The sequence below is a fragment of the Wolffia australiana genome, chromosome 11, assembly GCF_029677425.1.
Source record: "Wolffia australiana isolate 7733 chromosome 11, ASM2967742v1".
In the NCBI taxonomy this organism is placed as follows: Eukaryota; Viridiplantae; Streptophyta; class Magnoliopsida; order Alismatales; family Araceae; genus Wolffia; species Wolffia australiana.
Window position 1 is genome coordinate 13,888,935 of NC_135845.1, and position 72,089 is coordinate 13,961,023.

General features: G+C 39.3%; 4 protein-coding genes and 2 non-coding genes across 9 annotated transcripts in view; 3 read left to right on the top strand and 3 right to left on the bottom strand.

The window, feature by feature from the left end:
• Positions 1-10,411: 10,411 nt before the first annotated feature.
• Positions 10,412-13,857, bottom strand: LOC144709578 (P-loop containing nucleoside triphosphate hydrolases superfamily protein). Its single transcript, XM_078583155.1, has 4 exons — positions 13,273-13,857; positions 12,542-12,611; positions 11,392-11,554; positions 10,412-10,802 (listed from the first exon to the last, which is right to left on the bottom strand). Exons 1-4 carry the CDS (start codon positions 13,793-13,795, stop codon positions 10,584-10,586), a joined length of 975 nt encoding a protein of 324 aa, XP_078439281.1. The 5' UTR covers positions 13,796-13,857; the 3' UTR covers positions 10,412-10,583.
• An 11,691-nt stretch (positions 13,858-25,548) lies between these two features.
• Positions 25,549-41,110, top strand: LOC144709159 (SNARE-like superfamily protein). 3 transcript variants are annotated; one of them, XM_078582585.1, is made up of 6 exons: positions 25,549-25,677; positions 26,708-26,972; positions 27,046-27,160; positions 27,790-27,908; positions 36,022-36,104; positions 40,828-41,110. In XM_078582585.1, the coding sequence occupies exons 2-5, from the start codon at positions 26,731-26,733 to the stop codon at positions 36,071-36,073; spliced, it is 528 nt and encodes a 175-aa protein (XP_078438711.1). In that variant the 5' UTR covers positions 25,549-25,677; positions 26,708-26,730; the 3' UTR covers positions 36,074-36,104; positions 40,828-41,110. The 3 variants fall into 3 exon arrangements, with proteins under 3 accessions (XP_078438711.1, XP_078438712.1, XP_078438709.1); XM_078582586.1 differs by lacking the exon at positions 40,828-41,110 and adding an exon at positions 37,288-37,408; XM_078582583.1 differs by lacking the exon at positions 40,828-41,110 and having other exon boundaries at positions 25,550-25,677; positions 36,022-36,229.
• On the top strand, positions 25,721-25,813 carry LOC144709964 (small nucleolar RNA Z43). Its single transcript, XR_013583178.1, has one exon. It is a non-coding gene; the product is annotated as a small nucleolar RNA Z43 (small nucleolar RNA).
• On the top strand, positions 26,090-26,184 carry LOC144709961 (small nucleolar RNA snR60/Z15/Z230/Z193/J17). The gene has a single exon (XR_013583175.1). It is a non-coding gene; the product is annotated as a small nucleolar RNA snR60/Z15/Z230/Z193/J17 (small nucleolar RNA).
• Positions 41,111-57,758: 16,648 nt separating the features above from the next.
• Positions 57,759-59,872, bottom strand: LOC144709834 (GTP-binding protein At2g22870-like). The gene is made up of 2 exons (XM_078583481.1): positions 59,431-59,872; positions 57,759-58,348 (listed from the first exon to the last, which is right to left on the bottom strand). Exon 2 carries the CDS (start codon positions 58,329-58,331, stop codon positions 57,801-57,803), a length of 531 nt encoding a protein of 176 aa, XP_078439607.1. The 5' UTR covers positions 58,332-58,348; positions 59,431-59,872; the 3' UTR covers positions 57,759-57,800.
• A 10,826-nt stretch (positions 59,873-70,698) lies between these two features.
• LA1 (La protein 1) overlaps positions 70,699-72,089 on the bottom strand; it is a 3,500-nt gene continuing 2,109 nt past the window's right edge. The window contains exons 8-10 of one of the 2 annotated variants that reach the window (XM_078583150.1): positions 72,000-72,089; positions 71,383-71,615; positions 70,699-70,999 (exon numbers count right to left, since the gene is read on the bottom strand). The exon at positions 72,000-72,089 is cut by the window's right edge and continues 58 nt beyond it. In XM_078583150.1, coding sequence (XP_078439276.1) covers positions 71,407-71,615; positions 72,000-72,089 — 299 coding nt within the window. In that variant the 3' untranslated portion in view covers positions 70,699-70,999; positions 71,383-71,406. Of the gene's footprint in view, positions 71,000-71,299; positions 71,616-71,999 lie in introns of those variants that run through there. The other variant, XM_078583149.1, reaches the window with a different exon arrangement.

The window sequence follows — 72,089 nt, forward strand, 5'->3', positions numbered from 1 at the left end:
GTCTTCTCCTACTTATACTAAGTGGAAACTTTCCATAAAATCTCCTAAAATTTAATTGTATCTTTTGACATCTAAAAGATCATTTACGTGTAATCCTCTAGGCCCATGTTCTAGTTTAGTTAATGGCTCCAATGTCTGAGAAACCTTAATTGGCTTTCCAAATTCATGAACTATATTTTCATATATATTAATTAGCCACAAATAAGTTTAATCCCAATCGACAGGTTATGTTTTCAACCTGTTGGGTGTCAAAATATACCCCGTGCTCTAGAAGATACAATGGAGTGTATTCACTCCCTCATGGAACCTTTTTGTCATCAGTTACTGTGTACACGTATTCCCTCATCTGTGAAATGCTCATGGGATGAGTTAGAATATGGTCAACTATCAAACCCTAATTGGTCATCCAAGTTAGCTCTGATCCTTTTGAAAATCATAAGGGAAATATGCTCTAATATTCCACTACCTCAAACAAGGACTTCAACACATCATCTTCCTTAAGTTATCTCTTTTGTTATCTCTTCTTATATTGAGGGCAGACAATCCTGTCTTTACAACTCAGTCATATTTATCTACTTCTTGATGAATCAAAGCTAAGAGGGTTTGGGATTACATAAATAGGAACTCATAGGTTATAGTCAAAGTATAATTGCATGTCCATAAGACTTCTTTGGTGCCTGATACAACTATGACATGAATCAACTTGATTGAAAGTTTGGTATATGACCATTTAGGGACTCATACATATCAATCCACTAAAGTGTTTATGTTAAAGAACACCCACTATCTATCCTTATTATCTCCATACTAGTGGCTACGGGATCTGACATACTCATCATATGAGATGGACTAGATAGTATAATCCTCTATAGATACTATGTCCTTTGAGTATCCTTCAAATAGGAATATTTGTAAACCATGCCAAAGAATGTGTGATTTCACTATTATGATATATAACAATTTATTAAATCAGATCATGTACTCATGGAGTTTATGAAAAGCATTACTCATGTACTATAATTTTCTTAATGATAAACATGATCTGGGATGTGTGAATTCTTTCAGCAACATACATTTTCATAAATAAATCTCCTAATCTGAATTTTTTTTTTTTATTTCTTGATATCTGAAATAATGTCAAGAGCTTCAAGGACATCACACTACTTCTCTCTATTTTTCTCACTCGGTTCACTGCACTACCTACACTCTTCTCTCTTTCACTAAAATTAGAGTTCTGATTGATCATCCTATTCCCCATGTTTTTAATCCTTATTCATTTCACTGTTTATTTTCTGATATGATAATCTTATAATTTTACTTCTTAAGTATATTTTTCATTAAAATTATACATTTTACCCATAACAATGACTTATCAATGGGTTTTACAATAAATCACATATTTTTTTCTAAATAATTTATTATGTTCTTGATAGAAATATGTCATTTAGAAAACAGTAAAAAATAAGTCATAAAAATGAAAATATAATTATTATGAGCAGTTTCATATATGGAGAAACTTTGTTCAACTTGGGCTTATTCAATTTTCTGTTTACATAATAAGACACTCTTGCATTTTGATACATGGGTATTTACTCGTGAATATAGTTAAATTAATTAAATTTTATTTCTCATGTTTATCATAATTTTTTTTACTAAACCCTATTTCATTGCATGCCCCTGCCTGTCAATAATTTACACCCAGCTTAATGACAAGAAATGTGAGTACCTTCCTTATGAATATATAGTATTGTGATATTATTGAGAGTATTAAGACTTCTGGGAAGTCTAGAATCACATAGTTTTAACTCAATTCATCATCTTTCAATTTTTTATCTAATAAAATTTTATTAAGATCTCATGAAAAGATTGATTATCAGTATAATGTTTCAATTTAAAAGTTTTCAAGGCATCCTGAAAATTATTACATTGGATATAACCTCTAAGATCAATTCAATATATTATTATTTTCTTATGATTATTGACTAAATAGCTTTGACCTTAATTTTAATGAGAATATTTTTACAATTAACATAAATTTTAAATTTGAGGATAACTTCAAGTTGGAAGGTAGACATGTTGGTTAGAGCTTATTTATTTTGCTATTTTTCACAGGGACACTTGTCATACTCTGTTATTCTCTTATACTCGTTGTATCCTTCAATTGGTGAGACATACTCAGAATTTTATATTGAATGTTTACATCTCTTTTTCAATTCCTCACTACATGTTATTGGAAACATCTACATTAGAAGGTCACATTTTCTGCTGAAGCATAAGATAATTATTTATTCTGATAACAATATTTATGAAAACTATTTATCAAAAAATTCATTAATTCATGATTTCGATGCATTTTGTTATAATTGTCATGTCCACAAGCTGTTCAATCATTGGGAAACATTTTCTATGTGATTACTTTATATAATCATACATTATGAGTAATTTTATTTAATACATGGTGTTTTCACTTTAAATATCGGCTCCAATAGCATTGTATTATACAACTCTTTCCCACCTAGATTTCACATTTTTTTATTTTGGTAACAGCAACATATTGAAATAATTTTCTCTTAACGTTTTTAAATTTTCAAAGGATTAAAATTTCAACTTATTTACGAACTTAATTACTTTCCTGCTTCTAATAGCTTCATAACCATTTTCCAATATTGATCTCTAAAACGAACATAAATTCATTGAATCGATAATTTGTTTTATTTTATGACATGGAAACGTCCTTATTATTCATTCACCAAAACTCTCAAAATATTCATCAAGATGTTGAAAAAAATCTAAGATATCTTATTTATATGTTATTTTATCACAAAACTAAAATCTCAACATATTTAAAAATAAATATTATTTGATAAATGTGTAAGTTAATCTAGATACTACCTGAGATGGAAAAACGATATTGTGTGAAAATAGTGTTAGTCAATATTTTGGTTACATATCTTTAGTAATTATTACATAAGTTTATATGATTCATTTAAAACATATTTCAAAATAAAATTTGTAATTATTTAAAATGGATGGGTAAACATCTTTAAAGTATATATGTATAAATAATCAATAAACTCCCAAGATTCATTAAATTGGAATGTTCACTGTTTAGCAGTAAAACACTTTGGATTGTTAGCTATTTTCTAACAATGTTGTCACTTGAGTAACTCAATTATGGGTGATTAATTGTTCATGATGTAATTTTAGAATCTATTTGGTCTATTTAGCTTTCATTATCTAAATATAATATATAAAAGATGATTAAGAGCCCTCTACATAATGTAGAATAAGTAGTGGTATTTGTTATATATTAAGTATTGATTTAGAGAAGAGAATATTTCAAAAACATATTTTCATAAGGGAAATATATTGTTTTTAGAAAAATTTGAAGATATAGAGGGTAACATATATGATCATTGAGCAATTATAATGTAAACTTGAGCAGAAAGAAACCTTTGATCATTATTATTTTCAATATATACATTTGTCACATCAAATTATACAATATACTCATGTATTCTTAATTTTTTGTTTAAGTGGATAATGTATGATCTAAGAAAGGAGGGGGTATAGTATAAGAGGAGAAAATATAACAGGGTAGCTGATTTAATTTTGCACAAACATAATTACAACTTAATCATTGCAGTTCGTCCCATAAATTGAACTTCAAAAAGATCATAAAACATTTTGGCATATATATAAAATCATATTAATTAAATTATAACAAGATTTAAGTTCATTCATTTATTTTAGCTCTATAAAATAATCCATCATCTCGTATGTCAGTATCTAAGGTAGGTAGATAAGTCCATATTGTTTATCACGTCTCAAGCATCAAATGAAATTTTAAATCAACACAAAGATTTTATCATCAACATATATAATTATTAACAATATGTGATATAAGTCACAATTTAACCACAACCAAATCGTCAAAGGTTAGATATCTTTGTATAAATCAAAGTAATCATGAAATGGATATGTGAGCTGCATATTTATAACCATATGAAGTTAGTGCACCCTATATGCATGCTTCCTCATATGATTAACCACGATCTATCTGATATCAAACCCATTTATTGAGGTTTTACTTTTATTATCCATTTTGAACATTGATTAAAAAATGAAGCCTCACTCTTATTTGGTATGGAGTCTTTTGGAGTCATATATTGACCTTGATTAATGTAATTTAGTTATTATCTTACTCAGTGATGAATAAACAACATAAATTTTCGAGAACAACATGGTGCTGGGGAAATTATGCAGTTTTTTTTCATATTTTTCCCAGTTACCGCCTCATGACTCCCATTTATTTTTTATTTAATACTCCAAGTTATGGTAATCAACATTATATCATCACAAGGATTTCATTTTGAGTATCAACTATGAAAGGAAACTTCGAAGAAATATCTGATATGTCATAATTTTCTTCATTGAATTGATTCAGACAATCCATATTTTTTAACATATCATAATACTCAGCCAAACTACAAATAAACTTTAACAATCAAATAAGGTATTTCATCCTGATAACATATATGACTCTAAAACCAACTCTTCTCACTTAGGATTCTTACAGACTATGGACAATCTAGTATGTAAAATTGAATATTTAATGCTACTTAGTGATACCATATATGGATCACTTTGTTAAGCTCACATGCCTGGTCTTCTAATGTCCCATTTGATGCATCTTGTTAGTGCTTTACTTCCAACATCAATCCCATAAATAAACTTTGCAAGACCTTCTCAATGCCTCCTACTTCTTGGGGATGGCATTTGTCTCAAATGGCATTCAGTCGTCATCACAACCATGCATTTCCTGATTATGTCCAATTGACCTTATTTCATCCTTCCACAAAAAAAAATAGCTTTTACCATAATAATACTAAATATCCATATTTACTGGCATAAAATGATCATATTTGTGTTTTATTAAGAATATTCAAATTATAATAATAATATGATTTTACTGGATTTTTGGTATTTAAAGGAATTTTTTGCATCCTATTCATTAAGAAAACTATCTTAAAGTCAGAATGAATTTGAAGGAATTTATTTAAACATATTTATCAATATAATACCATTTATCAATATTTGATCTTGTTGTGCCACACGTCATAATTCCATTAGATGAGTTTTCATCCTTCTGATGCCAGACGTCATCGATGGCGTTGTCCGACGCGTAAAATCACTAAGTGAATGTAACTACGTGATGCGATTGTCCTAGTTGAATGTATGTGCAGGGGGCCGATGAGTGGAATCCGCCAAGGGCATGTCCTAGGTGACGGTGACCTTCCGACCCTCGTCGGAGCGATGATGGTGACTACGGCGCCGAACGGAACAGATCCATAGGGGCTCACACGTAACGGATGGGCTCGACCCGTGCCTAGAAATACGCACAACTTTGTAGTTTTCTCGATAAATCTCTCTCACCTATCCAAACCGAGCGCAGTGGAGTGCACTCGAAAATATACTGGAAGACGTAATTAAACGGATGAGCAAAGGGAACGGCATACCTCGTTGGTAGGGTGTTCGTCTGCGGCAAATTTTTTGGTGCACGGACTGGTGCGGGCAAGAACGGTGGAGAAGTGTCGAGAAGGGGCCCGGAGTAGTTCAACAGATAAAGATGGCGCGGCAGTGGGGTGAAATGTCGGGGCCAGGAGAGAAGGAAGAGAGAGATTTAGTAGTGAGCCTCATTGTCGTTCAATGTCCAGGAAAGACACGTGCACAGATTCAGGAAGGCGTTTGCAATCAGTCACGCGCACAAAACTGAGATTGCCACACGTACAGGGCAACAGGTTAATGTACGGTGGAACCAACCGACTACTGACCACACAGCAAGAACGTGTTGGAAGACAGGATCGTTCGGAGAGTGTCACAGGATCGACCGCGGAGCAGTCCGCTCGTATCGAACACGAAGATTGACCGCACAGAGCCTTCTTGAGACAAACACCTTAGTTGACCAGGCGAGTGGAGCCCGAAGATCAGAGGGCTCCGCAGAATCAGTCGAGAGCAATCCACACGTCCCGGGCGCTGCGATCGTCCACACAGAATGTTCTCGAGAAGGAACGCCTCAGTACCCGATAGAAGATCGAATACGAATGTTCCCGCACAGAATATTTCCGAGTAGGAACACCAGCAGTGATAAGGGGTTTTCCCGTTCAGAGAGAGACAACACAGCGGTTGACTGATATGCCGAAGTCGAAGTCATGACGAGCGGGGAAGAATTTCGACGGAAAACGTTGTAGAACACTCCGACGGCTGGCTTCATTGGTCACCCAAGAGGTGTAATATCAACGACAGGAAAATGGGATCCCAACTAGCTTCTTCAGCGGAGATATTGGACAATCCGATGAAGATTTTGGGGCCGCTCAGACAAAGGTGATTTTTGTGGGTGCGCGGTGTCTTCTTCCTTCTTCCTCTTCTTCCCCCTTCCCTTCTCTTTCTTCTTCCTCTTCTCCTCTCAAGCTGAGATCTGAACGATGACTGTAACTATCACAAATGCAAATCCAGATCTAGAATTAAACATGGTCCCTTCATGGCCTTATATAGGGTCATGATGGACCCTTGCAAAGAGTCCAGGAAGGGGAGTCCAATAAGGATCTCCCCCCATTTACAATATAAGTACGAAAATAACATACTAAACAACGTGAAAACAAAAACGATGCAAATGGATATGAAAACATGGTGATACGGACGCGTCATGATGAGTAGGGGTACTCGTCGTGACGAACACAAAACAGAGAATAAAACAACGGAAAACAGATAACGGAAGATGCGAACACATGCTCTACCCGGGGTACTTAAACCCAGGCATCTTCACAGACGCTTTGGCATGCCGGTTGGGCTGGACACGGACCGGCGGTGATGCTGGTGTTGACGATGATGGCTCCGCTGATGGCTCGTTGGCGTCGTCTTGATGCTCTCCATCACTTTCATTGTCCAGGATCAATCTAGGGTAGAAACCAATAAATGATTCCCTAATCATTTCTAAAAATGTCATTATGGCATTGGGATTATAAATGCCATAATTAACCAATCATTCAACTATTTTTTCAATATGCAGGGACTTGTGGTGACACAATAAAATTCCAGGACTTAAATCACAATATATGGATTTCAACGTGTTGGACAAGTGGTAGTGATGGATATTGTATGTCAATTAAGCCAATCACACTTTCAATATTTATTTAATTGCATCAAAATAAATATGTATTCATTTATATTCTCTTTATGATATTTATAATGAAATCCCTCAATACTTGCAATGAGTTGGTGAATTATGAAGAGATATAATACAACTATCTTCAAGCATGTATTTTAAATATTCCTATTCATTGGGTACTTAAGATAAGATAAGCTGGAAACTTAACCTATCATTTGTTTTAAAATGATCTTTGATTAATTAAACTATATGATGATATAGCTATTAGTAAGGTTGGTCAATAAATTGTATTGGGCCTTTAAAGTTATTAAATAAATTGATTTATGGGCCCAGAGTGTCCCACACATAAGATTAAAGGATGGTTATATATATGTTATTAATAAGGACTTTTATGAACAGTTCCTACTAATATAAATAAGGGGCCACCCATTTTAGGTTCCCATGCCATCCAGATGTGGGCGCCCCCTTTCTTCTCAGTTTCACTCTCCATGCATTCCATTAGGGAGTCTTTAAGAGATTTGGAGTAGAAAAAGAGGAGATCCAACAGTCCTTGGATCGTGTGGGTACATGTAGATATTGGGTATGTGAACAGCTTAAAAGGACTCTCCTAACGAGAAGGTCAAGCGTGGAATAAGTTCTCCAAAGGTACACTATGTTTCCATGTTTAGAGATAAACCTTGAATTAATTTTTCATCTTCCACTACATGGTAAAGGGTTTTACAAGCACTCATTCATCCTCTAGGACCCAACATGTAGTACAGGAAATTCTCATGATTCAAATTATACGAAATGTGATTTGACGCCGGGACTCTCCTCAGAATGAGAATATCCTGTAATTGAAATTACAAAAACTTTTGACATGCAGCTGACACATGTGCGAATACTTGAAAAATTGATGGTTGTATCTTTGGCAAGTTTGAGGATTCGTTTGACACATTCAAGATCCCATAAGTCGATCAATGGAAGAGAAAGAGAAATTCAAGGGCTTATAATGATCCAATTTAAGAACATGGTAGTGAAGAATCCCAAAAAAAATTTGGCACAAAATTTGAGAGAGATTTTATTTCTCCCTCTTTCTCATGCACCCATACATAGACTTGGATATATAAATATTCCCATATCTATGTAAAATCCATCTTATTTTTTTCCTGAAGTGGTAGTCCTAGTTAACTAAAGTGAGTTTGAGATGAATCAAATTTCATGGGGAAAAATACATTGAAATTGGGGGATAAAACAGAATGGAGAGGCTTCCATGTAGCAGCTAATCACCTTATCTTAGGTGAAAATAAGGATCTATGGTGAATTCCTCGTATTTCCATTATGATATTGTTCTACACACCCATCAATATATTTCCATACGTATACATTTTCAGCCTTCATCATCTAGATATAATTTAGACATAGCCAACAATGTTTATCAAAATTATCCATTTACAAGTCAGTTAAATCGTTGTTACATAATAAATTTAGTTAAGCAAGCGCTCTTGGCATTTCTGTTTTTATTTGATACAATGGGAGTTTACAAAAGGATATATCAAATAAAAAACAGAAACACCAAGAGGACATGCTTAAATACATTTATTTATTTTTCAATCAGAAAATAAGGTCTGAAACAATGAAATGGAATCCAATAAGATATTATGGTCATTTTACTCGTATTATGATTTTCAATAAGTCATACTATCATAAATAATTTTTATTACTTCTTTTGGATAGAAAAAATCCAAGAAAATTATATTTCCAACAGAAACAAAATGGTTATAATGACTCGTGTAAATGTCCGTCATGAAATGCCAATTTTAATGTGAATCATTTAAATTAAATATGTGACTTTTTTCAGAGAAATGATCTTATAAATAACAATGGTATAATGAAGATCGTATAAAAAATCATTGAAATTTTTTAATACGATAGTAATTCTCATTAAAAAAGTTTTCGCAATACATTTAGGGAGATTATTTCCAATTACATAAGCAATCTTCATCAGATTATTTTTATAAGATCGGAATATATGTACATACACTTCTACAAAAATGTGAAATAATATATGTACATACACTTCTGACATATGATCTCTACAAATTTAAGGTCACGGAGAAAGAAGAATTTGAGATGATAATCAAGGGGAAAATATACTCAAAGGAAGAGACGATTCAGATCAGAAAGAAAGAAAAGCAAAATTTTACAGAACTTTTGAAGTCATGTTCTTCAAGTTCCAACATAAATAACACATTTTACAGAACTATTAATGGGATGATACTTTATTGAAATACAATTATGGCATGATAAATCTGTGGAATCATCACAACCAAAGTATCAAAATGATTTGACATCTTAGAGTGAAACTGTTTACAGGAGGCTTTAGACAAAAAATATCTATGGAAATTTTTCAGAAGTTCTAGATTCGATAAACTAGTTTTTAAACCAAGATCAAGATATGGGTGATGACAAGGATGACGGATGCTTCTTTGCCAATTGATGATTGGCACTGAATTAGTATTTTCTTAAATGATCAGTGAAGACTTACTTTTGCTAGAGAGAGGCACAGATTTCCTATTCTCATTTTCTCATTTTTCGCAAGAACGAGAGTTAATGAGGTTGCATCAAAAGGTACTTAGACCCCTTGATTAAGAGCACCTATTAGGGTATTTAAAATATTTAAATGAGTACTTAAACGAGTGTCAAAAGATTGGTACTTAAACAAAATTTTAAGGAATCCATTATAAACTTAAATGAGTCCAAGAAGAATTATGTATAATAAAATATGAATCGATATCATCTACTGATATTTCAAAGAAAAGCAATACATCTAAAAATATATTTAATCAGCTCAAGCAATGAGTTAATAAAATTTCTTCGAAAACTCATTTATACATCTGGGTTTAAATTCAGGATCGTTAAGATGTGACTCATTTCTGATTCAATATAATCAATGGAAAACGTGGTGAAGCATCAAAAGTCCCCTACGCTCGCACAGGAACCCTTGAACGTCACCAGAAAAAACTGGACTATTGGTTTTTTGTTTTATTTCTTCCCAGACACAGTAAGCCGTAAGAGTGGTAAAACTTCAAGATTTCTATTTATGTTAATCTGTTAACATTTTAGAACTATATTCATCATAAAAAATTGATTCATTTCTCACCATTTCACGGAATGATCAATCTTCCGTGACCCTCTTATCAAAGTTAGATACTTATCCAACCGTTTGGAATTGGATTGAAACCCAGGTCAGGGAAATGAATGTGGTCTAAGCAAGCTTTCCAATAAAATATATATCTTTTCCTAGATGATGATCTCACATGTTTTCTATATTAAAGTCGTTTACACAAAAGCAAGTAGCAGAACGCACCTCCGAGAGTTGACCCTGATGTTACCATTCTCTTCATTCCAAACCAGAAGTCAATATCTGAGCAAGTCACCGTTTAAGCCAGTAATTCCTGAGTTGACTCATGTGTAGCATGATTTCGTCTCGCCCTTGGTTGGTGACGCTACTCGTGAGGATCCACGGCGGTGCCGTCTGAAAGAACTCGGCGATCATACTGAGAAAATCCTCTGCATTCTCCTCCGGCCGCCTACCCCCATTCTTCGCCTTCTTCCTCTTGTCGCACTTGGTAAACAATATCGTCATCGGAACCTGTCCAAGATAGTGATAAGTCTCTACCACGAGTATATCAAACCAAGAAGAGGAGAATGGGGAATTCCCATCTCGCCACACGTGCGGGATGAGTCTACACATGGGGACAATTTGAATAAAAAGCGCGGGAAAAATGCTGGGAGCGGAAGACTATAAAGGGGAAAAAGGAGCTGAAAGCGTCAAGAAGTTGTTAACCGTCTTCAGCAAGTCGTCAGGAGACTCTCCTCGCGCGGTGCTGTCCGATCCGGACAGCACGTCTCCCGATCCAGGGAGCCTTCTATTTCCCTTATTTCGTGTGTACTTCTGGTTTTCATGAAATTCTTCAAACTCTCGACGATCGTTATACAAAGTGATTTCTGAGATCAAACGAAAGACTCGCATTTGATCTATTGAGATCTCCAGCTATCATTCTTCGATCAAGTGCAGGTGTGTCAGTTCATCACACTTATTCTATTATCCAGAGTTACATCAATATATAGATCCGACGGTATTCATAAGGATCTTAACAGATAGCAACTTATTTTTTCAGTTTTTCATGGGTCGATGCTCAAAGTAAACAATAACTGAGAAGAGAAAACTTCAGGATTACCTGGTTCTGGCCCAGCCAGCAGGCATATTTGAGGTCTGACTTCTTGGGGGGGATGGACGCATCGATGAGGAGGAAGACTGAGAGAAGGGTCTTCCTCTTGAGGAAGTAATTCTTGGTGAACTGGTCCCAGTCGGTTCGCAACTGTTGTGGAGCTGAGGCATACCTGGCCCAGTAAAGTCAACCATTTTGATAAGAAAAAATGAATGGTAGTTGGATTGATGGTAAAATAGAATCCTGGGTTCTGAATAGTGATCATATTGATGATGAGAAAAGACAACTCTTGGCTCAGTTCTCCACCTAAATGACAGAAAAAGAATTGATTTTCATTCTATTGAACCTGTATCATAGTGATAATCAGGGTTCATTATTCTTGATGATGATGATGACTGATCATTGACCTATTCATTCGTCCATGCCAGGTTGACAATGATGATGATGGTGATGAATTTGTCCACACAATCCTCATCTTGGAGGCATAAAATGATGAGGATGATGGTAATGAAAATGGTAGAACAAGTCCACTTTGCCACCGCATCCAATCATCACCAATCTGACAATGCCATATCCTCTCACAATCACTGATCTGCCACTGGCTCTTCCCTACCAACTGTGTGTTATCGCCGTGAACTTCTCGTCCTTGTAGAAGATTACATGAGGATGATGATGATGAGTTGTCATCACTCTCATCATTCATTTGCCCCAGGTTGACAATGAAGAAGTCATCATAATGATCATCACTCTTTCTGTGACACATGCCAGTGATGATAGCGATGATGATAACATTTTCAGATGATATAGATTTGTTTGTCCTGGGACGACAAAACCCTACTGATCATTTTTCAAAGACTAACTCTGGTTTTTGAATGGTCGAACAGCCCAGGCCAATTTACTTATGATAACCATGACTAATCACAAAGCCGGTCCTTCAAAAGATGATGTGCAGGGTCTTATGGGACTATAAACAGGCCCATGTTTTAAGATAGCTTTAATTAAATTGATCTTCAGAGAGATGGACATTGGTTTAGAGGTCGATATATATAATCGTGATTTAGACCAGGTTTTAGTTTTAAGGATCACCATGGAGATTATGGGCTTGGTTTTTTAGGCCTATTAATAGACTAGTGATTTAAAGAGGGACGTAGACCATTACCCATAACCAGGTAGATCCACCAGATACCAGCTATCGTTTATCCGGAAATGGTTGATGCACTGAGTTTTTCCTGCACAGAAATACATGAAAATAGAGCTTAGGAACAGTAATTAGGTTACACCGAAAGATATGCAAAGGAGTTGCTGGATAACTTCGTCAACTCAACAGGTACATTATAAGAGCCCCGGATTGGAAAAAGGTTTCCTCTATTCTTTTGGTCTATGCATTTTGGCGTAAAAAATTTACTAATAAATCTGCAATTCATCTACAAGAACAATGTTCTTAGCGGGATTGAAATGTGAATATCTACATGGCTCGAGAAATGAATTCCTGAAATCTTTCCGAAGACCAGTTTTCATAAGTAATTCGTATTATGATGGGACATCCAACTTCGAGCAGAAATAAAATCGAATCAATCAATGCTGTCTAATGCATTATGAGCCAGATTTTCATATGATAAATTTCAATGAAATTTTAATCATCGGATCAGTTGAGCTTTCTCGTATGAAGAAAGAATCCTGAGCAAGATCCAATGGCTCATATTTTCTATACCAAATTCACCGCACAAAAGAAAGATCATTCAAGTGCATTCTCTAAAACAAAAAACCTTCACAACTTGGCCTGAAGATAATTGATAATTTTTAGGACAGATTGAGAATTTGACGTGGCAGTAACATTAGAAAGGATTGAATAGTGTTATAGAGTGAAAAGAGAAGAACAGACTCACAGACCAGGTTTCTTGGAAGTGAGAGCCAAGCGTTTTCGCCTGACGATGGAATTCAACAGGGAAGACTTCCCAACATTGGACCGCCCCACAAGCGCAAACTCCGGCCGATTATCCGACGGACAATCCTCCGTCTTGGTGCTGCTCTTCACAAACTCCGCCGACGAGATGAGCTCCCCCTTCGCGTGAGGGCCAAGCACGATATTGGAGCCCTTAAGAACCCTAACGCTCGCGATCCCCCCTTCCAATTCCACCTCGGGGGGCACGAACAGCTTCTCGAGCGGGAGATTCACAGGAACTTCATCAAAATCGCTGTGCTCTTCGTCAGAGATCAAACCCGTCTCGGGAAGCGATATTTCGAGGTGGGTTTCCGCGGAGACGACAGAAAGCGCCCGAATTTGTCGTCGGGGGAGAACGGCGAATTGATGGTTTGAGAGGAAGGAGATTGTGGAATTGGCGAAGCCGAAGAACCTTGGGATTGAGCACGAAGAGATGATTCTTTGGGGCAGGCGCTGTGAGAGAGCAGACATCTTCTCTCGCTACCAATCTGAAGTTCAGTGCCAGAGAGAGCAGAGAAGAAGAAGAAGAAGAAGAAGAAGAAGAAGATAGAAGCTGGAGTTTTATACCAGTTCTTATTGGGTCAAATTATACTTATTAGCCCAATTAGATATTTATAAAAGTGACCTAATATCAATTAGATATTTTTTTTCTGGAGACTCACATATGTTCTGTCCCTTACCGTCATCCGTCATCGGTCCTGACCTCGGAACTCAAATGAGACAAAAAGCATGTGGGCCTTCCGTTATTTTAGGTTTACAACCGTCCTCCGTCCGTCATCTATTCAGTCTAGTTCTCTAGGACAGATGACTAACTAAATTTATTTTCCGTCCCACTCTGTCCAATTTAAACTAAGATTGCCTAGTATAAAAGTGGACTGACCTGATATTACTATTGTCTCTCTTGTCCTAGAGATTATTCATCTGTTCTGTCCTTACCGTCATCCGTCCTGAATTCGGAACAAAAACTAGACAAGCATTTGTGTCTTCTGTAACTTTAGGTTTACAACTGCCGCCCATCTGTAATCCCTGCACTCCAGTCTCTGGCACATATGTCATGATCATGGTATTGTATGTATCCATCTTTGGAGTATGAGAATGGTCATTTTTACACCAGAGGAATGCTATGAGAATCAGAAGAACTCAAAGAACTGCAAGCCCATACTCACATGAATCCAAATGTGCTTATGAAAACAATGAGTAAATAGTATTTAGCTAATTAGGAAATCAAAATTAAACATGTGATAATCATTTGTGTTTTTTTATATAAACTCAACATTTAAGGTTGAATAACATCACTGCTCCTTTGCAGTTAACCAATGAATTTATATAAAACTAAGACGCCAATAATAGATCTAGTGATTATGGATCATGTCATACAAAAATTCTTTGCCATACAGTTGTATCTTCTGTCATAAGAAAGAACTCTTAGTTCGTTTTGGTAGAACATGGGTCTCCAAAACACAATGTTGTGGGTTCAAATCCTACAGATTTTGAATATGTTCTTTGTCATATTGAATAACAAACAAGAACCTAACTTAACTGAAAAGGTTGATGAGGATGTGAAGAATAGTGTAAATTAGGCCATAAGCTTTAAATGAGGTGAGAAGGAAATCTGAGGCGCAGATGATGAAATGGGGAAGTGATGATGATGATGAATCAACGTAAGGCAAGAGAACTTATCATAGGTCCTTATGTTCAGCCAGGCCCATGGTGATTTGGTGATGTAGGCAAGTCTTTTCTTCTCTCCTTTGGCTTTCTCAAAGCACTCAAAATACCAAGCAACACTTGATGGATCCTCAACTCTCTTTCAATCAGCCAACCAACGTAGGATAAAAAATTCATATATGTTTTTTAGAAAGATCAAGAGTTCATCTTATAGATCCAATTGCATGGATGAATGAGGAGAGAAAGATGAAGCTGCCCTTAAATTTTCAGCTTAATTGGCCTTCTAGATTTTCAGATATCAAGCATTGAAGTTGGAAAACTCCCGGTCATTGATTCTATGTAAATATTTCTCTCTCGTCATCCTCCCTGCCACCATCACGTCACATCTAGGGTTTATTCCTTAGACCCTCCAAAATTCTGCCAATGATTGGTCCAAAATTCTGTCAATAGCTCATGGCGCACCTTGTGTCCCTGAGCAGAAAAGACAACTGAAACTGTAGTCAGCATGTCTATGCTTGCCACGTCCACACGCTTTATGATTTCCACCATTCAAGTGTAAACACATAGGTGCCACAGGTACACATGTGCATTTGTGCCCCATATATGCATGGTGTCTTTATTCATGTAACATGTGGTTGGCACCAAAATAGTTGACAACTGAATGCATTAAAAAATCAAAAAGTGATCATTATTTAAATATAACAGTCTTGGTCTACATGCTCACATCAATTGAAAATTAAATCTATTCTTTCATTTCATTAGTCCATGTCACCCCTGTGATTAAAAAATTACTACTGTGTTAGTAACGATTGCTCATTATGGCACTGTGGTTTGAGATGGCATTATTTTACTCATTGTGGAAAAGCGATCATTGGTGACCATTCGATCTAATGGAATGGCGACATCTGGTACGGAAGATGATTAAGTCCAAAATCAATTAAAAGTTAGAAAATCTATAAACACATATTCTCAGACTTATAAAAATAATATCTTCTTGAATTTTACGTCATATAATTCAGGAAAAATCTTATTCTGACCGAAAATTTTATTTTTCCCTAAAAATCAACAATATTCAAAAATTCATTCTAAAAAAATTTAATCATTTAAGGATTGATAGCACACATATATAAATGATTTTGTGTGATTGATCATGTAAATATGGACATATTCACCTAATGAATATGTGGGCTATCAATTTTCTTTATACTATTTGTGATAACGATGTAGGGAATAAAATAATGAAAATTATTGTGTATATTGTGAACATGATTGTCTTGTAAAGCCTTTGAATTATTGATTTTGGTGGTTTATTGTCATCCATAAAAAATGCATTGTCAATAAGGAGATGATGGATTGTGCATAAGAATCTTACTCTTTAATTAAAATGCATTTAAGTTATTTTTGTGATATTTATTTTGCATTGCCTAGAGTGAAATAATTTAGCGTCTGGGAAACTGTTCACAAAGGAGGTATGGATCAATACATGTAAATTAAAATACTGTATCCAACCCATTTTAAGCTTGTACGATAATCACATGTGCATGTTAACATATATAATAATATCACATAGTTTACATGTCTATTATCAGGGAAATGATCATATAAGTATGTGTTTTTACAATGATATTCCCTTTTTCCTGGCCTTGCAGTTTTGTGGTGCCATAATACACCTATAATCACTTATTTTTGTTTATTTTCTCTCTTCTTCTGAAAAAGGAGAAATTTCAGGGGCTTAAATCACAATAAATGTGATACGATCTCATGGACATGTAGGGAATGGATAAAAATTGACCCGTTAGAGTGTAATTAATTCACCTAAACCATTAAATGTGCCCATACATGTGGTAAAACATGAGTTGAAGTTGGGGGGAAAATGGGTTCAAATCTTGTGAAATGTGTACAGTTCTGATTTATTCTTTTCAGGTCCACATGATTGGAGACAAGGCTTACACACATATCTTCACTCCAATCGTTGACACTTTTTTGGGGATTACAAGGATACAAATCAAGAGCTGATTAAAGCAGCTTTCAAGTCCAGGTTTTGATGAAAAATAGTTGGGGAATCTGAGGATTCCAATGCCACATCGATGATTTATGACATGGATAGAGGAAGAGAGAGAAATAATCAACAGACCAAATTTCTCAAACTTCAGAACTTGACATCTAATGATCCACAATATTTGGGTTGAAATTTGGAGGAATCTCTTACGTCCTCTCTTATATCTCTAATATAATCCATGGCCATCGATCTGTAAATATAATCACCCAGAATGTAAAAAAGAAACCCTAGGAATTTTCCCCAATTTAGTTTGGTGAATTTATTTGCTCACTCAAAACCTCATTTGGGTTCGATCTTGATTTTCAAGAGTAAAGTATTGAAGTAGTTGTGAATCTAACCAAGAGTGCTGAATAAAAAAAGCACCAATCGTTGATGAGTTTACTAATCTTCTCTCTTATTTATTATTTCTGCCATTTTTTTAGGTTGTCTTCACAGAGGACATCCCGTTCCTTGTCTACGTGCAACTGTCATGCGGTCAAATTCCGAGCTAGGAACAATGCTCGAATCTGGCATGTGTCGGCCTCAGTGCTTGGAGCAGAACACTAATTAGCCTTGATCTCTTGCAGCAGAAGCCTTCGCAATAGCTTAAGTACGCATAGAAGGGGTTAAGGGAGAGGGTGGGGATGTAGCCCCATTGAGGGAGACAAGGGAATCATTGCATTAATATTGTAATGAGATTACATCGTAGTCATGGACATTACATGTGGGAAGACAAGGGATCATACCAAAGTAACGAGACGAGGCATCGCGCACCTTGGTAGTGTCGCCCTTGCGCCTTGAGACTGTCGCTCCACGCGCGCGCCCGTCGCACCTGCCGCTACACACGTGCCCACAAGCCAGGTGTTGCACGCCATGTGCCCATGGGTATGGCACTCGGCCATCTGCCGCCCATCCCAGCCTTGACACTCCACATGCCACCAGCACATGCGCTGACACCTATCGCATGCGTTCTGCCCAGACACCGTCGTGCTCAGCGCCTCAAGCTGAGCGCTGCCCGCCTAGTGCTACCCGCGGGGGTTCCAACCACCCCCATCGTCTCAGTACCCTTTGTGCACCAATTCCTTAGTCTCCTGGCAGAATGTCTACTGCCCCGCACACAGGATGCACGCGAGCAGCCATGCGGCTTACCCGCACAACTTTGCGCCCACCGTCGTGGGACTACCACCCAGCATGCGCATCCCGTGCACACACGTCGCGCTTAACGCCCGCGCATGCGTCCTTGGTGGCCCACGCTCCAAGCACGCACGGGCCTTCCCTGATCCCCCGTGCTTGAGCGCCAACGGGCACGCGCATCATAAGGGCGATGGCCTAAAAGATCAGGGTCCAGCCTCGCCACCCGTAGTGCATATTGTAGCGTCGCACAAGAGGACTCAATCTCCAAATCATGAGTCCACACGAACATGTACCCGCAGTTAGCACGGAGGCCTTTGTACAAGAATGTCGCATACTTTGGGGCCGTACAGCAGCTCTCACTACTTTTTTTTTTTTGATGACACGTATCCGCCACAATTTCGTGAAACAAATTAGATTTAAGTCGTAAAATATTTTAAAATCCTAAAATTTACAAGCCAAAAACTCAACTTTTGAATACTCTATGGATGTGACCCTTAATCTTTTCTTGTAAGGAACTCCATAAATATTTTTGCATGAATCTGAAGCCTTCAACAACATATTTAATCATAATTTCTAGTTTATCACTATCCAAATTTCAAAGTCTTAAGGTAATTAAAAATCACCATATAAATTTCTAGAAGATAAAGGAATGGTGAAAAAGTTTCCTCTTAAGGTAATTAAAAATCACCATATAAATTTGGAGTTATAGATTTCCTAATAATCCATTTTATTATGAATCATAATATGAGGATGGATATTTGAAGACTATTGATGCCGGACGTCGTTGGTGAAGTCGTCTGGACGGGTATCGAGACAATGCTCTGATACCAATTTGATGTCGGACGCCATCGGGGACATCGTCCGGTTGGGTATCGAGACGATGCTCAGATACATCGATGATGCCAGACGTCATCAGTGACATCATCTGACGAACAACTCCCTAAGGGGAATGTAACTACGTGACGCGAAGATCCTAGGTGGATGTATGTGCAGGCCCCAACACGTGGGGACTTGCCGAGATCCAAGTTCCAGGGGGCGATTGGTGATGGTGATAGTGACCTTCTGACCCTCGTTGAAGCGACGACGGTGCCTATGGCGTCTTACGGAATATTTTTGTTGGCGCTCGCACGTAACATAAGAGCTCAACCCGTACCTAAGAAATCACTCAACTCGTAGTTTTCAAGATATAAACTCTCACCTAATTCTAACACGAGTGCAGTGGAATGCAGACGAAAATATACTGAAAGACTTAATATAATTGACGAGCAAGGGGAACGACATACCTTGTTGGTGGCGGCATTTTTTGTCGGTGTCTTCGTCGAACACGGACTGGTGCGGGCAGGTAGGCGGAGGCGTGGCGTTGACGGGCACGACTTGGCTTGACTAGCGACGGTGTCGCGGTGCAGGAGGGGGATGCCAAAGAGCGGTGGTGAGGACAAGGTCAGGTAGAGAAGGTTAAGTGGCGGCCACGCGTGGGTGCGGCGACGGTAGTCGGTGCGGATGTAGTGATCGCATGAGACATGAGTGGCAGTGGGCAGCACGTGCAGTCACAGGGCAACGCAGGGAGGCGCGCACACGGCGGAGCGCGCTGGAGACACTAGCAATCACAGGCGGCGCTGACTTGGCGCGTCACGGTGTGGCGACGCACTGTGGCGCAGGATGGGGCGTGCGGAACTGCAAACGGCACGGGCGTCAAGTGTGGCTTGGCGACGAGCTGGGGCGCGTGCGATGGCACGCGCGACCACGGCAGAGCAGTGTCACGCGTGCGTGGATTAGCAGCTCGTGGTGCCGCTCGGGGATGCCACGAGGTGGCGCTCGCAGCGGCATGGTCGAGTAGACCAAGTGCACTAGAGGCGGCGTGCCCCACATGAGTCCCGCGTTGGTTTGACCTGGTGATAGGAGCCAATGCGCGAATGACGACAGATCGGCGATTAATGGGCAACGGTAAGGGTGCGTTGGGGACCGCTCGGACGTGCGGGGCCACAAAATATCGCGCAGAAGAGTCCTCCGGGTCCACGTCCTACACAAGTTGAAAGGACGACCTGGCATCGTCATGCAATAGCTCCACAGACGTCGACAGCGTTTAGGGGCTAGTGCCGAAGGATACAACGGCGAGAAAGAAAGAGAGAGGGGGGAATGGAATGAACGGTGATAATGATTCCTTAGAATGCTATCATGATAATGATAATGGTCATGGTTGTGGAACCAAGATCTACATCATCTTCATTGGACACATGGATGATTCCTTCCTACGAATACCATGAGTCATCGGCATCCATCTCAGGATTTGTAGCCTTTCTTCATCGAGGCATTTTCACAAGACATCACACTCAATTGATTCTCTTTTTAAAATACTCCACATCAAGAGTTCTTCAATAGTTATTTTTTTGTTGAAAATTCTGTAAGCTCTAACACTCTTAGAATCCTTAGAAAATTGTTTAAGCTCTTCATGAATCAAATGTTGTATATATTTCTTTGTTTGGCTGTTTGTGAAATTTTTGCCTCTTCCCTTTAGTAGCTGATATTAAAGACCGTGAAGAGTATGTCTGACCACTGTTTATTCGTCACACAACAACCTATAAATACAGATTTTCCTAAAAATAATCCTTGTGGGTTTTTTCCTTGCACCATCCATGAAATTTCTATTAAGAGAAAAAAAATGTTCATCTACGCATAGTATTGGTAAAAGTCTTCCATAAATGATGGCAAATATGACATAAATGCCATGATTAAACACATTATAATTAAAGTTAAAGTCAACATTTGTAAGCAAGCCAATTAGGATCCAGATTTCCAAAAGATCATCAAAGCAATTGCAAGCACTATGGGTACAAACACAGACACTCTATAGTTGATAAGAATTTCCTTTATGATGACAAATTCAATTCTACCCAAGTGTCTTTTGAAGGAGATTATCTATTCAACCCATACTTCCTAGCACTGTCCATCCTACTTCAATATCTTACCTATTCAAGCCATACTTCCTATCCCTGACCATCCTACTTCAATATCTTATCATACTGAACCAGATCTGAGATGACTGTTGGAAATAATAACACTTTGTGTTGCTTCTCTGCCAAAATATATCTCTGAACTTCAAAAGGTCAACCCAACACAACATTCACCACAAATAAGGATAGAAATCTCACTATCCTGATCTCAGGAGATTTACACTAGGCCAAAAAATGGTAGCTCTGCCCCAAGAATATCCACAATTAGATGAGATCCTTCAAGCCTTTTGATACCTATTTTTCAAGAAAGTACCAAAGAAGGAAAAGGCGGGAGGGTCAATGGACCGTTGACCGGACGACCTGACCAGGGAACTTGACCCGATAAATAAGAGGGAGTTTTCTTGATTCGGGCCTGCGACAGTTACGTTGCTGGAGGACCAGAGACGAGGTGCTACACTGCTAATCCGGAAAGGGGATTACAACGACAAGGAAGGATCTCCGTCACGGAAAGCGCGAGCCGTCCTATTGTCTAATTCTGCTATCTTTCTATATCTCTTCTCTCTCTCCCAATATCAGATTCAGACTCACAATTGGAGGATATTGTCAAATTCTTGAGTTTCTATTGGAGATAATTCATTGATACAACATAGGTGTATCAATGTTAGCTCTGCCCCAAAAATATCCACAATTAAAGAAGGTCCTCCAAGCCTTTCAATTGCAATAAACGAAGAGATGATGTGGGAAAGATGGAGAAGTGGCGACTACGGAAGACATTTGTGCTCGTTCGCATAGTCAAACCAAAGAATATGAGCAAAAATCCCTCTTATCACATTAGCATTAGGATGTATCCATGCATTAGTATCTATGTGCATGGCCTAACTTTACATCCAATCTTTAGGAGATATGTTCATGGCTTCAGGCCCACATGAAGACTTAAAACAGCCGGCATCACCGCGACGTCCAGCTCAAAGTGGATGACTTCGTCTATCTCAAGCTCAAAGCAAACTTTTGTCTTCCTCATCTCTTTTGTCGTTTCCCCCGCATGTACACCTGGCAGCTCCGAAAAACACGAGTGCAAAAGACGGGAGGACGATGAATCTAAATGATTTGACAATTCAACCAAAAATGGAAAAAAGGAACCATCAGAGACGATGACAAGGAGAGAGAAAAATAAAAGGCTAGGATTTCTTCAACTTTAAATGGCGATATCTGACAATCTAAAGCTCCGATTGAGCTGAAATTTTCAGCACTGCTTCATCTCCCCGTCCTCTTTAATCCATACCATCCGATCTATAAATATAGGGCATGTATCAATGTGAAATTCATCTTGACCTTTCTTCCTACTTGCGTGGGCTGATTGAAAGATAGTGAGTTTTGAGATCCATCAAGTTTGTTCTTGGTGTCTTTTGTGTGTGGGAAGAAGCATTAGGGAAAAGGGAGATCTTGTCGGCACTCGCAAATTGCCATGATATTAGTGGAACGTTAGGATCTAAGGTAAGTGTCCTCGCCTTACGTTGTTTATCTCTTGACATCATCATTATCATAATTACTTGTTATCATCCTTTTTATTTATCATTTCACTTTCTTATGTCCCCATTATCTCATCTTTGTATTTACCATCATATCGTTTGCTCATTCGATCACTATCATATCCGTCACGTCCTATACCTAATTCTCGTAACACTTTGTGTAATTCTACTGATATTTCCTCAATATCACTATCTCACCTATCCTATTCTCGTATTTATCTCTTCTTGCACATAATCACAATAATAAAAGAATTAAATCCTTAATCATCATTCCCTGTGGAGACGATCCACACTCATCTCTAACTAAATATTATTCAGTAAGTATGGTTAGATATCTTTTTTTTAAAATAATATCAATAATCAGCGACGAATTAAATCCCCTAAATAATGCATTTGCATCTCTTATATTCAAATCTCTAAGCTCAATTTCCTTGGTTCCATCAGACACAAATACGTTTCAACAATTTCCCATTTATATTTAATTCTTCATATAGATTGCATCTTCGTAATCCACGTAGAATATTTTTCTCCATTGAAATAAATTGCAGTGATAATAGAAGCTTCCCATGGTGCTTTTAGAGCCATTTTTTAAATAAAAAACATCAGTAATTCACCTTTCACTTACTTATCTAAATCAGCAACTTGTTTTTTCCCATATTACTTGACCTTATTTGTGTTCACAAACCTTTCATGGCCTTCATTTCTTTTTTGGCACTTTATCTTATCTTTCGTAAATAATAAGTACCAAATAATAGAACATTTTGTTTTCCCATCCTTATTATCTCCTCGATCCGTATGCATGACCCCTTCTATCAAACTCCTCTATTCTCATCGTGCATGCTTGTATTGCCTTAGAAATCAGCATTGTGTGGAAACACACCGACAAACTTTTCTTCCCATCATGTTTGACCTTCAATCATGAGATCCTAATCATCAGATTCCAAGGAAGATGATTCATTGAAGCCTACACAGGCTTATATGTGTTCGTCTTATCTCTATATAAGAGGTGAAAACTCAACAAGGATAATTCATTTAAGTCCTAGCCCAATGTAGTCGAAATATAAGAAAATGGGATTGATGATGATTTCCAAATGCATCAGTCCTATTGGGAAGACTCATCAGAGGTTGACAATTGTTTGTGCCTAAGTCATCCTTGGAGCATCACACACATGATGAATAATACATACACGATAACTTTTGACACACTGGTTTCATGAAAGAGTTGTTGAGCTTGTACATATCATATGGGGGTGGCTGGACTTCTGGATTACATTAAATTAACCCATGATTGTTTCATTTTTATGTTGGATGTGTTTAATTCAATCGCTTATTCGATATATAGTTACTGGGCCAATGGATTCATTAAATAGACAAAGTACATGGGCATAGAGTGGCATGCACAAACGGTTTATTGGACGTTAGAGGACATAATAAACGTTCAGGATTTTAAGAAAAAAACAATTAGGTATAAAATGACTTAAATTCACATATGGGAAATACACGTGCAAGTCTCTATGTGAGCTCCTCCATATTCTTCCACATTATTATTGATAGGCATCCTTCCTAACAAGGCTACAATGGGGATAATATATCCTTATTTCATGACAATACTAGTTGAAACGGAAACATGGGGATCCAATACCTTGAGCGTGAGAATACTTTTTCGGACCATACGCTTTTTGGCTAAAGATAACTCATTTGAGGAACCACAATGCGACATATTAAACTCCCTGCAATGTGATTCAATCATCAACATGTCTCAGTTTGATTTAAATGGCTGATTTTGATTCATATTAATTTTTTCATGCGAATGTCATCCAGATTGCTGGTCATTATAAACCCAAAAAATAAAAAATCTTATAACTACATAGAAACTAGTTTAAATTTTTGTTTGGACCTACATAAGTTCATTTAGGGGTTTAAGGTTTATCATCATTTTAAACTGTACTAGTGCAATGCTATTCATGACTTCACCCTGAACATCCAAACATGTATATAAAGAATAAGGGTAAGGTCCACCAGAACATATGGTTAAAATTTGAATTTAAAATTCACCAAGAGATAGAAGAATTTGGTATATCATAGTAGCTAAAACATACGAGACAATTAGAGAACAATAAGGATGTCGCAAATGTAAGAACTTCACACATGCATACATGCAAGCGTGGTGCAAAGTGCGGAAACTCATGCCTTTTATTGTGAGCATATTGGAATACTGTGTGCAAGCAAAACTATGATTTCATACTCGTGTGCTATCGCTGGTGCACTAAAATTATCACACACATGCTTGAGCACAATTGAATCTACAAGCACGGTCGCGAACCCGTGCACTGCAGTGCACGATATGTTACAAGCTCAAGTGCACTTGAACCACATACACATGCAGGTACGTGTGTATCATTAAGTACAACCCCTAGCTTCACATGCAATAAGTAAGGTGCATTCTTTCTTGTCTTATTTGACTGTTGATCTTAGGAAGTCCACTCAATCGAACCAACACAAGACTGAACCTGCGCTTTACCATTTTATCTCGGCCCTTTAGTATATGGGATATGGTCCAGTCCGGTTTTTTGGCATGGACCTAAACCTTACCTAAAGTTTAGTCCACTTCCAGTCCGGTCTTTTTTCGGTCCCGGTTCGGTCCGGTCCGACCGGTCCCCGGTCCAAAATGTCAAACCCTAACCTAGTCGAGATACATCCCATTATATATAGAAATGTCGATATCCGTTCAAAATCTGATATCCGGTATCAGAAACCACCTTATCATTTACCAGTTATTGGATATTGGACGGATATCAGATGAAGTTGTCAAAGAGACAGCTTCACTACAGTAGTGAAGTTGTCTCTTTGACACTACCAAATGAAGCTTCAAAAGGGACCACCGTATTTAAATGGTCTACTCTCATCACATGATTAGAATGGACGGCTGAGATTACTCTCTGAAAATCGCTCGCCCATATAAACGTCCCAGAGGCCCCATTCTCAGAACTAACTTCTAGGGCTTCGCTGATCTTCATTGCTGCTTCGTCTTCGCCGGTGAGATTTCTCGATCTGTTGTTTGATTTCATGTTTAGGTACACGGCGATGATGATTTCACGTGAAGGTCGCGTTCGTCGTAATGGCGTAAGCCTTGCCGACCATCCTGTTATATCACCACCCATATTCCGAGCCGTACTCAAATCCCTAAACACTTTGCGCTTTTTACTCTTTTCGGATTGTTTTTTAAGATTCATTTGATTCGCGTGTTGTTGGCCGATGATTCAATCAATTAGAATGACTAGCATATGTCCGAACTCTCTGTGTGGAAAGTCTAATCTTCTCTATGAGGCCTTCGACGCAATCTGCTTAATGATTCGTTCATTACTGTGTCTATTAGACTTGAATTTTGGATTTTTTCGGCGATTGTAATGCTTCGTTTTTCGTCTTTTTTGAGTTTCATTGGATGGCGTGATGTCGAGTGATGTGTATGCATAGTTCACATGATAATCTCGATGAGAGATTGTTGATTAAGACAAATTCTTTCGCTCCTATCTGACGACCGAGCAAGTCCATCCTTTCATGATTTATTAGTTTGTTTATTTTACTATTCTGTTCGACTTTCGGATTTAGATTTTACTATTCTGTTCGACTTTTGAAGCTGAAGTGCTTTACGCGAATATAATAATAATTTGGCCACCTGATGAAGATCAGTGATAGGATTTGTGACCTGAACAAGAACATCGATCTTTACAAGCATGATCAAATGCGAAACCCTGATAGCAATTTATGTTAACAAGAACGATGAAGAGCAGTGATTGTAATTTATATAATCAAGAAGCATGATCAAACGTGAATGAAATTATAATTCGGTTTCCTGATGAATGTCAGTGATTCTAATACCTAGATAGGATTGGACACCTAAACAAAAACATAAATTTTTACAAGGAAGATCAAATGCGTAACCCTGATATCAATTCATATATTTCAGTACTCTTTCATGTTCATCAGGGTTACAAGTTTGTTCATGAGCACATGGGTTACAATTTTTAGGGTACTTAGACTTGTTCATTCTTAATTTCGCAATTAGGGATCGGCCAGGGAGAGGAGGAGATGCAGTTCTTCGGGGCTTCGGCGGAATCGAACCCATCTCCATTAGCGCCGGCAGGAACTGGTACGGGCCTTCTGGGCAACAACACGTTCATGATATACTTCTTCAATCGCAATGGCGAATGCCTTCTCTACCGGGAATGGCATCGCCCGCTGAAGACCCTGGAGTCGCATCAAGACCACAAACTCATGTTCGGCCTTCTCTTCTCCCTCAAATCTTTCACCACTAAGCTGGATCCGATAAGGTTGGGCTTGATTTTGATGGAGTGAAGCTGTGGGAGCGTTTTTTTTTTTGCATTATTTGATATTTTGATGCAGTGCGGAAAAGGGGAGCTTAGGAGTACCTCTTCTTCCTGGACAAGGATGTTCGTTCCATTGCTTCTGCACGAACACCTACAAGTTGAGCTTCATGGAGAGTCCATCGGGGATTAAGGTTTGTCTTATCGTTTGATTTACATTTCTCCTCTCGGGGATATGTTTGTTACAATGCCGATTTCATTGAAATCTGGTTGCAAAAGTAAATTAGAGGGGTATTTTGGCTTGTAGCAAAACCCGGAAAATTTTTCTTGGCATTGATCTTTAAAATGAGCTAACCGTGTTTTTTGAATCTTTATCTGGAAAACAAAAATGCAGAACCTGTGCATATCTTTACTTCTTGATCTTGTATTTTTTGTAGTAGTCTCTCTTTTTTTTTGTATTTTTTCATTAGAATTATGTATAAAACTGTTGAATTCATTGTTGTACTTCGTCATTTGGCTGAATTCATTGAAAACTGGTGGCAAACATACTTGAGAAAGGGATTTTGTATAAAAATCTTATTGGTCTTCATGAAAATCCCATCAAATTTATTCAAATTGATCTTTACAATTGGATAACGAGCTGTTGTTGAATGATTATCTGGCTAAGCAGAGTGGTTTTATCCATGGATATCTTTTTTTCTTGACCTTCTTTTCTTCTTGTGTATGATCTATTTAATTATTCTACGTATTAAGGATTTATCTATTTTATCTTATTTATTCTGGTGCGACATTATTCGTTGGATTTTTCAATTCTTTGATGTAGATTATCTTAGTCACTCATCCAAAATGTGGAGATCTTCGGGAGAGTTTGAGATATATTTACAACATTTACGTGGACTATGTGATGAAGAATCCTCTGTATGCCCCTGGAACTGCAATCAAGTAAGAGATTCATTCTTTCTAAGAACTTACCTGTTACTTTGGTTGAGGGGATTACACGAAATCTCTTTCATACATGTGAGGGCAATCTCTTTGTCAATAAACTACTGGATATGCCTCTGTTTTTGGGAACTATATAGTGGACACAATAACAATGCATTTGGTTCCATTTGGGATATTGATAAGGAGCGAACGCTACTGATAAGAATCCAACAATAATCCCAAACAGGTTTAGAAAGGAAACTCGTCTCTGGGCTTCGTCGATGCCCAGAGAGATAGACAACTCATTTCCAATCTAGTCAAGGGAAAGGGGGAAAAGGGGTAGAGGGAAGGCCGGAAGAAGTAGGTCGCATTTCTGGAGAGACGACCCTGCCGTGATCGCAGGGAAGAACTTCTGCAGAGGGAACGTTGACAAGGTCAATGGAGGAGCAGGGGACGAGGGAAGAGGATGAGAATGAGGAAGAACCCTTACATTGACTCATATAGACAATGGGCTGATTTGGCTTCCTGGGCTTCCGGTGTTCATAAACGCACCGCGGAGCGTATCAATACTCCCCCCTATGTGAGTCAGCTTGTCCTCAAGCTGGAATTGGCGAAACTACTGTCGGAGGACAGAAGCCAACTCTAATGTTGCTTCGTGGGGGGCGAATTACGCCACCGGGTGAGGACTAGCAGGCCTTGGGACGAGGGTCAAAAAGCCGTGATGGTTTCAGGGTAGACAAGCCATTTGTTTTCTTTAGCTGCGAGACATGGAAGACTGGGTGTAGATGTATCTCGGGTGGACAATCAAGGCGATACGCGACAGCTCTAATGCGTTGAAGAATGCGATATGACCCAATAAATTTATGGCTTGGTGCAACGTGCCAAGGTCTTCATCCGGAACGGTTGAAGTTTGACGTAAGCTTGGTCACCTTCTTGGAGTGTCACCTCTTGCCATTTCTTGTCTGCCTGGTCATTCATGTGTGGTTGAGCCTGCGTAAGGTGCATCTTCAAGTTGTCGAGCATTATATCCCGCTCTTGGAGCAATTTGTCAAGGTCATCAATGGGCGAGGGTGGGGTCGTATATTGGAGAATGGTGGGAGGGTCCTGTCCATACACGGCGTGGAACTGTGATGTTTTGAGGCCGGTGTTGAGGTCATCAATGGGCAAGCTAAGGAATAAGGACCAACTGTGCAGCAGCCTGTAAGAAAAGCTTGAAGATCCGGAAGGGCAGTTCTAGGCCAAGGTAGACCTGCAAAGCTCATCGGATAGGCAACATTTGCTGCGAGTCTCAGAGGTGTTGAAGGCCAAGAAAGATGCATGCTCGACTGTGCAACGGAAGGTCAAAGAGATAGAGAGAAAATTGAGGGAGCAACAACAATCGATGATGTACATGGTGAAGGATCTCAAGTGCAGGCTCAACGAAAGGGAAAGTAGAGAACATCCTCTCCAACAAAAGTGTATCAATGGTCTTCAGTGGAAGCTCGAAGAAATCTATCGACACCGATTGATCACGGCGCACATAGAAGTACAAGTACAAGGAGGAGTAGAAGAAGTATAAGAGGCGCCCTCCTGTACTTCTTCTACTTCTTGTACTTGTACTTTTCCTCTTTGCGCCGTGATCTATCGATGTCGATAGATTTCCTCGAGTTTCCACTGAAGACCATTGATTCACTTTTGTTGGAGAGGATGTTCTCTACTTTCCCTCTCGTTGAGCGTGCACTTGAGATCCTTCACCATGTACATCATCGATTGTTGTTGCTCCCTCAATTTTCTCTCTATCTCTTTGACCTTCCGTTGCACGGTCGAGCAGGCCTCTTCCTTGGCCTTCAACGCCTCCGACACTCGCAACAAGTGTTGCCTTTTTGATGAACTTTGTAGGTCTACCTTGGCCTGGAGCTGCCCTTCCAGATCTTCAAGCATTTCCTACAGGCTGTGGCACAGTTGGTCCTCATTCCTACAGACTGCTGCTCGCTGATGTTTTGAGGCCGGACAATGGTGGGATGTATTTTAGCTCAATTCTGCCCACAGAAGATAAGTGCTTCATTTCTGGGGTTGATCTCCTGCGAAACATCTTAAATACGCCTCCAAGCCGCGATTGACGACCTCGGTCTGCCCATCCGTCTGCGGATGATGCCTTGTAAAGAATGGAGGTTTTTCCAGAAGGCACTCATGAAAGTGCTGTCGCGATCTGAGACAATGGATTGTAGAATACCATGTAGCCGACTTGCCTCCTGAATAAACTTGACGGCCACCTCTTTCGCGGTGAAGGAATGTCACATGGCGATCAAATGGCCATATTTGCTAAGCCTATCCACCACCATGAAGATACAGTCGAACCCATGGCGATGAAGACCATATGAAGTCCACGAATATGTCTTTCTAGATTTGTGTCGGGATGGGCAGTGGCTGGATTAGCCCAGTAGGGGCGAGTGATGACGACTTGAACTGCTGGAAACGGGAGCAAGCATTGACGTACGTTTTGATATCGCGCTTCATGCCGGACCAATAGAATTGTTGATTACTGCGCAGGTATGTCTTGAGGAATCCCGCATGCCCGCCAATTTTGCCATCATGAAATTCCTGCAAGATTCGGTGAATGTAAGGTGTGATTAATGGCAAGAGAAAAAAGAAGAGAGAAGAATTTGGGGCAAGAAGGAATAATTTTTATTGCTGAACTGGGCCCCCTTTTATAGAAGAAAAACTTCACTTGTTAGAAAGAGAATATTCCTAAGGAATATTTCCTGTTTCCAACGGTCATATATTTTGAATATATGACTGTTTGAAACAGAGAGGTCCAGCTGCTTTTAAAGCAGCTGGACTCTCCAACGGCTGGGTTTCAGCCGTTGGAGAGTTGGGCCTGACTGTGGTCAGGCCCAACATATATTAGGCCCTACTGGGCCTAATATATGGGCCCTTAGTGGGAAGTTAGGCGGCCCATGTTGGGCCTGAAGTAGTTATTTTTATTAATATCTCCTAGGGTTAGGCTATTACAGAGTACAAGGCCTCGGGCCCATTAGTTAGCTTAAACCCTACTAAGTGTCCTCCATGACTTAACATAAGGAAAAGAACGGGGAAGAACCAACCTCCCGTCATGAAGCAAGTGCCTCTATACCCAGGGATAGTAGGGTGGGAGTGACGCATTTTTCTGTGCTGCTTGGACAATTGCTTGTAAAACTGAGTCTTGAGAAACCTCTGGACGAATGACACCCAAATCGAACCACGAACTGACGGAGATGGAATCCTGGAGGGTTTCCCCGAAAGGTAGACAAGACATTGCATCGGGCACTTTGTTGTATTTCCCCTCGTATTCAATAGAAAAGCGAAAATCCAGCAGTTTGGTCAATAAATGGTTGTACCCCCCATGGTCAATAAATGATTGGTAAAGCGAAAAAAGATGCTTGAGGCTGCATTGGTCGGTCCGGATAATGAAATGCTGGAAAAGCAAATAATGCCTCCATTTGCGAACTGCCAATACAATTGCAATCAGTTCTCGCTTGTAAGCAGATTTGGAGCTTGTCGTGGGCGGTAAAGCTTGGCTGTAGAAAAGCAATGGATCTTGTTGAAAAGAGAAGATGGAAAGCTCTTATTTATCTTGTTGATACACGCCCTTTTATAGGACTGAGAGAGAGTATGAGTAATTTATCCCATGTGGGACTAAGGGAAGGAACCCTTCGTGGGAAGATGGTGGGCCTAATAGGCCACACCACCTATTCCCTTACAGGTCTGTTGTGTTGCATGAGGACTGCGCCTCGCCCACCCCAGATGCATCTGTCTCTAAGACAAATTCCTCAGAAAAATCTGGTAGAGCCAGCACTAGAGCAGTGGAGAGAGCTCTTTTGACCGCGTCAAATGCTTCTTGGGTAGACTCAGTCCATACAAATTTCCCCTTTTTCAGCAGCTGGATAAGGGCCTAAAGCCAACATAGCATAGCCCGCTATGAAGCAATGTTAGTACCCTGCCAGCCCCCAAAAACCCCGCAATTCTTAGTCAGTTTGCGGTATTGGCTAAGAGGAGATGGCTGCCACCTTCCCTGCATCGGTGGTGACTCCGCCGGCAAATACCCAGTGGCCCAAATACTCCACATGAGCTTGGTAGAAGAAACATTTCGTGGAGTTGATGTGCAGGTGATGTTGTGCGAGAACCGCAAGGGCTTGATGCAAGTGCTGAGTGTGCTCAGTGATGTTTTTGTTATAAATGAGAATGTCATCGAAGAATACCAGGACAAATGTCCGTAAGAATGGTTGGAAGATTAAGTTCATCATAGCTTGGAATGTTGCGGGAGCATTGGTCAATCCGAATGGCATCACCACATACTCATAGTGGCCTTGATGTGTGTGAAACACGGTCTTCTCTATATCTTCCTAGCGCATTCGCATTTGATGGTAGCCGGACTTCAAATCTAGCTTGGTGAATGTAGACATGCTATGAAGCTCTTTAAGTAGCTCTTCGACGACTGGGATTGGAAAACGGTTGGGGACGGTGATCTTGTTCAATGCTCTGCAATCCACACAGAAATACCAGCTGTTGTCTTTCATCTTGACCAATAGAGCCGGGCTGGAAAAAGGGGTGCAGGACGGTCTGATGATACCGGTGGCCAATTGCTTGGCGACAAGTTTCTCCAGTTCGTTTTTTTGCAAATGTGAGTAATGATATGGTCAACAGTTCACGGGCCCCATACCTGGTTTGAGGATGATTTGATGATCCAGTGGTTGTGTTGGAGGAGCTACTTAGGATCCAGCAGTTCGGAACTGCCATTGCAGAGCAATGAGATGGTCCCCCTCGCCTCCTGAAGACCCTGGTTTGGGGTGTGCGCCTGGAGAGCTGGAGGTGCCATCATCAACTGGAGGTTGGGGTACGGAGATCCCTTTAGCCTAGGATCCCAGGTCTCCGTGAGTCGGCTGGTTCCCAGGTCGCCTTCCAGCGTGTGCCAAACCCGGTCCACCTGAAAACACAGCAACAGTAAGCCCTAGTGGGCCTGAGTCCAGCCTAAGGAGCCAAGCCAATCGAATTCCAGGATGACATGCCCTTGAACTGGTAGGAGGTCGGTCACTATGAGATGTCCTTGGAGACATAAGGGCACCTAAGGGCAGTGCGACTCTTCCCTAAGTGTGCGGTTGTCTCCGAGGCAGATGTATATATGGAGCGATAGGGTGGAACAATAACTTTAAGTCTCGGGCGTGTTGCAGCTGAATGAAGCTGTCTGTTGCTCCAGTGTCAATGAACACTTCCACATCGTGTCCTTCAAGAGTGCCTCGTAGGCGCAACGATAGTTGGGTTCTTCGTGACGTCATGTTCAAAGCCGATTTGTGGGATATGAAAGTCAGGGTCACGTTTTCGCCAGCCTCATTTTCGGTTTCCATGTGGAATCTCTGATCCTCGTGGTCGGAGTCGTCATCCTTATAATCAGCCTCTAAGCAGAGGTGAATTTGAAGATCCTTGCGGCAGCAGTGTCCTGGGGTGAACTTGTCGTCACAGTGGAAACAGAGTCCTTGGGCCCTTCTCCGGTTCAATTCTTCCACGGTGAGATGTACCCTCGGCATGGCGCCCCTAGCCGATGTCGCTGGTCTCGCCCGACCTGTGGCTTGTCGGGGTTGGGATCATCTTTCTGATTTAGTGGGTGCAATGTGCGAACGGTCCAACCCCTGTCCATGTCATCTTGCGGCACCTCCTCCATCTCCAGCGCAAGATCAAACAGTTCATCCGGGGACTGAGGATCTCGCCATCATATCTCCTTACGAATGGCAGGTTTGAGCGCAGCCAAGATGGCATGGACAGCCGTGCGCTCGCATAGGTCGAGAATATGTTCGGAGAATTGGACAAACTCATCCAGCAGCTCATCCACTGTGCCCATGTGTTGCAGTTGAAATAGGTGTGTATAAGCCTGGTGCAGTTTGAGGCCGAACAACCTGCATAAGTTGGCCCTTAAAATCCTCCCAACTGCGAAACCCTGAATGGTCGTCCCTGTAATATAACCACTTCGACGCCTTGCCTTCTTAGTATGATGCTGCCACTCTCATTCGTTCTCTGTCGTCTGCCGGATATGACCTGAAATAGTGCTCCACCTACGGCTGCCAATTCTCCAGATCCCCGCCTGAAAATAAGGGAATATCTGCAGTGCGATGCTTATGACATGAATCAGATAGTTTTTCGCTGGTGCCGTGGGCATTCGTCTGCACTCCATATCTGCAGGGTCATGAAACCCAATGGTGGCCTCACGGACATCTATGCTTCCTCGTTCATGCCTTGGCATCACTGGGGCCAATCTTCGGTTGCGATCGGACCCCAATCCGGTCTGATCTCCCTGGTCTGATGGTTTCCTCCACCGTGGATGGCCCTCAAGGCCTCCATATTCTTGCCTTGGTTGATGCTGCGGAAATGACTAACTTTTGTCTGGGCCCTTCTCTGTCCCTGGGATCTCGAGAGGTCCCCTCCGGGGTTGCTGGTGATGTTTCAGCCCACAAGCGAGGGGGCGCTGACTGGATCAGTTCTCTGCAATGGCCACCCCTGCTTGGGTCCCTGGTCGTGCTTGGGCGGAATGGTGATGACCGGCTGATGAGCCGAGGACGGTCCCAAGCGTTGGGCCCGCATTTTCCGGGTGTCTCGGGTCATGGTCGTTTCCCTCCCAGTGGTGCCCAGCGTGCTCTGGTACGGCGGTCTCGGCCCCCAGACAGTGCGGAGTCCGCCGGAGACGATGCGGCACATGTTCACCATGGATAGCCTTGCCCTCTTTGCCAGGAGGGTTGAGAAGGTTCGGCTGAGGTTCCTGGAGGACCTGTTTGCAATGATCTCGCCCTTTTTGAGGTGGGGGAAGGATCCCTAAGTGGATTGCAGGACATCCCGCATTGGCGTGTCCCGATTCCTCCTCACCGGAAGCTCCAGGGGGGGGGTCCTGAGGGCGCTTGTCCTTCCCAGGTCTCAGTGTGCCCAGCTTGCGATTTCTCGCCATTTCGGCCGTCCTGAGGGTGCAGGCCGGCGCAGAGCGTTGGGGACGATGTGGAGCTGCTTGCCAAGAGTTGAGGAACCTCAACTGACTCATGAGGAGACGCCGAACAGTGTGAAGACGAGCTGCGCAGAGTCAACAGGGCGTCCAGCTTCTCGCTGATCAGAGTTTGTTCGGCGCATATCACTTGGACATCTGCGGGTGTGGCTCTCTTCATCATGCAAGCTTGCAGGTCGGTCACACTGGTTTCCAATTCCTTGACCGCTCCCTTGGACAAACTCTTGGTTTCACTGGCGACTGATTTCTTCTTGGGCATGCTGACGTCAGAGGAACGAGTCGCTATGACGTCACTGATAAGAAACCAATGATACTGATAAGAATCCAACAATAATCCTGAACAGGTTTAGAAAGGAAACTCGTCTCTGGGCTTTGTCGATGCCGAGAGAGATAGACAACTGATTTCCAGTCTAGTCTAAACAAAGGGAGAAAAGGGATAGAGGGAAGGTCGGACGAACTAGGACGAACTGATTTCTCACCCCAAGCATGTCTGGTATTATATTTGGTTTTGTTAGTTTTATTTTCCTTTTGGTTTTAAGTTTTAAATTTATTGAAGAAATATCCCTCTTTCAAACCAGCTAATGCGTTTCATATTTTTCTATATTAAAGTTTCATTCTAAAAGAAAACATAAAAAAAACATGTATATCTTCCGGTGGTAATCTTTCTAAACAATTTTAATATTCCTGCATAAAGTCCTTCAAATTTAGTTGAAGCTTGTATGGCCTTGGCCGCAAAAAATCCAGCTGCTGCTCACATCAGGTAGAGGAGACTTGATGAATATAAAAAATATAATGAAATTATGTGTTGAAGTTCACCGATCTAATGTACCCTTTTATCTGCTCTTCAAATGCTAGCCTTCTAAAATAGTGGATAAGTTACACTAGTATCAGCACACTAGAACTCCGAAGTTAAGCGTGCTTGTGCGAGAGCAGTACCAGGATGAATGACCGCCTGGGAAGTCCTTGTTGGTGACCACAGCATGGGCATGTGATCACTGTTCAAATTTTCAAAAAAAACAAATAGTGGATAAGTAAGCTTATGAATGATATCTGCTCCATGAAGTATTGATTTCTGGATTCTTAATACATTGGATGAACTATGACGCATTAATCAATACTTTTTGGGATTTTTTGCAGGTGTGAATTGTTCAATACAAAACTTGACCAATACATACGAACTATAGTGTAGTACTGCCGCTCACATTGCTATTTCCGCGAAGGTAGGGAACATGAAATCACAATAATGGAAATATCATTTTTCCTCTAGAGTTCCCACATGTATTTGTATTGTGAAATCAATCCTGATGTTCCATCTTTATAATATTTATCAATATTTTTTTTCCGACGTTCTCTCGATCAATCCATCAACTATTCACTCTGCCCTTTATACTTTTCCAAACCTGACCTCTATGAGATAAATCTAAATAACTGGAGGAAGATCTTTACTCTTGCAAAGGTGTCAGGAAATTGTTCTTTCTCCGTTAAACCTGATCTCAAAGAGAAGTTTTTTACTTATTTGTAAGATGATTTTTCTCTCTCCGTTCTCCTCTTTCTATCTCTTTTACTCTCAATCAATCTCTTACTCTCTCATTCTAGCGTTCAACGTTTTCCTTGCTTAACTTGCATTATCTCTTAGTAATTTTTTTGCCCTACCCGTCTCTTTATTTTTGTCCTCTATTCTCTTAATCTCTCTTGATTTGGATACATTGGTTCGCATTAACATTCTTGATTAAGATAATTTCAGTGCTCATTTGAATATGATTATGGTACGAACCTTGATTTGGTTCTGGAAGGGCAATCAATCAAGAGATTCATTCTTTTCTACACCGTACCTATTACCTTCATGCATATGTCGATATTTTAGACTCCTTGATGCGGAGATAAACTTACATGTGATACATTTGGGGATATTCAGTGGTTCACATTTCTGAACGTAACTCTGGAGTAGATCCTGGATTTGGGGGGCCCTCCTGAATTAATACAATATTTTATAAATTTCTTGAGAAAAACTCTGATTCGTACTCTCTCCACAATTCATTTCATATTTATGGGACCATGCTGACTGTTGGCATCTTACTGTCTGAATCAAGATCAGTGTGTTTTCAAAAACCTAAATTTTACCAAAAGTTAACTTATCAATCCATCTATTTATCTTTTTTGTTCAAAGACGATTTACTGAGAGAATTCTGTATTATTGGGCGAAGGCGCTTGATCTTACAAAGCAACTAGTTTGGGAACTTGTTTATTCCCGTCGAATTGATTTTGGCGGCTTTCTTGTTTTAACCTGATGTCAATGAGAAATGGTAACATATTTGAGAGAAGATATTCGATCTTATGAAATAATACATTAGGAGATTATCTATTCCATCAATTCAATTTCTGGTTATCTTTCTTGTCTAACAGGCTCTCAAGGAGGAAATTCGGTGTACCTAGGGGGGGTCTATGATATCTATATTGTCGTAGAGGATGATCTCTATAAGATATTTGACGACATGAGCACGTCCACATATTTCAAAATACACAAGGCAAGAGAAGGGTTTTGAAAAAGAGGTGATGTTGCAGATGTTGTCACCCTCTAGAAAGGGTGTGGCAATGATGAGGTTAACTATGAAACTTGTAGGACTAGGACATATTTTAATTAGGCTTAGGAAGCAAATTTGGGATGGGCGGAACCAGTGGTGGAGAGATGCATTGCAAAGACCCACAAAATAGATGGCCTGAAAGATATATGTAGTTTATGGGAAGAAGAAACGAGGAAGTTATGAAAATGGAGCTGTATTGGAGATAATATTTGCGAAAATTTTGGCTGAAAGGGGAAGATGCTAATGTGTATCCGATTTCGAGAGGAATTGGGACATCAGCATAAATATTGAAGTTGCACAGGAGGAACCAGGAATATGTTGGGGCACAGCAGGAGCTCTAGTGATGACTTTCTTACCAGATGAGGTGAGGGAGTCCATCAATGAGTTAAATGGAGATGGGACTATGTATACACAATTTTCTAGAGTTCTTATTTGGTGAGATCTAGGAGTTGGTGGAAGGCATAGTAGTGGCAAACAAAAACCCAGAGACATGGAAGAGAAAAGGAACTAATGGGCGTCATGTGAAAATGGACTTTGTTAAGGCATATTAAACCCTCGACCATGACTTTTTGTGGTTGTATGAGATAGTGAAACTTTCCCGCCAGATAGGCGGAATTTGTGGAGCAGTGAGTGAATTCCGATTTCTTCAGTGGTCTTAGTGATTGGGTGACCTAAGGGGGTTTGGATCCATAAGCAATGATACTAACCTAGATCCAGGCTCGTAACTGGAGGGTAGAGGACGAGGGGAGGTGTAAGTTCCCAGGGTTGAGAGGTGAAACGGGGAGGATCTGAGAGGAGGAAGAGCAGAGGGTAGGGATTGGCCGAGGACGAGCTGCGTGAAGACACGGTGAAGAAGAGACGATGACGAGGGCGGGGGATCGTTGAGGGAGACCAGACCTAGACAAGGAGAGGGGAGACAAGAAGACCCTACTTCGATCTACTTCTTCGCTGCCATCCTAAAAGGGGGGCATCCCTATTTACAGGAAATACAAAAATAACTAAACGACTGAAATGCCCCTCTAGGCTAACATAACAAAACTGCCCTCTAAGATCCTATCTTGCAACAAGGAGTCAAGCATGGATATCCCTTAGCACCAGTTTTGTGATATAGTTCTAACTAAATCAAGAAACATACTCTTGAAAAAGATAGAAAAGACTCACATCGATAGGGCAGCGATTACAATTCATCAGACAGAGAGGAAGATCTCAGATACGTAGTGCCTCGAGCTCTCCAGCTGGATGCAGCCAAACTCAGCAACACCTGCGATCTCCAAGTTCTTTGTCAAATGACTGATCCCCTCTCCATTCCCGAGAGGCTTCCTTATATAGGAGCAAGAAGTCCTTGATCCTAGCCCGGGTAGTTACTTACTACCCGGGGCAGTTGCAGCCTTGGCTTATATCCACTCCACACTTGCGGACCCAAGTGTAGTCCCACGTGCAGATTCATCCATCTTCTTCTCTCTGTCCTCTTCCATACTTTCTTTTATATGTGATCCAAGGTAGCCTAACATATTGCTAGGCTTAGCAGTGGACGCCATGTCAAAACGTACCATTCAAGCATGCGCACATGGCCGATAGAGGAGTTTCCAAATGGCGATCTACCCAAGAGGCATTCCATTAATCCAATACATAAAAGAAATCACATTCCTTCTCGAAAGCTCCATGGATTATGTGATGAACCTGTCCACATCGTAAACCATGTATGTTGATTCTTTGGATTTATGGATCAACAGAACCAACTCTGCATGTGGGGTTAGGGTTGTCACCCGAGGCACATTGCTCTGATGCCTTGAGGACGTCCATCAGGACATCACCTATGTGCTACATAGACATGCCATTGATGAGACGGCTATTGACCAAATATTGGCAGTTAGTGATTAAGAAGGTCGGGGGAAGATTAGAGGGGAGCCAAAAGAGAGTGGGACCGAAGTCGGGTGCGTGGTTCTGCTGCGATCAACTATCTATCTTTAAGATACCTATGAGGAGGTTCTTTTGGAAAAGATCCAATACATCAATCATTCTGTAAATTAAAATCAAATAGTGCACGTAATAAGGTACCCTAATGTAGTTAGCCAGAGGAAGATGCCTCATCGAGGGGAGTGAATGTAGACCAAGAGCCTCTAGCTTTTGTAGCAAATTTTTTTTACATGGTGATTTCGCCGAAAGGAGTGCATCATTATGGTAACAAAACACCGTTTATATGGTGATTTGCTCCAGCTTTTATACATTTCAAGTGCAAATTGCACCATTTTCCGGAGGAAGATTCCTCACCGAAGGGAGTGAATGTAGACCATGAGCCTCTAGCTTGCTGGACGCATGAACAAGAGAATGAGAAATCAGAGAATGAGATAGATGAGTTGGACATGTTGGGAGAAGGGAACTGGAGGGAGAAGGGGCAGGGTTTCTGACAGGAGTGAGAGTAAGGGAGAATGGAGTGTGTCAGAGGGAGGAGTTGCATACAATCTATTAAATAATCACTCAGTACAATGGAGCAAGCATAATTTAAATTCATCATTTAATACATGCTGAAGTATAACACCAACTTGGACATGTGTATTCTCTATTGGACAGACGGTGTTTCTGGAGAACCGTGGAGATTCGCCAAAGACTATATAAATCATGGAGATTCACCGAAGCACATATAAACCACGGAGGTTCATTGAAGCAGAATAAAGCACAATTCATGAACATATTGTTGGGAGTTGGACAGCAAACCAACGCAATAATCTCGCCAATGTTCTTCACATTGTTATCCGGAAGATAGAGCGATGGTAGCTTCTGATCAACAAGAGCTTACACCAAATGAATAACTGAAATAAGAGATAACAAAATTTATTCAGACCCTAACCCCACAATATATATATCTCTTCTTCTCAATGGAAAAATAAGTCTCTAGCAATGAAATTTGTGAGCAAAATCAAATAAACCCAGATTTGTGCATCCTAAAATGAAAATTATTTGAACGATAGGCGATAGCACACGATAATTTGGTCCTCTCAGTCACATTTTTTTTCCAAATTTTGCAGGCCACAAATCAGAGCTAACGAACCAAGCCCTAATTGAACATACTAACCTCTTCAGCAGCACAAAGGAAAAAATAAAACTATATCACTTGCGAAGATCCCAATTCTTTGCAAAATCAAAGATATCTGATCCTGTGAATCTTAACAAAAAAATGATAATTTTTTGGAGTTTGCTGAAGGCATCGCCAATGCCATCTGCAACCATATAGTGGAGGTGGGCTCCGGTTTCTATCCAAAAATTAGCATTTTTTACTTTTGCCTCATTTTCACTCCGATTTTTGCTCCAAAAATTATCAATTTTTCAGATTAAGATTCACAGAGATTATGTATCTTTGCAGATGATGGTACCCACCTCCACTATATGGTTGCAGATGGCGGTACCCTCTAAACGATGTCCTCGACGATCTGTGACATCATCTTGGTATCAGATCATCATCTCGGTACCCTCCGTACAATGTCCTCAACGACGTTTGGCATCACGTTTACTTTTGTAGCAAAACTGAATCCCTTCTGCATATTAGTTTCTATATCAGCATGCTTCTGGTGGAAATTGCATTATTATGGTAACAAAATACATTTTATATGGTGATTTGGATAAATACATTTATACGTTTATCCCTTCAGGTTATTATTCTCAATTGTATGGTTCAAAAGATTTCAAATTAAATGAGGCTCTATTTTGACTCAAACAATATCCATGAATGGGATTTGGGAAGCTCCCTCAATCACTAAATGGTGTGGGGTATACCCAGAAAAATGACGATCATACCATATTTCTGAAACAATCTCCGTCAGAACATATTCGAAGTCAGTGAAAGAATGCTTTGAGTATGGAATTTGAATACTAAAAATATGGCATTTTTGTCTCACGACACAAATGCATCCTTCAGGCATCTACAAATAAGCTTGAGAGGATGTTAGCTACAGTAATTTTGTCCATAAACTGTTGTGTATATAGTTCAGGGACGTGGACAGGATGATTTTTCCATCCTTGGATGAAAAAATCGTCCCGTCCGAGCATATGGACGAATTTCGAGATGAACTTTCGTCCCAGGGACCATCGGACGGGACGGTTTTCGTCCGTGGAACGAAAAAACCGTCCATCCGGAGGTCTGGGACGATGGACAGACGGATGTGGATGAAAAATCGCCGGATGTGGTCCATCCGTCCGTCCGGGGGTATCCCATCACTGTCACATACAGCCCTTCACACGTCACCGTCACGCCCCATGCATTCCGTCAACGTCACGTCATCCGTCACGTGTCCGTCACGGCGACATGTGACGTGACGGATGACGTTTGCAGATCCCTAGCCGTGGTAGTAAGTCAAGTCACAGTGCTATTCACACTCTGACCACACAATCACAGCTCATTTACCAGATTTGGAGGTATGGTCTCCTTATAGCTAAACTATACAATTGTAATATCTATATATGTTTTTACTCTACCAACAAACAAGAAACTTCCGAACAAAGATAAGACCTTTATATTCATTAAGGGGCATAGATCTAGGCATATTTGTTCACTAAATCACTAAATTATGTCTCCCAAAACAGTGCAAACCTTCAGACATATTGATATAGACACACTCATTTAGTGTCTACTGGGAAGATCCAATGGAACTGCATAACTGATCATCAGTGATCAAGAGGACCCATCAAGTATTATGAGTCCTGAAAGTTTCTTGTTAGAAAGAAATACTTCAACATCTCCATTTTCACTAGCAAGTATATAATGGAGATATACTTGGGAAAAAGTACGAGAGTGGAGGAAGCAGAGAGATAAAGATAAGGTAATACATAGAATTCTTAAGTGTCTTTTAGGTGTATGACCTGTTCACTGGAAAAAAATAACTCAATTTTTTATTCTCACTCACGGAGATAGAATTCTTAATAGAAAAGTTTGCAATGATTATGAGATGCATAGACATTTTAGGAGAATGACATCTGTGATGATTTAAGAAATATTTCAAATATTAGATAAACAGAAATGCCTCTATCTTCTAATATAGGTTCTTTCAAAATACTAAGATGCAAAGGGGGTAGATTTCATTGAGAAGATAAAACAAGAACAAATTCTCCCATAGTTCAGCATTCCCTTTGTCCAAATTGCTGGGTTAGGCTTTGATTGATGCCGTATGAAAGATTTTATCAACATAATACATAGAAACTTAATTAAACGTCATGAGTAAAATACTTCATTGATTAACTCACCTCACGAGAAATCAAATATGCCAACTTTGATTCCTCAAATGAGTAGTCTTAAGCCATGAATATTCACCAAGTCAATATGGAGTCACATATCTACATTCCAGTCACACCAGGAACAAAGGACACTGAAGAAAATGAAGAAGGAGAGGTGCCTAATGAGAGACTTGAATGGTTGTTCCTATTAAGGACTTTAAACATATTTTATAATTAACATGTTTTTTAGAAATACCCTTACACTTAACATATGTGTTTTTATTTGTACGATCCTCTTGGCCCACTCCACACTTACATTAATGACTCCATAAGCCTAATCACTCTCTATTTCAACGTACATGTTAATAAATCATGTACCAACTTAATCCAATTGATCAGTCTAGTATCCAACATGTGAAGTGACAAACTACAATGCATGGTCTAGAAGGTACACAAGAGTTCATATAATGTTTCATAGAAACTTTTTGAAATAAGTTACCATGCACATATATTCCGTCATCCAAACTAAGCTGTTTGCAATCATGTGGTAAGAAAATCGCAGGCGATAGTAAAAAACTATAAATACATAAGCCGTCAGTGGAAACTTGGTATGAATATGACTTATAGAATCATGAGATCAATCAACATAGTTGACACCTTGGTATAAAACCATCCATGGATTTAAATGGATCAATTCAATTAACTCTTTCTATAAGTAGATAGTGCTATTGTATCTTGATATTTTGATGGACTCAACATCCCATAAATATGAATGTTTAATAGATGTGTTTTAGGATAACAGATCAACATGATATGGTTTTATCGTACATTACTCATTGTTCCACATATCCTTGGAAATATTTATTAAATTTCTCGTAAAAAATGGATATTTTTTTATTAATGCACTAAAATGATGCATGAATGTGTGATTGGCTTGTAGGTTGTATAATTCCACTCATAATTATCTATATTCCCACCTGTTAGGTTACCCCAACGAATACCTTCATTTATCTTAATAAAAAGCATTATACGCTATGTCTTTATAACTAATGTGTAAAGAAATGATAGACAACGGGCAGGAGTTTTTTAGTTGGGCAAATTGGATTCAAGTCAAAGGTGAGCCTATAGAATGGCTTCTGGTGTCCAAAGTATCCCTCCAATTTACCCTAATTACATTACATTACTTTTAATTCCCTCGTTATAGTGGAAAACATTTTTTCCCCTTTTTTATCATCTTTACGATTTTTTTCCTTAAGATATGATATTGCACTATTGTTATTCATATGGTGCTCGTAAAAAATAGAGTTTTGGGCCTTTGGATATCTTTTAATGATTAGAGATGAAGGGGTCAGATGGATAAAAACATGATCTGATTTCCCAGGTTTGGTTAGCTCTTAAAGGTAGCCTCCACATGCTGACCCGCAGATACCACCCATAAGAGGCCAAATACACAAGAAGCCCACTTTAGAAGCACATTCAAACCTCCTTAAAGAATGGGCCAACTAAAGGCAAGACTTGTGGAACTAACCCACAATTTGAATTTGAAAAGTCTATTTTAAAATATGAGGAGGGGCCATGTGGGTACAAGATGAAAATCAAGAAATTCTAGCCCGGCAAACCCTTGAAATTAAATCCAATCGCTGTGAGAGTTATGTCACTTCCATTTATTATCTTCTCCCCTCTCTTTATATCTCATCTTGGATTTACGCTCCCAGCTTGTTGTTGGAATCCTAGTGCATCAGATTTCTTTGATCCATTCTTGTTCTACAAGAGTGTGGGAAAGAGAGTTCAAGGGTAATTAGGATTCTTGGAGAAACACCACTTGGCACTAGGGGAAATTAACAACAAGGTTTGCATGATCTCCTGGATGTTTGATTTCATTTTTGTAAAAAAATTCTCCAGGTAAATATTCCATAGGATAGCCTAGATTTCAAACTTTCCAACAAATCAAACAACACTGAACAATTCCTACTGTGAAGCACCACCGCCCACAATTTGCACGGGAAGGTTTTCTTCAACGTTAAATCTTATTTCTTGCCATAAAAATAATCAAAAATTCCTTTAAAAATCATATTTTATTGTGAGAACTTCTCTAAAATATATATATATGTATTTTGTTCATTTAAAATAGTTTCACCCAGTTTTCATTTGTTTCATGGATTTTCCTATATAGAAAATACTTAGAAATCCAGAAAATATATAAAATCTCATAAAAGAATTATTTTAAAATATATTTTAAGATATAATATTTTAATTACGTGCTCCTTGTGGATTCGACCCTTACCCTATTGCAAGGAAAAGTTTACAGAAATTGTTGCATAAACCAGAGCCTTAGAATGAATTATTTAACCCGAATTGTGGTGTATCACATACCAGTGCTAATTAAAATACAAAAAATACAGAAGTAAAATATGAATTTAATCAAAATAAACTTGTGTAAATTAGTGGAATGTTGATTCAAAATTGATAGCTAAAAATGACTCTAATAGTTCTGGATAACAGTTACTCATACAATTATGTTCTTTAACTATGACATAAACAATTCTTTGTTTTGGGATCCATGAAATAATATAATAATTAATATGTATATTTATCTGTGATCAATTCGCATTGGTTATCATAATTAATAACTCGAATGAAATTTACTTAGCAACAATATTCAACCATAAAATATATGAAATTGTATGAACTTCAATCTCTTAAAAAATTTCCTGAAAGTTAAGAAGGCCTCCATCCCTTATTCAAAGAAAGTGAGACTGGAAATAAATGAGTGAGATTGTATGGATGACGTTGAAGTGATGAATGTAATGTCACACTCCACCTCAAGCTGGAACATGGATGTGAAATAGGCTAATCTTAGTACTAGCGGATTATATTATGAACCTCTCAAGCCACTGGTGAATATGTACAAAAACTGCTTTGATATTTTAAAATATGACATCATTATAAAGCCCTTGATAATCCTAAAACATACCCATTGACAAACCCCCTCATTGAACTTCATGCCCTGATTCATGTTGGAGTGCTTGAAATGAATATAACTGTTTTATTCCCTCAGCGGTCATACTTGGGATTACCCATTAAGGCATCCATTTATCAAAAGAGATTCTGTATCTAAAGTCTCATTAATGGTGGAGGCCAAGACTTGACACTCAGATTCAACACATGACTAAGAGTCTACACTTTATTTCTTTATATTCCAGGTAACAAACAGTAGTCCTGTGACCACGTCTAAAACTACAAGCATACCCAAAATTGGGATAATCCTTAGGTGTCCATTCTTATAATAGATAAGTCCTCATATCACGTCATGTTTATGATAGGTCCATATACATACATCTCTGATTCAACATACTTTCCATGGTTCATGCATTTGATGTCTGAATAATATTGTCATATAAATAAATGTATTGTCAAATGTTTCATAAAAAAACCAACTTCATAATCGTAAATAAATACCACGGGATATTATTGAGAAAACAATAAATGGTATGCCAAAAACTGGGTTTCAAGTCAGTCATAGACGTTTTTGGTTTGCATCCCTAAGACTGGTCTCCTCTAGAAGATCTAGCACATTATTTTGATTTAATTTTAACTATTAATTCATGGTTATTTTTACCAGCTTAAAAAAATGGTAAAAATTTCTTTAGGTTAAACATATTTTATCATGTCTTCCCAGTCTTATGTAAAAAAAATCTGTTATAAATAAACTGAAAAAATAAAAAGTCCTTACTTTTGTTTGATGCCTAAAATGACATCATTAAAGACACAACCATAAATTTTTTTTGTTTTCTCAATACTATCGACATAGTATTTATATAAAATTTGATTTATTACTAAAAATAGGTAATATTTATTTATTTGAGTCTAAACTAGACAGGTGTACAGTTATCTAGGTTCTTGGAGGTTATTTCTGAGGGCTGAAAAACCAACAGACATATATGTTTCTCCTTCTCTCTTCCCTCTTGAGCTTGCTCCTTCCCTTATTAACTCACCCCCTAATATATCTTTCTACCTTCTCTCCACCCTCTCTCCTTTTCTCCTGAGCTTCTAGTTATCCCTCTCCCTCTCTGCCCCCTCTTTATCTTCTCCATCTTTTCTTTTCCCTCTCAAGTTTTCTCCTGTGTTTTGCCTTCTCTCTACCCATCTCCCTATCACTCTCTATCTCTTTGCCTTTCTCTCCTTCTCCCTCTCTCCCCCTGTCCAGATTCGTTCTTCCCTCTCTCTCTCCTCTTCTCTGTCCCCCCATCCAACTTTCACCCTGACTTTCCCTCACTCTATCTCTCTCACTATCTTGTTCTCTCCCTATCTCCATCTTTCTCCATCCCTTTCCCTTTCTCCCCATATCTTCTCTCCTTCTCTGGATTACCCCTGCATCTACTTAAATGGAGCTTGGTGGGTAATATACATCGAGGACCTCCCAGCCTAGCAGATGTCAATGGTTGTTTTTGGTTGTCTCAATTCTACACATTTTTTGACACGCATATTACAAGCTCCATCAAAGTGGAGGAGAAATTTGGTGCAGCTTATAGCAAAATGGGGATGCAGTTTGCTCAGGAACTCACCAACCTTGGACAGGTCTATCTAACAACCAATGTGTGGATATCATTAAATGATATTCAACTACTAGTCATCACTATACATTGAACTAATGATGAAAGGAAATTATGAAACAGATGTTGTCCATTTGTTAACTAAAAATTGGAAATTATAGATATAAATGATAAATGTCATCATGTTGGTTCTCAAAAAGTTTAGGCTCAAAGCACCAACCATGTGGAGATGGCCTGAGTCACCACAAGAAATTCCAATAGAGTTATATAAACATCAATTTTATGTGATAAAAGAAAATTAAAAATTACAATGATATCAAAATTACACTAAATTTGGTTCATCAAATTCCTATCTTTATTTTCTAGTGGGAGGAAGGATAGTGGGCAAACCCGAACTCTAACTATCCACCACATGTGAGAAATTTATCTAGATAAGGAGAAATGTGAGTCCATCTTTTGGATTACAGCGTCATACATAGTGAGAAGTAGGCTTCAATGATGATCACCAAATCTTTCCAAGAGTGTTTACATGTTTGTGAAATTAGTTCACAAAGATATTCATACTAACCGTTGTAATTGATGTTTTTAACACTTCATGTTTTCTTTTAGGTTCCCAAGGTGAATGGACTATCCAGTGAGAATTAAATGGACTTTCTAAGGGAACCAAAATGAATTAAGTTGGTAGGATGCTGATAGCACAATAATTATTAATTTTTTTGTTTACCTGGACTAAAATGATCATATATGTGTGTTATCAAGAAAAATATGATGTAATCTAATTTTCAAATATCATTTTTATTTTATGGAATTTTCATACACAATATTCATAAAAAATAAATTTTCTAAGCCTGAAGATATATTTTAGATTTTTATGACATCAAAGCTCTAAATAAGGTAAACCTTACGACAGAGTATAATTTTTAAGAAGATTATGACATTTCTATGTATTTACAATTTTTTAAGAATTAAAATATATTCCTCTTAATTATTTTAAGGATCTTAAGAATTTTCCTGGGTTTCCAAAAATTTCATACCTTGGTGGCAATCCACTACATATCATCAGGGAGGAGTAAGAAAAATGGATAGTGGAGAATGATTCAAATTTAAATCATGATATCTAATGATCTGTAGAAAGAGTTTGAGGGTGATTTGTAGCTTCATTTCTTTTTTTATCCATCTATTTCTCTGCTCGATCCATATAAATCATCATGAAATTGATCCTACTTTAGTTGAGTGAGCGAACAAAGTAATTTCATAATCCGTTTAGTTTTCTTGGAGTTGATCATTGATTAAATTTGGAAAGCAAAAGATAAGAGTGTTATTCTCAAACAATCACAAATTACTTTGATCCTAGAAGAATATAAAGGACTATCGAAAGTCTTCTAGTACTTACTTTGTGATCTTCTATTCGATATCCTACGCTTATTCACATCCATACATTCACATATAGCCAGCCACATCCATTTCATCCATAACATCCATACAAGTAGTTCATATCTATTTTACTGATCTTCAGGATTCCCCGCACCCTTCATTAGATTCTTAGATATGCATTATTTATTCCATTTTAATATCTTGAGCAACCATCCTTCTCATAATCACATCCTATTCTTAATTAATTAATTGATCCTCTCATCCTCTAAAAACCATTTAAAAGACATTTAAAACCCAAACTTCCATTCCCCTTGAATCTGACCCTTCCTCATCACTAGCTAATCATGTTCTCTCACAGGTCATGGTCTCGTAATTTTTTGTTTATTAAAAAAATAATGATGAGAGTTTTCTCATTCAAGATACCATAGTCAACGTCCTTCGATATGTCAAGATGATGAAGTGTTCAATATAGGTTAATTTTTAAGGATAAAATACTACAAATGGGTCTGAGTCAAATAGGCTTGGGTGCATCCTAGAGAGAGTATCATTATTGTCTAGTACATTGGCTTGAATGAATCTTGGAGAAACCAAGAAAGCTGAGGGAAACTCACACATTTGAATGGATTGTACCTAAGGCTAAATTCTCCATTTCTAAATAAAAATATAAGCAGCAAATTGATGATGACTCAACTCCCACGTGTCATGATCCACAGGGGGAATGTATTTGAGTTACATTGGCAACCATACATATTGGTACCTACATAGCCTCGTAATAGGATAGATTTGAATTCATGACAAGAGATAATGTAGAATGAAGGTGACGATTGGAACAAAAGAGGGAAGTGGGGTATAGGGTGAGTAAAATTGACCTATTTGAGGGGCAACATGAACATGAACTTGTATGAGTAGTGTACAAGTTGGTTATGCTAGACTTTAAGACAAAGTAGAGTTGGTTGGTGTATTTATTCAGTAACATACAGGAGCATTTGATCAAATGTGATTTATGAACTCAAGTTTTAGAAGTTTAATTTTTCATTAATAATTGAGTAAATAAATAAAATTTATAATTGATGCCAACTTTTAAAAATATAATTAGATAGATAAGAGAAAGGGTTGTCTTCACATAGAAAAGTTATTAGAGAATCAAGAAAATGTTAAGTGGTAATTAATGGATGGCAATGGATATTTATTATATAAGAAATAGAGATAATATGATAATATAATAAGGTGACTACAATCATTATTTTTGATGGAAATCATTATTTTTGATGGAAATATATATGACCACATTCCACATCTCGTTCCATGTTCATTAATAGAACATACTCATTATAGTGCACGTGTGATGCTTATAATAAAGTCCATGAATACATGATCAGACTAAGTGAATTATGATGAAATCGTAACACGGTGATCACTAATCTTTAAGCATGTGTTCTATACATTCCTATTCTAAGGATACGCGAGAAGGACATCAAAGTATCCAGGTAGAAAAGCACTATCTAGCCTCATTCATATGATGAGTATGGTTGTTCCCGTATCCATTAGTGTGGAGACACTAAGGATAGATAATGGGTGCTATTTAGTGGAAAGAGTTCATTAAATTGATCCGTACAAATTCCTGAATGGTATAAAACCAAATTGTCAATCAGCTTGATTCACGTCATGATTTTGTATGCGGTCCTTTAATGTGAGACACCATATATGTCTTGCGGATGGACATTTGTACTTTGACTATGACTTACGAATCCATAATCATGGGATTCCAATTAGTCTTAATTTGGGTGCATCAATAAGTTCATGAAGATGATTGAGTGGTCAATATGGGATTGTCCACCCTCGGTGTAAGAGGTGACAGCTCAAGGAAGACGATGCGACCAAGTCCTTAGCCAAGGCAGTGAAGTATTGGGAGAAGAGTTCTCCGATGATTTTCTATCACATCAATACTTTCTTGGATGACCGATTAGGGTTTGACAGTTGACCATTTCCTAAGTGATCCTAGGAGTAGCAAGTGGATGAGGGACTATACGTTCAAGGTAACTGACGATGAATAGTTTCCATGAGTGAGTCAATAGACAAAGCTTTGTATCTTCTAGAGCACGAGGTGTAGCTTGGCACTCCATGTGTTGGAGACTCAACCTATCGATTGGATTACATCAATCCGTGATACCATGCATATTTAGTGCATTAATATGATCATATTTAGATGTCTAGTTGCATTAGATGACTCATATTTGCATGTTATCAAGCTTAAAATGACTAAATCTATTTCTAGAATGAATTCATGAATTTTCTACATTTTTGTGTATTTTAAGGAAATTTCATGACAATAGATTCTAAAGGAATATACTTTTTGAAATAGAAAATTATTTTTTTGGAATTTTTGATGTGGAAATTGAAAAGATATTGTTGAACTAAGAGGGGGTAAATTAGTTCTACTTCTTTTATTTTTATAGATTCCTTCTTTAACTCTCTCTTACTTCACTCAAGGGACAATAAATTTTTACCCTGCTTCGGGGCACTAATGTGCCCGTACTGCAGCCGCGCCTCGCCCGAGGAGTCGCCCTGACTCCACTAATCACTTTGGCAAATGCAAAGTGAGAAAAACTGTTCGCGATGTACAATCGCTCACACTGATCTCATGTAATCAGACACTAAAAATACTTGCTCGGTGCCGACCTCTTCCTCGACATCAATCAAGTGCCTTCTCAGCTTCCAGCAACATTCTGAGCCTCTCCTTAGTCCACTCTGTGCTGACGAAGTCCTCACGTCTCAGGCCACCATCCCGTGTTCAAGTGGATGTGATCTTTCTCCTGTTAGTGCACTTCCCTGAAAAGCAATATAATGACAAAATCTTTTTTGACCTTAAGTCAACTTTTCTCCTAACCCTAGTTTTCTCCTAAATTCTGTTTTTCAACTTTCAAGTCACTAATCGTGTATCAAATGTCAATTGATGTCAACTACCAATGGATATGATCAAATGCAGTCAAAATCTAAACTTATATTAACTGGTAATAATTCTTCTCAATTGTAATAAGATAGTCCAATGAGATCAATTGATGTTTACTAATATCAGAAATATTTAAAGTAGACAATCAGATCAATCAATATTAAGGATCAATTGTCTTAACTCAAGTTAAATGTGATTTAACAAATATCAATTCAAATAAAGTAATTATAGTGAGTCTGATCGAATGTGATTTAGAAATCTCAAATTAAATCAAACAATTTCACTGTGTAAATCTTGATGGAATGTGATTTTGAAAATATCAATTCAAATCAAATAGTTATATCAATTATGATCCAATGTAGTTAGATGATATCAATTTAAATCAAACACTTATATCAATTCTGATCCAATGTAGTTAGATGATATCAATTTAAATCAAACACTTGTATGAAATCTGATCAGTTATAACAAAGATATATCAATTCAAATCCAATAGGTATATCAATTATGATCGAATATATATATATGAGAGATATCAAATGTATTTGAATTTGCGAGTTAATGCATTCAAGAAATCGATTTAGATAGTTATTTAAATTTCATCCAATCTAAAATTCAAATTCAAGTTTACAAGATGAATGAATAATTTTCGAATTGAATTTCTTATATCTGAAGAAAACTGAATTTCAAGAACGTTACTTAAAATCAATTAGAATTAGGGCGCCTAAAATATTCCAGTATTTTGAAATCGAATTCAAAACTAATTTGAATTAGTCAAAGAATTTAAATAGATTTAAAGCTGTCAATATATTCAATAATCAAGAAGTCCAAGAAAGTTGGTTATATGATTTCAAATAATTGCAAACATCAAAATCGAATTGAATTTTATATCAATAAACTATGTAGTAAAAAGCGATTTAATCTTTAATCTTTATCAATCAAGATTTTAATTAGATTTTATATTTGATTTCACATAATCAAGAAACCAAAAACAACTTGTTATTTAGATTTCAGAATCCAAGATCAAAATCAGTTTTTCAAATTATGAAGATTCAAATTTTGATTTTAGATTCTAACTTACGAAAGTCAATGAATTTCAAGAACCCTCAAATTAATTTCAACAGAAATCAAGAAATTGATATCTTGATTTCAAGAAATCAAGAAATTGGTATCAAGAACCTTCAAAAAGATATGGAACAATCTAACCAGGATTTTCTTGAAGAATCAGTAATCACAAACATGCAGATGATGACGTCAATTAATTTCAAAAGAAATCAAGAAATTGGTATCTTGATTTCAAGAAATCAAGAAATTGGTATCAAGAACCTTCAACAAGATATGGAACAATATAACCAGGATTTTCTTGAAGAATCAGTAATCACAAACATGCAGATGATGACATCCATCAGTCTTGAATTTCCTCACCACCAGCCAGAACTTTCAAGAACTTTCAGTTGAGAGAGAGAGAGAGATCACGATTTTTCAAGAGAAGAGCGAGAATGAGCACCAAAAAGAATACCTTAGAAAGAGGCTACATTGGATATTTATAGCCTTCAACTGTTATTGGGCCCAATTTTCCTTGTCTTATTGGGCTTCTACCTTAATTATAAACTTATTATCCCTAATATATTCCATCACATATTTATCTAATAAATGTCTATATTACTACTATATTCAACTACTTAATTAATTTCATTAAATATCTATTATATTAAATCATCAAAATCCTTTTCCTAATAGATATGATTTTTCTAAATCAAAATATATATTTATATATATTTTTGAGCTTTAATTTAACAGTTACTGAATTTTAAGTCTATATTTAGCCCTTTTTATTTGTCAAAATATATTTTATTTTAACACAATATATCTTGTTTTAACGATTCGTCGAACGTCGACAAATCATAGTTCTTGCTGATGATTGGAAACAGCTAATCATTAGTTAAGTCAATGGTTGACGTCATCCAATCATTAGCCAGGCAATCATCCTTTGTGATTCGTGAAGCGATGATTGCATTTATGACTAATGAAAAGTTTCATTATTTTTTTGGTGCAGGGCGATGTGGCCACGCCACGCAAGGCCACGTGTACATGTGGCCTGCGCTAAGCGATGTATCAGTCACGTAGCGGCCATTGAGAGGCCCACATTGACGTGGCACGTGCTGACACGCCGCCATGTCATCGACAAGATGAATCTTTTTTCTCTTTTATTCTTTTCTTTTGTGTTTTGGTTTTACTAGGTGCATGTGGACTCCAAAAAGTGCATGCACAGAATATAAAAATCACAGAATCTCCAGTGCTTTGACTTCTTAACGGAATTAGAAAACGAGGACGCTGATGAGGAGAGAGAAGGAAATCAAGGGTATCAACATCGAAGGTCCATAACTTTTGATCCACAACTCTGTTTGAGACAAAATTTTCAGCATTGCTTTGTCTTCTCCTCCTCTTTCCATCCATTCCTCTGATGTATAAACAAAGGCCTGGATCATTGTGAAATTCATCTTGAAATTGCTTCCTACTTGTGTGGTCTGATTGAAATATAATGAGTTTTGAGATCCATCAAGTGTGTTCTTGGTGTCTTGGGTGTGTGGGGAGAAGCAATGTAGAAGAGGGGGAGCTTACCTGCACTTGTAAATCACCATGGTCTTGGCGGAACATAAGGATCTTAGGTAAGTGTTTTCGTCTTAAACGTTTCTTTTCCCGACATCATAGTTGGCGTAATGAGGTCTTATCATAATCTTTTCACTCTCATTTTACTTCCTTATATCCTCGTACCTCATCTATATCCTCTCATTCACACTGTTCTACATTAAACCACCATCATCATTCGCACACTCAACCATCACTGTGTCTTTCACGTTCACTTACCCTATTCTTTAAGTTAAATTAACATATAACTTGCATCCTTTTACTCGATATCACTAGCTCACAAACTCTACTCTCGTCTTCATCTCTTTTTATGTTGATCATAACTATCATAAGAAATTAATTCCTTAATTATCACTAACAAAATATTTTTAGGTAAGGTTAAATATATTTTATTGAATAATCTCAATTACCGACAACGAATTAAATCCCTAAATTTGAGATTATAAATCCAACATTCTACTTAATCTTTTTGTTGATATAGTTAATGAATTTCGAAGGCCAGTAAAAGTTATTGGGCTGCTGGAGTCATTAACTAGACTAATACATGGGCCTAGAGGGTCACATGCAAATGGTCTGTTGGACATCGAAAGATATACTTCAATTTTAGGGGTTTTTATGAAAATACCCACTTAGTATAAATCGGGGAAGGCCCTGAATGAAATTCACCTAGGCCAGAATTATTTAGGGGTTTCCCTTTCTTCAACACTCTCCCCACGCCCCCTCACCATGCCCGATGCTAGTGTTCGTCCGTCCCGATACTGGTACACGATGCCGATATCGGGACGAATATCAGTTGCTACAGTGCTGATATCCGATACCAATATCCATCTCAATGTTGGCTTCCATCTCTGGCTCAGGGGGATGGTATCGGGACGAATACTGTATCAGATACCAGAAATGGAATTTCCGGTATCCATTTTTTTTGATATCCTGATATCGGATATCAGTTGCTACAGTGCTGATATCCGATACCAATATCCATCTTGATGTTGGCATCTGTCTCTGTTTCAGGGGGAAGGATGATGGTACCGGATATCGGGTGTGGATATCAGTTTTTGATATCCACATCGAATTTCATTAAATTAATTAGTTAATGATTTTCATTTATTTTTTATTCAAAACTTTAAATAAAAAATACACAAAAGAGGAAAAGAGAGCTGATCAGATGAAGGTAGCAGACGGCAGAATAAACGGACGACGGTCGGCGGACGATGGACGGTGGCATCAGTGGAAGACGGCATCGGCAGATGGAGGCATCGATAGAATCGTTGGGCGAATACTACACGGCTACGTTCCAGTGTTTTCGTCCATTTCAGACTCTTATTTTTTGTCGGTATTAATCTTAGACTATGCCAATTAAGACTCGTATTTTTGTCTTCTGTTCCTAATTCATCCGCTCAACCGTCGAATTGTAGTTAAAATGACTATAGCATTGCATCCCAATGCTATAGTGAAATTGAAAGATGTTATTTGCAGAGATCATTAAAGAAGTTATTTCATTCATTCGCTTATTCTTCTACGATTTTTTATCTCTAATTCTAACTCTCTGATTCTTTTTCACTGCTTTACCTCTAAGTCTCCTTCTCTCCTCTCATTCTCTCTTACCCTCCAGTCTCCAATTCTCCATCGCCCCTCTCTTCTCTCTCGATCATTCTCCCTTACTCTATAATTCTCCCTTTCCTTCTCTCAGTCTCTCTTACGATCTAATTCTCCATCTATCACTCATTCTCTCTCACGCTCTATCTCTTACTCTATCTCTCATGCTCTCTCCCTTACTCTATCTCTCAATCTCAATCATTCTCCCTCTCTTCTCTCACCCTTTATTACTCTCTAATTCTCCCTCACTCCTCTCTTCTCTCTCTCATTCTCACTGACTCTATAATTCTCCCCCTCCTCTCATTTTCTCTTACAATCTAATTCTCTCTCTCTCTCTCTCTCTCTCTCTCTCTCTCTCTCTCTCTCTCTCTCTCTCTCTCTCTCTCTCTCTCTCTCTCTCTCTCTCTCTCTCTCTCTCTCTCTCTCATTCTCCCTCACGCTCTGAAAATTTGTAACTTAAAGTTCCATCTCTCCCTCTCTTCCCTCACCCTCTCTTACTCTCTCATTCTCCCTCTCCCCTCTCCTCTCCCTCTCTCTTTTTCCCTTACTCTATTATTCTCTCTTCTCTCTCTCTCTCTCATTCTAACTTACCCTATTATTCTCCCTCTCCCTCTCTCATTTTATCTTACAATCCAATTCTATCTCTCTCTCTCTCTCATTCTGCCTCAAGCTCTGTAACAATTTCATATTTTTAACTCAAATTCTCCCTCATTCTCTCTCACCTATCTTACTCTATAAATCTCCCTCTCTCATTCTAACTTACTCTATTATTCTCCCTCTCCCTCTCTCATTTTCTCTTACAGTCTAAATTTCTATCTCTCTACTCTCATTCTCCCTCACGCTCTGAAATTTTTTGACTTGCAGTTCCATCTCTCCCTCTCTTTTCTCACCCTCTATTATTCTCAAATTCTCTCTCTCTCCTCTCTTCTCTCTCTCTCTCATTCTCCCTTATTCTATTATTCTCTCTTCTCTCTCCCTCTTTCTAACTTACTTTTTAAGTCTCCCGCTCCCTCTCGCATTTTCTCTTACAATCTAATTCTCTCTCTCTATCATTTATCCTCACACTCTGTAACATTTTCTTCTTTTTACCTCAAATTCTCCCTCATTCTCTCTCACCCTCTCTTACTATATAAATCTCCCTCTCCCTCTCATTCTACCTTACTCTATAATTCTCCCTTTCCCTCCCTCATTTCCTCTTACAATCTAATTATATCTATCTCTCTCTCATTCTCCCTCAAGCTCTGTAACATTTTCATCTGTTTACCTCAAAATATGCCTCATTCTCTCTCACCTTCTCTTACTCTATAAATCTCCCTCTCTCTCATTCTCCCTTAATCAATAATTCTACCCCTCCCTCTCTCATTTTATATTACAGTCTAAATTTCTATCTCTCTCTCATTCTCCCTTAATCTATAATTATCCCTCTCCCTCCCTCATTTCCTCTAAAAATCTAATTCTCTCTCTCTCTCATTCTCCCTCATGCTATGTAACATTTTTATCTTTTTACCTCAAAATCTTCCTCATTCTCCCTCGCCCTTTCTTACTCTCTAAATCTCCCACTTTCTCTCATTCTTACTTTATAAGTCTCCCTCTCCCTCTCTCATTCTTACTTACAATCTAATTCTATCTCTCTACTCTCATCCTCCCTCATACTCTGAATTTTTTTGATTTACAGTTCCATCTCTCCCTCTCTTCTCTCACACTCTATAACTCTCAAATTCTCCCTCTCTCCTCTCATCTCTCTCTCTCTCTCTCTCTCTCTCTCTCTCTCTCTCTCTCTCTCTCTCTCTCTCTCTCTCTCTCTCTCTCTCTCTCTCTCTCTCTCTCATTCTCACATACTCTATTATTCTCTCTTCGCCCCTCTCTCCTCACAATGTCTCCCACCATCTAATTCTAAATGTTCACAACTTTGGCTTGAAGGTAATTGATAATTTTTAACATAAAAAATAACGCACACAAATTAGAAATGATTGAATAGTGTTATAGAGTGAAAAGAGAAGAAAAGACTCACAGACCAGGTTTCTTGGAAGTGAGAGCCAAGCGTTTTCGCCTGACGATGGAATTCAACAGGGAAGACTTCCCAACATTGGACCGCCCCACAAGCGCAAACTCCGGCCGATTATCCGACGGACAATCCTCCGTCTTGGTGCTGCTCTTCACAAACTCCGCCGACGAGATGAGCTCCCCCTTAGCGTGAGGGCCAAGCACGATATTGGAGCCCTTAAGAACCCTAATGCTCGCGACCCCCCCTTCCAATTCCACCTCGGGGGGCACGAACAGCTTCTCGAGCGGGAGATTCACAGGAACTTCATCAAAATCGCTGTGCTCTTCGTCAGAGATCAAACCCGTCTCGGGAAGCGATATTTCGAGGTGGGTTTCCGCGGAGACGACAGAAAGCGCCCGAATTTGTCGTCGGGGGAGAACGGCGAATTGATGGTTTGAGAGGAAGGAGACTCTGGAATTGGCGAAGCCGAAGAACCTTGGGATTGAGCACGAAGAGATGATTCTTTGGGGCAGGCGCTGTGAGAGAGCAGACATCTTCTCTCGCTACCAATCTGAAGTTCAGTGCCAGAGAGAGCAGAGAAGAAGATGACGAAGAAGAAGAAGAAGATAAGATAGAAGCTAGAGTTTTATACCAGTTCTTATTGGGTCAAATCATACTTATTAGCCCAATTAGATGTGTTGTTAGATATTTTTAAAAGTGGCCTGATATCAATTAGATATTTTTCTCTGGAGATTCACATATGTTCTGTCCCGTACCGTCATCCGTCCTGCCCTCCGTTATTTTACGTTTGCAACCGTCCTCCGTCCGTCATCCATTCAGTCGAGTCTGTGGAACAGATGGCTAAATAATTTCTGTTCCGTCCCACTCTCTCCAAACTAAGACTGCCTAGAATGTTTGTGGACTGACTAACCCAATATAAAGGTGACCTGATATTAATATTGTCTCTCTTGTCATGGAGATTTCTCATACGTTCTGTCCTTACCGTCATCCATCCTGACCTCAGAACAAAACTAGACTAAAGCCTTGGAGTTTTCTGTAACTTTAGGTTTACAACTGTTGTCTGTCTGTAATTCGCGCACTACAGCCTCTAGCACATATGACTGACTGAATATCTGTTCTCCCTCTTCTGTCCAATATAAAATAAGACTTTTTAATATAGTCAGGCTAACAATTTTACTTTACCCATATAAAGGTGACATGATACTAGTGTCGTACGTTTCTGATGTAACACGACGTACGTTGGGATCAAACGACTCGTGTTACACCACAGGACGGGTGATGACAATCATGCAATGTAGTGAAATACAATGCGAGGGATGATGATGCAATGTTGAAATCAATGAGAAGTATGAATTCGGTGTCGACATGCACCAACATCCACTAGGCTATGGCAAGTAGGACCTGGGAATGCCACTAGGCTCCCGATAATCCGGATATCGGGTTAAAGGCCGACAGCGCAAGCCCGGCTACTGCTGCTTTTGCACATACCCTTGACGGTCCAAACCAAGATTGAAATTTTAATCCGCGAAACGTGATTCTTATCTATCATTAATCTAACCCAGGCGGTGGAGAAAACGTTCGGAGGCACTAAAGGAAATAATATAACGCCAAGAGGGAAATAGATGAGTGTACCAGTAGTGGAAGGCGCGCGCAAGGTCTGGGTCAGCACTTGTGGAAAGAGTCCAACAGGCAGGCGCCACGGGAACTGGTTGGTGCAGCGACGGGCGCAACAATGGGTGCAGCAGTGGTTGTGGCACTAGGGTAGCAGTGGCAAGGCTGCACGATGAGGATGCGGCAATAATTGTTGCCACACTCACAATGGCGAAGTGCGTCTTCGGGTGCAGTGAATGGCATGGCTTCATAGATTGGTCGTGGAGGTGGTAACCTCAAATCAACCGCAAGGTTGGCGGACTCGAGTCAGCGGTCGTGGGTGCGTACGGCAAACTCTGGAAGGCAGGCGTGGCCACTTGCAGCTGTCGTGGGTGGTCTCCGCGGAAGCGGGCGACCTGGATAGCCGCGTGCAGCCCTAGGCAGCTGTAGGTCGCTTGGGCGATTACCGGCGGATCGAGGCGGCTGCTAGCAGCCGTGGGCGGTCGCAGGTGGCTTCGGGCAGGCGCTCCCAGTGCGGGGCAGCCGGTGGGGGCCGCTGGCAGCCTTGGGCGGTTGTTGGCGGCCCGAGGCGGTTGCTAGCAGCCGCTGACGGTCGTTCGTGGCCCTAGGCGGCTGTTGGCGACCCTGGGCGGCCGCTGGCGGCCCTTAGAGTCCGCTGACGGCCCTCGGCAGCCGTGGGCGACGATGGGCGGTCGCTCGCGGCGCTGGGCAGCCGTTGGGGCCGTTGGCGACCTTGGGCAGCCGCTCAGGGCTGCTGGCAGCCTTGGGCGTTCGCTCGCCGCCGGTGGCTGCCCAGAGCGGCCGTTGGCGGTCGTTCGTGGCCCTCGGCAGCGCTAGGCGGCCGTTTGCGGCCCTCAGAGGCCGCTGGGGGCCGCTGGCGGACTTGGGCGTTTGCTCGCCGCCAGTGGCTGCCCAAGGTGGCCGCTGACGGTCGTTCGCGGCCCTCAGAGGACGCTCGGCACCGCTGGCGGCGCTGGGCGCCCGCTGGCGCTGCTAGGCGGCCGCTGGAGGCGTCGGGCGGTGATGGCACATGCCATCAAGAGTCGTCATCCGCGCCGTGTGCCCCGACGTTGAAGACCGGGTGATTTTGCTCCCGTTATCATTTCCCATTATTTGTTTGTCGTTATCGTGTGTTTTTGCTTTTATCCCGTTCTCATTCGTCCATTTCGCCATCTTGTCCGCGATGATTGTTTTTTCGTTGTTTTTCCATTGAGGGGAAGGGATCCACTCTATCACCTCTTCCCCTTGTTCTTCCCCTTTTTCTTCTTTATTTCTTCCTTATTTCCCCCTCATTCTCACCTTATTTCCTGTTATATGTGTCTTGTGTCTGTTAAGGGGAGCCCACTTATAAGGGCTTCCCAAAGAATCCTGTTTGGCCCATGAGGGGATCATCGTTCCCCCCCCTTATAACGGAAAGGGTGGGCGACCTAAGGGTTTAGACCCTTGTTTTTTTTCAGTTTGGCATTTCATCGAACAGACCTTGGGTCTCATTCCTCGTTTGAGACGAACAGAAAGAAGAGGAAGAGGGAAGAAGAAGAAGGAAAGAGGAAGAAGGAAGGGAAGTAAGGAAGGGAAAAGACGGGAAGAAGGGAGGTCCTCCCCGCCGCCGCCGTGCGCCGCCGCCTGCGCTGCGAGCCCCGCTGCCGACGTGCGCTGTCGAGAACCGCCGCGCCGCCACTCGCCACCGTGAGCTCCGCCGCCAACTGTGTGCCCTCGTCGCCCCATCGCCGCGCCCGCGCTACCGCGCGCCGCTGACGCCGAGCGCCTCCGCGCCCGCGCCGCCGCACTCGCGCTTCGCCCGCGCGCCGCCGCGCTGACGCTGTGCCGCTCCCCCGCGCCGTCGTGCCACCCGCCGTGCGCCGTCGAGAACCGCCGCGCCGCCCGCCGCCACGCCGCCGTGCACCGTCGAGAACCGCCACGCCACCCGCCACCGCGCTGCCGCACCGCCCGCCGCCGCGCCACCGCCCCGCCCGCCGCAGCGCCGCTGCGCCGCCCGCCGTAGCGCCGCCCCGCTCACGCCCTTGCCGAGCAGTCCGTCCCGCGCCGCGCTCACCGCGACCGCCGCCGCCGACCGCGGCAAGCGTGTCACCGTGCTCGCGACGCCGCGCCGCCCGCGTCGCACGGTGACGTCCGCGCCTCCCCACACCGCCCCGCGCCGCCCCGTGCCGCCCCGTGCCGCCCCGTGCCGCCCCGTGCCGCCCCGCGCGCATCCCGCCATCTCCGCCCGAACAGTGTTCCAACATCTGAACCCACTGCGACCCAACTTTACGAACCGCTCCGGCACCTACGCTCGTTTACGTTACGTGCTAGCCCTACAGATTGATTCCGTTCGGCCGTAAGCATCCTCGTCGCTCTGACAAGGTTTGAGAGGCCACCGTCGTCGTTGCTCTCTGACCCATCCAAGCTAGGAGCTCGGTGCCTCCCTCGAGTCGGAGCCTGCACATACGATACGTAGGATCCTCATCTTGCATCGTAGTTACATACCCGTTAGGGTTACCCGTCGGACGACGACACCGCCGTCTCCCGATACATTATCATTTATCGTCGCGGAGCCATCACACTCGGCGACGACGGGACGACGTCTTTGACGCCCGTCCTACATCAGGCGACCTCAAGAGTGACGTACGGAACTCCGGCCGACATACATGGCATACTAAACAAGGAAATACAAGTAAAGATAACGGCAAACCGTGTTGGGCCGTTGACAAGGCCGGGTACTCCAAAGGCTGGATCTTGTGCGCGAGCCTTCACGTGACGAACTGGATGGAAAAGGTCTTCGAAGTTGGATGGTCCCCCATCGGTTTCCTTCTTTGAAATATGAGATTGACTATTTATACACCAGACGAAAACTATGAGGATCAGAAGAACTCAAAGAACTACAAGTTCATGACTCGGATGAATCTGAATGTGCTTATGAACAAAATGAGTAATAATATTTTGCTACTTAAGAAATCAAAATTAAACACGTGATAATTATTTGTGATTTCTGATAATCTTGACATTTAAGATTGAGTTGTATTGCTTGCCTGCATTTCACCAATAAATTTATATAAAACTGATATGACAAGCAACACTTAGTGGATCTTCAACTCTATTTCAATCAGCCAACTAAGGAGGATACAAGTTCAAAGACTGGGAGCTCATCTTATAGATCCAATTGCATAGAGGAGAGAAAGATGAAACTGCCCTTATATTCTCAGCTTAGTTGGCCGTCTAGATTGTCAGATATCAAGTCCTGAAGTTGGACAACTCTTGGTTATTGATTCTATGTAATATTTCTCTCTCCTTGTCCACCCGTCACCATCACATCACATCTAGGGTTTATTCCGTAGCCTCTCCAAAATTCTGTCAATAGCTCATGACACACCACGTGTCCTTGCACAGAAAAGATAAATGAAACTGTAGTCGGCCACACACTTTATGATTTCCACCATTCATGAGTAAACACATAGGTGCCACTTATATGCATAGTGTCATTATTAAAACGTGGTTGGCACCAAAATAGTCAACAACTGGATGCATTATGAAATGAAAAAGTGATCATTATTAAAATAGAACACTCTCGGTATACATGCTCACATCAATTGCAAAATAAGTCTATTATTTTCATGTCATTAGTCCATGTCAACCCTGAGATTAAAAAATTTTCATTGTATTAGTAATGATTAACATGAATCATGTTAAAATGTAATATGAATGTACCTACCTATTCAATGTATTCCAATCTAAGGAATGTGGAAAGATGACAAGCAATATGTAAGCGTTAATACAAGTTTGGGATAATTCCTAATAGTGTCCTAGGTGATCAATTTCCCAAAATAAACACTATCACCAAACTCTTTGAATGGTCTTGGCTAAAAAATAATCAAGTCATGTTAATGTGGGTGATATATAACAATGAAGATAAAAAAAACTATTAACCTGGTAGAGGTTGTCTCTTAATTTTTTGAACCAGGGCTTTAACTGCTCCATCCTCTTCATCCATCCACCAAGGTTTTTATTAGAAGCGCTCCTGCTGGTGACTTTTGTTTAGTTCAGCTCTCCTAGACCTTCTACTTCGTATTTTTTCAAGACATTAATTGATACCTGTTTCTTTATACTTTTAATTCAATCATTTCAGTTCCAATTTTATTTCCTCCCTTTAACCTCCATATCTCTTGTTTTTTTTCTAAAGACTTATCCCCTCAATTGAGGAAATATCAATTAAACATTAATGTCAACCATTCATCTCAAAATATCTTATTAATCCAACCAGAAATTTCATTTTTTGAAACTCAACCCAAATATAAAAATGTAAAATCATCCAATGAGAAAATTTGATAATGGGAAACAGAAAATAAACACCAAAACAGAAGATAAATGGTGGGTTATCATGCATGATCATGTATGATAGCAAATATATTAATGTATGATATTGTTTCTTGAACTTTGAATGTCCCACTAGCATGATATATCTTGATAGAGTTTAACCTGAAGACATTACAAAGTGATGAACGTTCTATGAACTTTATTAAAATATGTAAGCTGAGGAATTTTTCTCATACTTAAGTATCAATATTTGGGTGACTTGATATATCAATATTTAAGATTTGATGGCTTATATATTCATGAGATATTTAAAAGCTACACCATATATCCTATGGTGTAAAGGTATCCAAGCCTTTCTAGTCAGTCACCAGATTGTAGATTGCTTGGGGTTGGTCAAAGGGCTGGCTTACCTTTTTCCTTCTTTTTGTGATTTCTGGGTCTTCGTGGAGTAAATCAAACCATATAGAATCTGGGCCACTTTTAAGAAATCCAAATATTTACTATCACCACCACACTTCACTCTATCTCTGAGTTTTTCTAATGGATGTATACACCCTAAGTTTTGTGAATTTTAGATGTATGTGTCCTCTGAGCCATTTCACAAAATGTACCTTGAAGCCTTCTAGATACAAATTATCATACTTTATTTGATTAGGAGATTCACCCAAAATTACATATTATATGTTGGAACCTCCTCCTTGGTTGTTTATCTGTTCTCAATACAGGTCACCCTCTCATTAGCTCTAAACCAGGATTAGACCATCCATCAGCTCAATATCTCGAAGGCCTGTAGGGGGACCACCAAAATAATATTCATAAGAAAACCCTATACGGTATGTTTATTAAGGGGAGTAACCTCAGATGTGTTTTCCTCTTCATACTCAAGCAGAGTCGGCAGGCCTGATTTGTAACCTTTAACCATCTTCTCACTTGAAACGACTGCACTCTATACACAGCTGATATGACTATTTTTTTCCAATTTATGACAAGGTGCTTAATTATTTAAATTCTAACTTAATAAAATATCAAGATTAAACATTCAATTGATATTCTTCCGATTGCACCTGGTCGAAGGACTAAAACTATAAAAAAAACTGTTTTTCAATACATATACTAATATGATATTTTATTTTGAAAAATTGTTTTAGAATTTTCGATTAGTGTTAGCTAAAAAACTAAACTACATTCATTTGTAAAACCATTAAAATTTTCATATACTGGCTTCTAAGCAAATTTCCTTCTTCAAGGCTATTCAAGGCTATATTCCTTCTTCGATTCAGCCATCCCTATCGCAGATCATGTGCTCAATACAAATGAATGAACCTCATCTTTCCCCTAAAATCAACATCACACTCTTACACAATGTATATTTTTCATAATATCAAAAAAATATTCTGTCATCAACCCAAAAAGGGGGCAAAGAACCAAACTTTGTAAAAATAGAGCGACGATTTATGGTTCATATTGAATGGCTATTATTACTCAAGTTCTTGGGAAACTGGGCCCATCATGTCATGTTTCCAACTTTTGCATAAAATGAAAAAAATTGCATAAATTTGAGAATTTTTTGTTTTTTATAAATCATAGAAAATCTAAAACCATTTTAAGTCCTACATGCATAATCATCCCGAATATATGTTTATGTATAATTTAAATTAAAATGTAAGTTAAAATGATGACCTCATTTCTATTTTTCTTTTGGAGAAGTTCTGTATGAAAAAATTGGAAATTTAATATAACTTAATAAAATTGATATCAATAAGTTTTGAGATAGTTACAAGATTGATCCAAGTCTAATCTTTTTTACTTAACTCAAACATCTCAAATTATTTAGATTAAACTAAATTATTATATGATTAAAAATGAATTGTGAACAAAAATTGATTCCCATCTGAAAAAAAATTGTGACACATTAAACTATATTAATTTATAGGTGCAATCGAATAATAACTAATCAAATTAAAAAATACTGAAAATTAATTTTTCATGAATCTCAAACCCAATTACTAGGTATACAATTGTGGAAAGTTTATGACAATTTTTCTCACTGACAAACCAGTGGATTAAAATGGAATCATCCAGAACTAAAGCATGAAATAATTGGGTAATATTATTTTCTGATTAACCAAATGATTGACACATAAAGGTGAATAATTAATTTAAAATAAATAAAATGAAATTATGATAAGTATTTGTCATACCTTTGTTCAATAATATAACTAAGGCCAATTACAGATAACTTCGTAAATATTAACGATTTCCTTTGATAGAATATGAAAGGAAAGATGTCATGAACTTATGAACGTGATTCATCTTCACAAGATAAGCATTTATTAAATCTATTTGCTTCCCAATACGCAGGTGATAATCCTTTACTTGATAAATATATTCTGAATATTTTAATCAAAAACAATCCAAGATATGTATAATACAAGGAGTTAATTTTTTTTATAATTAGTAAATATGATTTATTTTTTATCAATGATAGAAACAATATTAATAATAATGACTGATATTAGAATAAATTTCGGATTTCCAAATATTACAAGAATTTTTTCTGACTTGATGATGATTTTTTTCATGATCTGAAACAATCTGAGTCAACCTCCATTCAAGAAAGTATATTATACCTAAATGGTTTAAAAGGAATGGGCATGCCATCATATTCGAATCTAAAGAATATGATTGTCTGTGTTATTCAGTCTCAGCCAATGATTCAGGCCAGCTATTGTGGGGCTCATAACCCTACATTCATATGACTTGTATTGACTTAGCTGTGCCTAAGTTAACTTACCATACATATAATCCAGATTAGCTCAGCTCCAACTTAGTCAACTTAGACTTGACTCAGTCTAAATTGACTCATTTTGGGCTTAGTTGACTCAGCCAAGCTTGCACCTTTTGTGCCATTAACTTGATCACGTAGCTGTTTGGGCCACTCCCCTAACCCAATAGCCCACTGCACAGTCAAATATGTTCAAAATTTTACATGAATGAGTATACAAATGATCATTTGAAATATATATGACTTAAATAAAAGCAAAAAATGTAAGAAATTATTAAAGCTAAAGATAAAGGATAGTACATCATGACAAGTCCCAGAATAATTTTGGCTTTATTTTCATGCATAATATTTTCATTGAATGATATTTAAATATTATGAAATAAGTATTTCACAATCTTATACATGAATAATGAGAATATGTAGAAGATAAAATAATAAGATGCATTATTACAATAATTGTAATTCATTTAATGGTGATAACGGAATGTCAATACATGATAGATATTCATGTCAAAAGTTTACATTCATTGCCTTCTAACTTGATTTGTGATGGGCATACAATAAATAACAATTAACGTGAATCCTTATTTTGATCACAAATTACTCCAACTGGTCAACTTCAAAAAATTACATTGATTATTGACCTGCAATAAAAATTATATGGCTCTCATTAAACTGCAGCTGTATATATCTGGCCATTTGAGGAGTTATGGGATGTGAATTTATAGTACAAAAGTAAAAATATTCTACATATTAAGTAAATGTTAAAAATAAAACCACCTTTACTTTCTCGTTTTGATTTATTTTCTTCATTCCTTAAATTTGATTCCCCTTCCTTCTAGACAACTTTTATCAACCAATCACACTTCCATATTCATCAAACAGGGAATGAATCATAGTATCATTTGGATATATGAGTTAATGGTTAATTTTTTATCATTTTGAATATTATAAACTGTGTACACTTCACTGAAAATATTTTCTCCACTAATTCTTGCCACAAACTCAAACCATTCTTTTTTAAATGCACAATTTTGTTATTTGAAGGTTTCTTCAAACATGAGTGGCATCTCATAGGATCACATTTTGTAGACGAAGCCATCATTATTGAGTCGGTTCTTCATCAAAAGAAGTTTTCCACCCACACTTCACCAGATTTTTTCCGAACTTGCCACAAATAAATTGAATTATGAGATAACTCGATGGAATCTAACATAATATACGTGAGAAACTAAATAGAGTTATTTGATTTTATTCTAATTAAAATTTAAAAACACTCATTTAAGCCATGCCACAAGAAAAGGATAAAAAATGTGAATAGCATAATGGCATGCCACAATTTCTGATGATCATGTTATATAATATACGTTTTTATAAGGATTTCATGCCTTCTGGGCCTTGGAATACCACACAAACACTACTGTTAATCGGTTGTAGGTCCATGTCCATCACATTTGCCAGTTCAATATCAAGAATATTTTCAAATACCTTGAATAAAATTTATTTGTGAATGAAATGCCCGTGTTATCCATTACGCAACCTAGTTTTACTACATCACCAACACTCCTTAAAATGCTATCATCCTAATGATTCTTTGAATATGTTCATGGTTGTGGGACCAGTATCTACATCATCTTCATTAGACACAAGTATGATTCCTTTCTATTAATGGCATCCAGATCAGGATTTGTAAGCTATGTTCTTCATCCAGGCGTTTTTACTAGACATCACACTCAATTGATTCTCTTTTTGAATTACTCCACACCAAGAGTTCTTCAATAGTTATTTTTTAGTTGAAAACTGTATAAGCTCTAAATTCTCTAAGAATCCTAAGAAAATTCTTTAATCTCGTCATGAATCATTTTTTTGTACATCTTTCCTTCTTTTCTTTTAAATTGTTGGGCTGTTTGTGAATCCTTTGCCTCTTCCCTTTAGTAGCTGATATTAATGTCTGTGAAGAGTATGTCAGACCACTGCTTATTTGTCACACAGCAACTTAAATACACAGATTTTTCCTAAAAATAAACCTCATGGGTTGTTTTCTCCTGGACACCATCCATGAAATTTCTATTCAGAGAAAAAAAATGTTCATCTACCCAGTTCTACAGTGCCATAAAGAATTAAATAATAATATGCATATTATTGGTGAAAGTTTTCCATAAAATGATGGCAAATATGACATAAATGCCACAATTAAATGCCTTATAATTAAAGTTTAAGCCTTCAAAATTTGTATGGAAGCCATTTAGGATCCAGATTTTCAAAAGATCATCAAAGTGAATGCAAGCACTTTGCGTACAAACCCAGATACCCTATGATTGATAAGCATTTCCTTTATGATGATAAACTCAATCCTACCCAAGTCATCACGCACATCTAGAGTTTTTGGAAGGAGATTATCTATTCAACTCATACTTCCTAGCACTGTCCGTCCTACTTCAATATCTTACCTATTCAAGCCATATTTCCTATCACTGTCCATCCTACTTCAATATCTTATCATACTGAACCAGATCTGAGATGACTGTTGGAAATAATAACACTTTGTGTTGCTTCTCTGCCAAAATATATCTCTGAACTTCAAAAGGTCAACCCAACACAACATTCACCACAAATAAATATAGAAATCTCACTATCCTGATCTCAGGAGATTTACACTAGGCCAAAAAATGGTAGCTCTGCCCCAAGAATATCCACAATTAGATGAGATCCTTCAAGCCTTATGATACCTATTTTTCAAGAAAGTACCAAAGAAGGAAAAGGCGGGTGGGTCAATGGACCGTTGACCGGACGACCTGACCAGGGAACTCGACCCGATAAATAAGAGGGAGTTTTCTTGATTCAGGCCTGCGACAGTTACGTTGCTGGAGGACCAGAGACGCGGTGCTACACTGCTAATCCGGAAAGGGGATTACAACAACGAGGAAGGAGCTCCGTCACGGAAAGGGTGATCGGTCCTATCGTCTATTCTCCCTCTCTCTAAATATCGGATTCAGACTCACAATTGGAGGATATTGTCAAATTCTTGAGTTTCTATTGGAGATAATTCATTGATACAACATGGGTGTATCAATGTTAGCTCTGCCCCAAAAATATCCACAATTAAAGAAGGTCCTCCAAGCCTTTCAATTGCAATAAACGAAGAGATGATGTGGGAGAGATGGAGAGGTGGCGACTAAGGAAGACATTTGTGCTGGTTCGCATAGTCAAACCATAGAATAAGAGCTAAAATATCTCTTATCACATTAACATTTGGATGTATCCATGCTTTAGTATCTACATCCAATCTTTAGGAGATATGTTCATGGCTTCAGGCCCACATGAAGACTTAAAACAGCCGGCATCACCGCGACGTCCAGCTCAAAGTGGATGACTTCGTCTATCTCAAGCTCAAAGCAAACTTTATGAAGCTCGAGCTTAATTTCTTCGGATTTTACAAAGTCATCTAGCCTAGATTTCATCAAATACAAACTGGAGCTGCCTTATAAAATCCTTCATTCATTGTTTCAAGGGTCTTGTCTGTGGAGGCACAGGAACACTGCACATTGCTCTAAAAAAGAGAATTATAACTGGAATGGGATGCATTGTTAACCATATGTAGTCCTTGATCTTGATCTCTATAACTCTTAATCATGTTTCCAAATCTATTGGGCTTTCCAGAGTGGACATCATGAGTAGGAGATTCCACAATTAAATACGCTACTGTAGGAGAAATTTGGCATGGGTGACCTCCTGAGAACTTCATCAACTCGAGTGAAAGTTTGAGAAAAAATTGAGCAAATAATCTATCAAAACTAATCTAAAAGTAGAAAATTCCGGGAAACTGAATCTTAAGAAGGAACCTAGAAAATATTTCTAACATAACCCGATTTCTGATTACACATCTCTTCAGCTGTTTCCCATGCCTAATTATAGTCAAGAAGATGTCTCATCAGCAAATTTAACGGCAAAGGAATTTTCTAGTGCACATCCGAAAGTTTAATGCCAATTCTTCAAGGTTAATCCAATTCTTCAAGGTTCACTGATCTAATGTTGAATTCTAGATCTTGATGTCCAAGATGGTGACACTGCCTAGCATAGCTGTTCATTTATTTGTACGCCACAAAGAATAATTGTGGTTCTCTTACTTTTTCATCAATCTTAGTATAAGTCTATCCATCAATCTATCCTCCCCCAAATATAAAACAACCCAGTCATTCAGTCCAAGGAAACTCAGTCCCTTCTTGGATATATTCTTGCAGATGAAATAGATTAATCTCAACTAAAGTACACCTAAAGATATGATGGATATGATACTCTACTGGTATCGAATTGGTAAAAGAAAACATAAATCAATTCAAAGGGTCGACTTACAGCTTGGATCTCGCTTCCTCCATAGCTCCCGTCTCCCGACTCCCTTCGAAGTATACTCCGTGCTCCTCAGCCACCGAGAAATCTCGACGAGTCTTCAGCCGAATGCAGCCCCAGCTCCCCCCGGAAATCCCGCGCCAAGAAACCCTGAAGACCTTCCTCCCTTATTTCTGTGTCTCCCCCTTAATTTATACCATCTCCTTTATTTCCTAACAAACTATCTTTTAAGATAGTTAAATATTTTGGCAGATTAGTGCCAGCTGGCTCACTGCCCAATGTTCCTTTCTTCTTTCTTCTTTCATAAACTCTCAAAGGAATCGTATCAGGATAGTGCCCACTAACTATCATCGTCAGAAATTCCAAGTCTAATTACTTAAAACGACGATTCCTGGCCTATCTTTCAACTCTATTTTCTCCGTACCTTTTCTAGTTATGTGGCCAGAAACATGAATAACACAACAGCAATTGATTTATCCTTGTTCAGGAAAGTTACCTAATTATCGCCCAAGGTTTTAAGGGAGTAGAAGTACCAGGGAGCAGTGAGGTTGTTGGACTCAGGCTGAAACTTTTGCCGCTTTGAAGGGCCTCCCTCCGTCTGAAGAGTCTCTGTGGTGGCCTCTCTTTCCCCCAAAGTGCCGCCCACCACCTCGGCTGCCACGGCCACCGCCACGGCCGCCGCCACGGCCCCGGTTAGCCACATTTGTCTTGTAATAATTCTCCTGGTTGCCCCTCAGCAAGCTCCAATAGTTGCTCTCAGCCTCTCCTGAAGAAAGACCACGTGATCGTCAAATATGACGGACGGATTAATCAAGAGATAGTGATGAGTGATGGATGAATACATAAATAGATAGAGAGATGGATAGGTAAATTGAAGGATAGATACATGACAGGGTGGACAAATGGATGAATAGGACAACGACGAGAGAGATGGGTAAATGAGTGGATGGATGGATGGGTGGTAGGATAAATAGATAAAATGGGAGATGGATCGATTAATTGATAGGTAAATAGAGGGGTTGGATGGATTCATTAGTAGGGATAGATGAGCAGATAAAATAAGAAAAAAAGAGAGAAATATAAATAGATAGGAAGGAAAGGTGAGTGATAAACTGATGTAGGGATGAGAGAGAAAGAAAAAAAGTAGTACCAGTCAATGATTCCACAGTAGCGATACAATTCTTGACCACAAAACCACCTTCGTCTTCAAGCACCGACGCCGCTCGAGCTTTCACCGCAG

Coding starts and splice junctions, on each gene's coding strand:
- LOC144709834 (XM_078583481.1), bottom strand. CDS start 58,331: ATGTCTGCTCTCTCACAGCGCCTGCCCCAAAGAATCATCTCTTCGTGC.
- LOC144709159 (XM_078582585.1), top strand. CDS start 26,731: ATGCAGTTCTTCGGGGCTTCGGCGGAATCGAACCCATCTCCATTAGCG. Junction 26,973..27,045: donor ACTAAGCTGGATCCGATAAG/GTTGGGCTTGAT, acceptor ATTTTGATGCAG/TGCGGAAAAGGGGAGCTTAG. Junction 27,161..27,789: donor AGAGTCCATCGGGGATTAAG/GTTTGTCTTATC, acceptor TCTTTGATGTAG/ATTATCTTAGTCACTCATCC.
- LOC144709578 (XM_078583155.1), bottom strand. CDS start 13,795: ATGTCTGCTCTCTCACAGCGCCTGCCCCAAAGAATCATCTCTTCGTGC. Junction 12,612..13,272: donor TCTCACTTCCAAGAAACCTG/GTCTGTGAGTCT, acceptor ATTTCTGTGCAG/GAAAAACTCAGTGCATCAAC. Junction 10,803..11,391: donor GCTGGCTGGGCCAGAACCAG/GTAATCCTGAAG, acceptor TATCTTGGACAG/GTTCCGATGACGATATTGTT.